Source organism: Dermacentor variabilis, chromosome 1 (assembly GCF_050947875.1).
Source record: "Dermacentor variabilis isolate Ectoservices chromosome 1, ASM5094787v1, whole genome shotgun sequence".
In the NCBI taxonomy this organism is placed as follows: domain Eukaryota; kingdom Metazoa; phylum Arthropoda; class Arachnida; order Ixodida; family Ixodidae; genus Dermacentor; species Dermacentor variabilis.
Window position 1 is genome coordinate 130,735,401 of NC_134568.1, and position 72,089 is coordinate 130,807,489.

Below are 72,089 nucleotides of genomic sequence, written 5' to 3' on the forward strand. Positions count from 1 at the left end.
TAAATGGAAAGCTTGAATAACAGTCTGATCTGGCGGAACTAACTCCGAACGCACTATCCCTCTCACATAAGAGATAAACGAGCATGGTCTTGATGATTAACTTCGCTTGACGTGGTTTTTTTGAACGAGGTGACAATGGCGTCTTCCACTGACTTGAATGATGTTTGGTTTCGGGGCCTTAAAAAATAGCGTCATGCAAGTCTCGTCACCAGTAATCAACTTGGAAGGAAAGTCTAGTTCGGTTTGGCGTTGTTCTTTCAAAGCACGGCATGTGTCCACTCGACGACATTTTGCTGATCTGTCAGAATTTATGGCACAAATTTCGCAGCGACCGTTCCCAGTCCCAAATAGTCTGTTAAAATTCGCTGAACCGAGCTCCAAGATAGTCCAGATAAGTTCCCCAGCTATTCAATGGTCCGTCGTCGGTCTTCAAGCACAAGAGCACGAATTTTTTCGAGATTTTTATTTGCATGTTAAGTTGACGGACGTCCAGAACAAGATTTGTCATGAATCAATATTTTCCCCTTTTTTGAACTGAGATAACCCCAAGTACACTCGAGTTTTTACTATAGCAATCGTTCTTGAAAGCAGTGTTTAAAATCTCAACTGTTTCTGCGGCTTTTTTCCCGAGCAACAAACAAAATTTCACAGGCGCGCGCTGTTTCTTTTAAATTGGCCATCACAACAAACGAGAAGCGCGCGAAACTCTTTTCGCGAAGAAAATCGCTGTACCCGGAGAAACACCTTCCCGGGAGACGCCGCTGGGTACAATGATCTCAAAACGAGTTGCTGGACGCATGACGAGCAGGAGAAATGCATATCACGTGGTAGTTCCGCCCAGCGCAGCGTTATTTCGCTTTATTTTGGGTGGCCCCTCCTATACTATATAGCCATTTGATTTCAGCCAATTGGACGCGTTGTGGAGGAAACCGTTGCTTCAGTCGTTTGGCCTCACTCTCGGGCTCCATGCATGTTCATGTTCGAGTGAGGAAAACCGAATGTTTGCAACACCGCAAGCAAGCTTCTTTGCAAAGGAGCGCCGGGTAGAGGAGACGACTTCCTGCTAGCTTTCTCGTTGCATTTTCATAAAGTGAGGCACCATTTTGTTCCAGGGCGTCGGCGCTGCGGAGACTACCGCTTCAGAAATCTTGAATGCACATCATGCGCATTCCGTTCGCTGCTCACATGTCTGTCGTATTTTTACCGCAGCTGTCCATTACTATCACATCGATCTTGGTCTCGATAGCCTTTGATGCACCGTAGTGCGACAAGCGTAGAATAACATTTCGCGTCGTTCAAAGAACGGTCAGCATCGGCAGGAAATTTGCAGGCAACTTTAGCGCCGCCTCATATTTAGTACAGGGCGTGGTGGAGTTATGCGCCACACATCGGTGGTCTACCTAGCGCTTCAAGTGTGACAACAAAGATTTTCGCGTGAAGACACAATGCAGCTGGCGTTTCATTTTATTACAGTATTTGGAATAGCGAAAATAAGCACTTGCTTTTATGTTTCGTCAACATATACAGGTGAAGGCGTAATAGCGAGAGCTATAAGTAGAGAGCTTAATCACATATGAGGTGGCACAACAGTACAAGCGACGGTGTAATAAGCACGAATGAAACTAGCCTTGTTTAGCGGGGCCCCTTGTAGAAAACGTCAGCTACGCATCTATAACGCGACAAAGGTTATAAAGACCCTGCGACTCACTGGGCAAATCAGTAACAGCTTCGTGCGGCGCACAACAATGCGCGCTCCGCCGCATTAACATGGCGCAAGCGTCCTTTTTTTTTTTACCTTGCCAGAGCACTTTTACGCTGTCATCACTCTTATTGAATTGTCATACCATACTTTGTCATGGAATCGCATTATACGCTGATTGTATGACGCCTCCTATTCACATATGAAATGCAGACGCAGGTATTAAGCGCCTTCAGCCTGTCTCGGTGCCGCTGCAACAAATCATTCCAGTCGTGCGTAAATCCGTTTCCACCATTCGAACCACATGTCTGGCAATGTAAAGAAGTTCCTTTCTGTCGTATACCCTGTAACGAAACTCTGCCCAGCCGAATGTATCTCGCTAACGGTGAATAATAATTTGGCTTGATCGTGCGTATATTTTAGAAGGTGTGGTAGAGGATCTTCCTCACTTCGAGACACAAACATTTATGGAAATGCGAGAGCACAGTGTACGTTTAATTAAAAACCGGAGCAACATTGCCCGTGACCTTTGGCCTTTTGTCACATATCTCTAAGGCTCTAAGGGTCATTGACCCTTAGAGCCTTAGATCAGGCCAGCGCAGCAAACAAAATGTCAGCATCCGCGAGACGTCTGTGCTCTTCTGCTGACTGTTCCTGCACGTGCTCAGTCGGACACGCAGGAAATTAGTCCGAGTCTTAGTGACTGTGTCTCGATCACGTCTGGCGCGTCTGACGCATTGTGTAACGCTGCGAAGCTTTTCGCTTATTTTGGGATAAAAGGTTACGAGTGCGCCCCTGCTATACTCGCATGCTGCTAACGTTGCCCGAACAATGCATTATCCGCCAGGGTGAAGAATGTTCAGGGGTCGAATCACAAAGCTTTTCGTTCGTACAGGTGTTCTTTTCCATTAGCCGGTCGACTTCACTAATGATATGTGCAGCATCAGGAGATTGGCTGGAAGTTTTTCCTGTGAACGACTCTAGCGTAAGAGGTCTTTTATGAATACCGGCTCATATCTTTAGCAACGGCAGGCTCAGCTGACTGGCTTCGTTTACAGGCCTTTGACTTGTCGCAGTCAGTACAGTCCTGTCTCTATAGTCTATCACAAGGAGGAAATGTCCATGGACGATAACGTTGCAATAAGTAACAAATACGGCTACCAGCGAAGTTGTGCTTTTTTACTGGATCATGCATATGGCTTTAACACAGAAGAGCGCCCGCAGAAAGCACCCGCACAGCACAACTTCAGTTGTCTCGGTTGTACGGTTGCCTCTAAAATCGCCTTGAATTAATTATGACGATACCGTCACGCAAGGTCATTTGGGTAAAGAGGGTCGCAATACTTAAACCAAATTTGAGCTCTGCTCCTATAGTATACGACTTGCAGTTCCTAAAGTCTTCCTTCAGGTCTCCATGAACGCCTGCATAAAACGGCTAAGGACTTGTGTTTCAGTGAAGAGGACCACATTTTTTCTTGCTCGCTTTTAACGATACAAGTGGAGCTCCTAAGTTATTAGCCGCGATTTTATGTTTTATGGCTCCGTAAAGCTTCTAAACATTTGCTGCCCCCTCTACATTACTTGGTTTAATTTGCACTTTCTACTTTACAGAGACTTTGTTAAAGCTACAGGCACAGCTCATATTTATAAACGTGGGCGCACTGGGCCTTCACAGGAGGACTCAAGTGACGCTGGGACGTTTTGTTTGGTTTGAGAATGCAGCGCTTCTGCTTAGATATGGACCTTATGCAATTGTAATGCGAATAGCCCTAAAGCAGAATAGCTGTAAATACCGTATTATTAATAACTGGTTATAACGTATGTCGTGGGCTTTATGTTTGCTTTTGAGGTTAATTTTAATGTTCTTTTTTTATTTATCTAAAACAATTTTCGTCGAACACAGAGAAAATGCGGCGGATGTGGCTCCTATCGGACATCACAGTGCGCTCTGATGACAAGATGCTGCTCAGTGACTCCGACTCAGCTAAATAGCCGGTCGATTGGCTGCGCTTAGCCGTCAAGACTCAGAAGGTCTCGATGGAGCGCTAGCCTTGACACAGGACACAGGGCGATGGACAGAAGCGCAGCAACCACCCAAATAGTATGTACTTTGCACGGGCCTTCAACAGTTACCATCTCCATATTTCTTGCTCTTTTTACCTCGTTTCCCCTCCCCCAGTACAGGGTAGCGAACCCAATACTCCCATGTTTATGACTTCCCTGTCCTTCCCCTCGCTCCTGTTTTCTCGCAACAGCAGAGAAAGCAGTATACAGCACAAGCGACGATACAGTAGGCGGCTGACCCGCGTATAACAAGAAAAAAAATCATAACGTAAATGTCAATAACCGACGTCACTCGGGACCACTCATCACGCGCACTTTATAGGATGCACGGATGCGTCTGCAAGGAGAGCACACCGCGCTTATTTTGTGGTTCCTTCACCACACGGGAGTCCCCCACACGACGCTGAACTGCGTACACACACGCACGCGCGCACACATGCATGCACGCCTGTAGCCGACGACCAACAACAAGTCCTTGGCAGCGGCCTTCGCCCAGGCGTCTCATCAGCGGGCCAACCCGAGCGTGGCAGCTGAGGCGAGGAAAAGCGCGGCCAGCGTGAGCAGTGGGCGCCTGTGAGGGCCGCCATCGGCCGCGTTGCAAGCGTCCTCGAAGCAGCTCTGCAGGCAGCCCCGCACGTAGCGGTCCTCGAAGTAGAAGCCACCGCAGTGACTCATGCGCACGATCTCCGTGTCCACGGTCAGCGTCCCGCTGTCGAGGGCGCAGCTGCGCACCACCATTGTCTGACCCGTCTCCTCTGCGAGAAGAAAGAAATAAAGGAGGGTGCCGTCGCGCAATATTCCTCTCTGCGCAAAATGACCTCTTCTCGCGTTTCGCTAACTTGTGTCTATCTCGCAATACAACGGCGATCCCGAACTACAAGGCGGGAAACGAGGCCCGTTAGATAACGCATGGGACTTTCAAATGTTGCGTAACAGCGCTTGTTACGCAAACATCCAAACAAGCGTTATTGGTGCATGCAGGTAAACACTCCTGTTCGCCATGCCTTCTTTCGGATTTCAGATCGTCAGTGCGCTTTCAAACAGTGCATGCGTGCAGCGTCAGCAACGAGGCTGGAAAATATGCTCGCGCTTCGTATTTTTTTCTTTCCCTCTGTCTGTTTTTGTGTTGATGCGTGTGTGTGTGTGCGCGCGCGCGTTTACTACACTAAATGAACTGTGTGTAGTTACTAATTGAATAAAAGTGCTTATTTGACCTGGTTGGTTCCTGGCTGGAACAACGAGAAAAAGCACTGATGATTGGACAATAACAATTTCGCCAAATCATCACATCATCGGCGTCGGCGTGTGGGTGCGGCACTGAACTGTGAAATGGTAATAACGATGCGCATTGTATGGCGTCGTGCAATAGTTGATAGCGCTTCATCTCTCGGCAAGCTTAAAAACACGAAATAAATAAATGTGGCCCGCTAGCACGTTCATGGACTCAATTAGGGAACATGCCACGGGGTAGCGTTTTCGACAGCATTAATTAGGTCAGTTCACTTAAAACTCTGGCGACGGCTGTCTCGAAGCACGTACTCGTTACGGAAGCTGTACGGATATAAGGTGCCGCAGCCTTTCAGAGTGGCTGCTTCCAGCTTTGCGACTTAGGCGGGTCCCGTAAAGCCTGTGACGAAAAGGGTAATTATGTGATTAAAATGTCTTTTTATCAAATCATTTTTCCCATAGCTTAATGTCCTTGAAACGAAACTACTTGAATAAGGTAGTTAGCCTAACGCCTTATGACCTGCGCTTAGAACTTTTGTAGGACGAGAGCAACGCCACGTACATTTTTCAGCAGGCTTCGATCATTGTTTTTCAAGAGGGGTACACTTATAGAAATAACTCCCTTAGAGCGTCATTTGGCTAGCCATGGCTTTGGGTTAGCCGACTCTCCATTCAACGAAGTTTTCGTTTTGTTGTCAACTCAAAAACGACATAGACATCAAATTATCAAGATTATTTATTTTTCGCACAGACGTGCGTTCATCTTGGTGATGGCCATGAAGGTAACCAAGGGTGAAGAGAGATATATATTTATTAAAAAATTTGGAGGACGCTTAAGCTTCGCCTTTAAGAGTGGAACGTGATAGCATTCAAAGATCCCTGATTGCTTCTCGCGCTTCCCGGCAACTGCAGCGTACGTAACCGTAATGTTTACCGGGAAACGCAGGGCTTCAAGGAGGCCAGAGGGGTCTAAATCGACCGCTGGGCAGATATCTTCAGATTCTAATGAAACATGCTCCGTCGTTTCCCTAGTTTTGACGCAGCAAGCACATGCTTCTTCTTCCTTGTATTTCGCTTTATAGGTGCGTGTTCTAAGGCATCCTGATCTCGCTTTGAAAAGTAAAGAGCTTCCCATTGAGTTATCATAAATTGTTTCTTTCCTAATTTCTTTTTGTTCCTCTTAAGTAGTTACTCATAGCAAGTTTCTTTTCCATTGCCGCACCCATAAAATTATCTCAGCCTCTCTGATTTTCCGCTTGACGTTCTCTGTTGCCATGTTGCTCATCATACAGGTCGTATACTTGCTAGTAAGCTTCCTAGTTCCTAGTTTTCAGCCTTTCCCGAAATATGAAGAATTTGAAGCCGAACTGCAGCGACTACAAGCGAGTCGCCGGCAGGCAGAAAGAAGATATAGGAGAACTAAATCCATCCACGATTTCAGAGAGTCAAGGCGCATGCAAAAGAAGATTCAACGCCGCACTGATGCACTACAATCCCAAAGACGGAAAGAATTCTGTGAGTCGTTGGATCCACTTCAGCGCTTATTTCAGATATGGAGAACCGCGCGTGGACTTCGCGTATCACCGCAACAGCATGCTCCTTTCAAATCCCTCGCTTCGCACCAAGGTCGCAGCGAAATTGACATTGCTGAATAATTTTGCTCAAGACTTGCCAGCTTGCAACCCCAACGCGCACTTACACCATGTGCCACTCCTGTGCCTCGGGACTACCGCATCGTTGTAATGTTTCCGATGGAGGAGCTTGAAGCGGCACTGGCGACTTGCAGGCGCTCTTCTTCACCTGGGCCGGACGGTGTTACCTATGCGGCGCTCGGCAATCTTGGGCAGAAAGCACGACTCATGCTGCCGAACCATTACAACGAGTCTTGGCGCAACGGTTTGCATGGTTCCACGTGAACGGAAATGCAGCCGCTTGGTTCCACTTCTCAAACCTGGTAAACCACCGGTAGATTTGTCATCGTACCGCCCCATCGCTCTTCCCAGTTGCATCGAGAAAATAATGGAAGGAATGATTTTGACGCGCCTGGAATGGTGCCTGGAAAATTACAATGTGTACCCAGATGCTATGGCCGCCTTCCGGCGTTGGCGCTCATCCATAGATAATGTAATCGATCTGGTCACGTTTGTTCAACATCAGCAACGTCTGAAACGACACACTGCGGCATTGTTCCCTGACATAAAAGGCGCCTATGATAATGTAGCACATTATGCCATTATAAAGGCTCTGATTGAAGCCGGAATCGGGGGCCGCACTTTTCAGTGGCTATGTAGTTATTTGACCGGCAGGAATTTTTTCGTGATGACCGATGATGGCGCCATGACTCATCACCAAACATTCCGTGGAGTACCGCAAGGCGGGGCGTTGGGGGGGGGGGGCGACGCTATTCAACCTAGTGGTCGCTGGCCTTGTCAGATGCTTGCCCAACATAGTTCAAGTATCAATCTATGCTGACGACATCTGCATCTGGGCGTCTGCTGTAACAGGACTGCAGATACGAGCAAGGTTACAAAAGGCAGCTGCGTTAACATTGCTGTACTTGCGAAAACAGAACTTAGAGCTGTCTTCAGAGAAATGCTGCCTTGTTACATTCACCCGGAAGGCAATGAGGCCTTACTCTGCCTGAGTAACTAAGTGCCAATGGGCAAGCAATTGCAAACGCACGGAAACACCGCTTTTTAGGGATAATTATCGACCGCGACCTATCATGGAGCCCGCCCGTTTCATACCTAAAGAGGAGGTTAGTGACAGTAATACATCTCCTCAAATTTATGGACGACAATGAAGTGTCTCTTGGCAGAGTGTTGGTTTTTTACCTCTGCATGGCTATTTCTGTGAAATCTCCAATGTATCTAACAGTCATCGCGCCTAGTTCGGTGGCGATGGATGTGGACCGTCCAGGGCGTCTGCCAGAACCGGTGGCGTCAGCGACGGCCGCCTCCAGGAAACGGATCGGGCCACAGACTGACAGTGACAGCGAGGTCACCCATGTGTACTCGTTCAGCAGCGAGGACCCTTCTGATGACGACGACTTCGAACTTGTGCGGAGCCGCTAGGCGAAGAGAAGGAACTGTTGGGCCCACGCGGAGCCCCGACACCAACACCATCTTGTTTATGCCTGTGATACTCAACGGTAACATAAAGCGGCTTAACAGGCAATCTGTCTCGATTCAGTTGGAGACCGTGGTGCTCAACGAAATCCCGGACATTAGAGTGAACACCCGAAAAAATGTACTGGCGGTTGATGTTCTGCATGCGGGTGCTCTTAGCGCCCTACGCAAGATAACAGATCTTGATGGCATGCAGGTGCGCCATCACATCCTGCTGGGCTCTGATGTCATCACCGATGTCGTATACGACATAGACTTGGCCATCCTCAGCAATGACTTGCCGACTCTGGTTAAAGCAGCGGGTGATCATGACGTCATTGTTGATGTCTTGCACCTGGGCAACTCACGTTGCGTGAAGATTGTGTTCAAGGACAACTGCCTGACGTCGCACGTTAAGGTAGGCCACTTTCGTCATCCTGTCCCGCCTTTCATTCCGAAGCCTCTGCAGTGCTGCAGCTGCATGAAACTAGGACACGTGAGCAGTGTCTGTGAGAACGAAGCAGTGTGCCCCCGTTGCGCTGAGCCACACGCCGCGGATAAATGTGCGCCCACTGTCATGAAATGTCCAAACTGCCACGGATCTCGTGAGGCTTCATCAAAGGACTGCCCAAAACTTAAGCAAGAAATTGCTATCTTAAAAGAAATGGCAAAAGATCATTCCTGTCATCGAGAAGCCGCTGCTAAATTCAGGAAGGGACGCTCCCGTCGCCGATGTTTTTCAAGGAAAGCTGCGTTGGTGACGCGTGTGCCACGTCCACTGTCACCTCTGCCACTGCCACCCAGGCCACGCACATGAGAAAGGCCTAAAAAGGACACAGGGACTGAGAACAATATGAACACCGAAGCCTGGCCTGCATTGCCAAAGCGGCAACCAGCTGCAGATTCACTGCACGACGTCGGAAGCAATCTACCCCGAGCATCTTGCCGGTGAATTGACTAAACAGGATTGGCAAGTGGTTGTCATGGTGCGATCACTAATGAATACGATTCGTATGCTACTGAACAAGCTGCAGACACCGACAACACAAAGCGCATTGCAAATACTGGACGCACTGAATACAGCACATGCAAGCCTAATATAAGCACCATGGTTCACCCAAACCTCTCTTTTCGCACTCAAATTAGAAGTGCGACGATTTTTCAATGAAATGCCAGAGGCTTGAAGTCCCGCATCTCGGATTTGCGCCAATTTGTTTTGAAGAACCGGTTTCCTGTACTTGTTATTTGCGAACCGAACACATCAACTACTCACAGATTATCTGGTTACGAAGTTTTTGCTTCTTCCACATGCGAAGAACGAAGCAACGTTCTCATTTACATCCGCGCGGACTTGACCTATGTTTCGCATACGGTTCAGCCTCATGACTACAAACAATACGTATGCCTCCGCGTCAGAAAGAACAAAGTGTATTTCGCTCTTATTGGTTGTTACATCTCCCCATCAAAGCAGTTTGACTGTGAAAGACTGAAATATATATTACAGGAAACTGATGGCCCCTGGGTCATCACTGGCGACTTCAATGCGCATCGCTTGCTTTGGGGAAGCACCAAGATCAACTGAAGTGGAAGGAATGTTGTGTCGCTTGCCTCTGATTGTGACATCTGCATCACGAACGATTGTAGCCCGACGTATCTGCGCGGTCCGGTGTATAGCAGCTGCCTCGACTTGACCTTAGTGTCGCGGAGCTTCACGTCACATGTTAAATGGCTTTACGACATCGAGACTCACGGGAGTGATCACATTTCCACCTACTTAAAGATTAATGGACTCACTCGGTCTTTCTCTCATAGTGTCTCGAAGAAGACTGACTGGACTATGTTCACGTCGCTTATGGAAGAAGCGTGTCGAGGAGATTTCACCGGCAACGTCGACGACACCATCGCAGAAGCAATGAAAACTGCCAAGTCTCTATTATCAATGTCGTCAAACAGTGCGGATTTCGACATTGAACTTGAGAGACTTCGTGCGATTCGACGGCGTGCAGAGCGACGATGCCGACGTACTAAATCAATTTATGATCTCAGAGACGCATGATGCATTCAGAAGAAAATTAAGCGTCGCATAGACAAACTAGAGAGCGAGCGATGGAAGAGATTCTGTGAGTCGCTGAACCCTCGGAAGCGGCTTTCACACATCTGAAGGAAGGTCCGTGGTATTCGTTCATTCCCGCAACAACGACACCCATTCGCAGCTTTGGCCCTCCATCATGGCCAAACTGAGCTTGATGTGGCGGAGGAATTATGTGCGAGAGTCACTGGCGAGCCTGTCAACGCCAACGTTGATGTGAGTGACCTCCCTGCGGCTCAGGTACCAGAAATGGACGTGTCCTTTACCATGGAAGGACTCGAAGCTGCCCTGGCTATTTCGAAACGATGATCCTCTCCAGGCCCTGACGGCGTCACCTATGCTGCCCTGGGACACCTTGGACAAGAGCAAAAAGAGCGCTTCTGAGCAGGTTAAACAACTCATGGCATAGAGGTACAGTTCCCTGGCAATGGAAGTTAAGTAGGCTGGTACCTTTGCTAAAGCCGGGAAAATCTCCATTAGATTTAGCGGCATATCGCCCTATCGCTCTGGCCAGCTGCATCGGAAAAGTGATGGAAAGGATGGTCCTTGCACGTCTAGAATGGTGCTTCTAGCGTTAAAATATCTGCCCAGCTTCCATGGCAAGCTTTCGTCGGGGTCGTTCCTTAATTGATAGCGTCATTGACCTGACAACGTTTGTGCAACTGGAGAAAAGCCGTAAGCTCATATCAGTTGCGCTCTTTCTCGACGCGAAAAGCGCATATGACAACGTTGCACATGACGCCGTCATCAACTCTCTGGAGACTATTGGAATTGGCGGCCGCATGCTTCGCTGGTTATCCGACTATATAACTCGCAGGTCGTTTTTGTGCAAACAGAAGATGGCACCACAGGTGAATATTACACTTACTGCGGCGTGCCTCAACGATGAGTATTGAGTCCCACGTTCTTCAATGTGACACTCATTGGACTAGCTGAAGTTTTACCTAAAACAATCTACCTCTCGATATACGCAGGTGACATCTGCCTTTGCACATATGCGGTAACTCGCCTTCAGGTTCGCGTGCGATTGCAGTGGGCAGCAACATTGACATCAGCATACCTTCAAACACAAGGTTTGACTGTATCGACCGAGAAATGTGCATTGGTTGCATTAACACGTAAACCTATGACACCATACCCAGTGTCCATTAATGGACACACTATCACCAATGAAAAGACCCATCGATTCTTGGGTGTAATAATCGATCGAAATCTTTCCTGGAGCTCTCGTTGCACGTACCTGAAGAAAAAACTGTTGTCGATTGCTCAGGTACTGAGATTCATGAGCGGGAAAACATGGGGCACATCTGTACGCTCCATGCTTCAGTTGTACAGAGCTCTATTCCTAGGCTATTTACACTACAGCCTACCAGTGTTGTCCACTACGCGCAAGTCAAATATTCGCTCAATGGATAGCTTACAGGGCCAAGCACTGCGCACGTGTTTAGGGCTTCCTCGCTGTGCATCAACAGCTGCAACAATCGTGCTCGCCAAAAATTATTCCATCCAAACATGCATTGCGGTGGATTGCCTCAGGACGCATATCCGTCGTCTTTCCCGCGTCCCCGATCATCACTTGGCGTTCTTGCCATCGCAGAGACCGCATGCAACGTTTTCTGAAGCTATAATAACCCTTCTAGATTGTCTCCCATTAGGATACATACCAGCAGCAAGGCTTTCATTATTCTTGTGGTGTCTCCAATAGCCTCAGGTGCGCCTAAGTATTGCGGGTGTAAAGAAGGCCAATCATCCAACAATAGCTCTGAAACCGATGACGCTGCTATTAATGAGACATACGGGGACCGAATACACATCTATACTGATGGTTCGGTCTCACCTACCAGCTCTTCAGGTGCCATTATCATTCCCGCAACGAAAACCACAATCAAGTTCAAACTGTCCTACATGACAACATCAACAGCGGCAGAGCTTGCAGCCCTGCGTGCTGCTGTCAAATATCTCGTGCAAGAGACACCTCAGAAATGGGTCATTTTTTGCGACTCTCAGGCGGCACTTCAGAGTCTGCATTTTGCCCTATATCAGGACCCATGAGCAGCTTACATATGAAATAAAAGATCACCATCAAGCTATCGCTAGAGGGCATGAAATTATATTCCAGTGGCTACCTGGACATACCGGCATTACTGGTAATGACCTCACCGAAAAAGCCACTCGGTCTGCCCATCTGGATGCCGGACCAGTTCCAATCCTCATATCCAGAACCGACACTACAAGAAAGCTCTATATTGCGGCTAAAACTATGACAGACAAATACTGGTCTTCTCCCAACCTCCCTAAGTGTCATCTTCATAGGTTGGATCCATCCTTAAAGCTACAAGTGCCATCAAAAATTTCCCGCTCTGAGGCGACAGTATTTTGCCGCCTCTAGCTTGGGGTGGCATTTACGACGGCCTACTCGTTCTGCATTGGAATAGGGGATACGCCGACCCGCCGTGGTTGCTCAGTGGCTATGGTGTTGGGCTGCTGAGCACAAGGTCGCGGGATCGAATCCCGGCCACGGCGGCCGTATTTCGATGGGGGCGAAATGCGAAAACACCCGTGTACTTAGAGAACGTTAAAGAACCCCCAGGTGATCGAAATTTCCGGAGTCCTCCACTACGGCGTGCCTCATAATCATAATGTGGTTTTGGCACGTCAAACCCCATAATTTATTTTTTTAAGGGATACGCCCATGTGCAACTCTTGCGAAACCACAGGAACGATTGAACATATCCTATGTATCTGTCCCGAATACGACGTCGAGCGCGAAGTTCTCCGGGTTGCACTGAACCAGCTGGACTCGAGACCATTTTCCATGATGAAGATCCTTGGACCCTGGCCATACGCTTCGATGGCAGAAAAGCCACGAAAGCGTTCTTGAAATACTTCAAGTCGACAGATCTTGGGAAGCGTGTGTAGAATCGGTGCGAACCTTCCACTGTGCGCGAAACTGCGCGCTCTCTCTCTCTCCCTCTCCATCCCCATACCCCCTTCCCCCAATGCAGGGTAGCAAACCGTACGTGCGTCTGGTTGAGCTCCCTGCCTTTCCTGTCTTCTATTTCTCTCTCTCTCTCACTCTCAAAGTTATTGGTGGAAAGTCATGAGGCACATCGGTACGGTCAATGCTGCAGCTTTATAACGCCTTGTTCCCCGGTTTCGCAAAATACAACCTCCCTGTGCTTGGTAACGCCTACAAAACAAACCTGAGTGTACTCCAGGGACTACAAGCTCAAGCCCTAAGGACGTGTCTCAGTGTTCAGAAGTGTGCGTCTATACAGCGGCAACGATTTTCATAGCTCGAGATCACCCAATATCAACGTACTTGTTTTGCCGAAACGACGTCCGACGCGGGACGCCGGGCGCGGGACGCTCACGCCGGATTTTCTGCGACACGGGGCCCTTAACGCTATCGCCTTAAAGGATACTGCGACTCGACATGCCTGAGGGCAGAGGAGAAGGGGCTAAGTACGTCGCGCTAAAGAGACCTAGCATCCGAAGTTCCAGATTACGAAAATAGTTTTCTTTCTCTTTCTAGACAAATTCAGCCTTCGTATGTGGCCACTTCCGGTGACCTCTCTGGCATCTTCCTGTTCGTTACGCTCCCATACGAGATGTCGGGTGGTAAAGGCCTATAATCAGCTGAGCAAGTGCTACAACGTGTGTTTGATGAGGAACCCTCCTCTTTGCTACACAATTGACTGTAACGCCATTTTGGTAGCACGTCTTCTGTGATGAATTAGCACGTTCGCACTTTAACGACTGGAATTTCAGATCACCAAGATAACCAAGGGTGAAGAGAAATTTATTGCGTTTGTGAGATAGATATCTGAAGGCACCATCTCGCCAGAGCGACAAAGTGAATGTGATAGAAATTAAAATCGATAATACGATTCAGTTTATTTCTTGCGAAAGAAATTAAAGGCTGGACAAGGTTATTGTTATTGCAAATGTTAAAAATAAACGAAAAAGAAAGATGAGAAGAATGATGCACGCAAAGGACGCTGCGTTTAAATCCGCTTGTGTCCAGCGGCGCGCGCTTACCGTAGACGCCGTTGAGCTTGATGCAGGCGGTGGCGGGGAAGAGCCCGTTGCGATTCTTTCGCGACGACATGCAGGGCGACTCGAGCAGGTCGGCCGTGTAGTTGTTGTGAAAGGGGTCCTCGCACGCCGGGTTCTCACGATCCAGCGACACGCACTTGAAGCAGTCCAGGCCGTGGGCTGCCCCTGCGAGTGCGCACCATTGAACGCGACATGACCAGGCGCTGGCCGAACACGCCTGTGCGGTACTGAGTCGCCACTTTCTTTTCCTTTATTGCCCACTGTTCTACGTGTGTATGTATGCAAGCCAAAAAAACGAGTGAATGTCTCGCTTAATATACGCATGCATGACAGCACATGGTTCAAAACACCAGGAAAAACACGCAGCGCTCGTCCTGTACATTTCATATTTTGTGTCTAGTCCTTCCTCAGTGCTTTTAGGTTTTCACAGTGCCCCTAACTAATTCGCCGAGAATTCAGTAATAGTAATGCCAGCCTACGCTGCGCTCGAGCACTAAAAGCTCCTTGGTAGTTGCTCTTGCTTTCCTAGCCACTCGGAGGGCTTCCAACACATTGTGTGGTGGAACGGCGAAAATGGTGCTGGCCATCGCCCAAGGTCAAAAATTTTGGGATAACGCGCCCACTCGTTACCCTCTGTAGACACAAAAGATCCTCTCACCTGAGAATGCACCAGTCGTGTCCTCCAGCGCGATATGGCCGTTAAACTGCGCACGAATAGGGCGCAAGGCCCATTCTCTTCATTACATCTTGTCTGCACTGAGCGTTATAGTGACGATAACACGAAGAAGTTTGTTACTTGTTAATTCTGTTGTGTGTTTGATCCTGCCATTATTTCTATAATTATTTCTAGAATCCCAAGTGAAAGTCACCATACGGTGATTGATTATTGATGAAAAAAAATATATAGAAAGGCTATGATGATTAACCAAGCTTTTAAGCACACTAGACACCTGTATTTGAGCCTAATCTGTGTAATCCTCAGCGCGCCAGACTCCAGTGCACCACTTCGCGACGGGTACCTGTAGAGTACGTGTATTAGCGCAGCCGTCACCCTCTGACATTTCAAATACGAATATACGAGGCAGGAATAAAAGGTGAAAGAGAGAAGTATAGCGTGCGCCAGAACGTTGATGGTATGTCCGCAAGGGCATTTTGGATAACAAATGTTTAAATTTGGTGCTTTCCATAAAATAGGTAAGCCGCAAACCTTCACGATCAATCTCTAGTGCGAGTTGTAGCAGCGCGATCGAACCTCCTTGAGTTTTCCGGTTGCAGCATCCAGTGCCGAGGACACTCCTGCTATGGCAGATCGTAATGTATCAAAAATTAGTTGTATTTGCATTCTAAAGAGCGAAAGCGTGGTGCTAAGTAGGCATTTCTGGATGCGCATTAAGCCGACAGAACTTCCGTCTGGGGAAATTAAAAACGGAGCACAACTTTGCACGCAAGCTTTCCGCATATTTTGATTGGCCGAATTCTGCAACAGAGAGACTGAATGCTAGAATAGACGACGTTGCAAACTCCTTAAAAAGAAATACTGAAGAGATCTTGAGGTCACCTTGAGTTACACCAGAAGCGTCAACGGAAAATCAGTTTGTTCTTTTACCCATGAATAAATTTGGCAAAATATGACAGAAACATTCATAATGGCAGCCAGCGTGCATGTAGAATGACCAGTGTATTCAGTCTTACCCATTCGGGGAAACCAACAGAACAGTACTTGTCGGAATGATATTGCGAAAAAAACGGATTCTCTCCCCCTCCCTCCCCCTACCAAATTTCTTTCTCGTAATTTTTGTGCTTCCGTTTAAATTTGGATTATCCTTGAGTTTGAAATGCTTTGCGTGTTATTTAAATAAAAAAAAGCAATAAGCAAAAAAAAAGGAACAGGAAACGCCGTGAAGTGCAGTTCAGCATAGCTCTATACAGTGTTTCTCAAAATTTTGCAGTACGTGAACGCTTTAAAGCGTAACCCCCCCCCCCCCCCCCTTATTCTGAAGAATGTTTTTTTTTTTTTTAGCAAAGATTGATTTACTCATGTAGTTTAATGAGGAGGATTCATTTGTTTTCTTGATTCAACCATATCTGCTTGACCCCAATTTTACAGTTTCGGTGAGACAAAACTGGCTGCGGTTGGCAGGCCGTGTTCGGCGAAGTTTATCACCACCACCATTTTCATCACCACAACGTTTCAGCTTCTTGAACAAGCAAACGGCGCCATTATGCGCCTAGACTGACAGGGCAATGCCCGTTTCCACGCGTCCTGTGAACGACGAGAATGATTACGAAACCACGTCCACCTGGCTCCATACGCGGATCGTTGACTTCACGTTTATTCATCGCAGTGTGTCCGAGCCTCGCGCAAGTCTGCCTTACGTCTTTGACTTTCCTTTGCCCCCTTCAGTCACGGTATACTCATTTGTGCAAGTGACTCGTTTTTGCCATTTATTTCGAGTAGTGGCAATAAAGAGAGAGACAGTTTAATGGAAGCTGAAGATGTCAGCCCTGTTAAATGCATGGCTTGCTACTTCCGATGACGTGCCTTAGATTACATCAAAATTTGACTTTTCATGAACATAATAAAAATAAGCTATTAATAAACAAAGAAGTCAAGCCCATATAACGAAAAAAAATTCTGGAGTTGTACGGGCCGAAACCGTGATGTGATAATGACGCACGCCGTAGTGGAGGACCCAGGATTAATTTTAACCGCGTAGAGTTCTTTAAAGTGCTCCTGAATCTAAGTAGATGAGCGTTTTTGCATACCACCGCCATTGAATTGCGGCCGCCATGGCCGGGATCGAACCCACGACCTCTGCTTCGCAGCGTAGGGCCATAGCCAACAAAATTCCCAGGCGAGACAGGTGACGAACCAGAGGTCAGCGTGTGTGCACATGTGTGTAACAAATGAAAGTATATATTTCTACATTACAATGAAAAATCGGGAGTCGAATTCACAGAGCTCTTTGCTCGCAAATGCTCTTCGCCATTGGCCGACCGCCTTCGCCAATACTATGCCCAACGACAGGATTGGCTGCAATTTGCTCTTACGAACAATTCTTACTGAAGAGCATTTTTTGTGATTACGGCCTCAGGGCACGTATTGACAAAAAAGTTCTTACACAAAAGCTGTTCACAAAAGTAGATGCCAGGCAGTCGTGACGTCGGACATTGCATCAGCGAAGGTGGTCGGCCAATGGCGAAGAGCATTTGCGAACAAAGAGCTCTGTGAATTCGACCGCCAATTAATTTCCCCTACGATTTTTTTTGGATTCATCGCCTGTTGGATTCATGCGGTTGTGGCTAACGAATTTACTTCTCGCTATTTTTCCCACGTGCGACGTGCTAGCTTGTTGAGTAACCAAGCTTACTGGAAATATTTGCTCTGCCACCGCTGCACTCTTCAGCCTGAGTGTCTCGATGTTGCCATGGTCATTCCGCAGACTGAGGCGCCATGCGCCCTCTTTCCTCCCCCTCCCCCTTTCCACTTTTCTCCCGCTTCCACACCACTGCCTTCGAGGGCGGTGTTTGTCGGCGTGACGTGCTCCACGCGGACGAGACGCTCGATGCACGCCTAACAAGACCATGGAAAACACGTCTGCATGTTTTCCTCGGCCGAATGAATAGTGTCCCAGCCGCGTGTTTACCCACCCCCTCAAGCACTGCCATTGACAAACAGCGCCAAAGGGAGGCTCTTCGCTTGGTGCCGTAGCGCGATGGAGCAGCGCACTGTCGCGGACCTGCGAGGCTGCAGTTCGAATCCGAGTGGGTCTTCGGCGTGGCCAAATATAACTTCAGTTTTTTTTTATTCATCAGTTTTTGCCACTAAAGCTCGTTCCGATTTAAATGAGCACTCTCCGAAGTGTGCGGTACCTGTTAGGGCACGTCATGCGCTGTGCGCCGGTCTATATACAGCGTACACAAACTGCGCGTTGTGGGGCGACTAGCAGTGTGAAAGGTTTGGTGAGTAGGGCGTTCGCCGGGCCTCAGATTGTACGAGTATTATTCACTGGAAAAAAAAGCGACCTCCGACCACATTGGCTTGCTGCTATTAAGCCACTGAAAAAGCCGACAACCGTGCAGCGCGATTGCAATTGTGACGGCATCCTTGCGACAAGCAGTGTCAGTCACGGTTGACCAAAGTACAAATCGCGCTACCATTGTTCCATTAGTTCCCGTTTGCGTAAATGCGCGAGAAGAAGACGCGGCACCCCCTTTCGCCACTATGCCCGCGGCCTTTCCGCGATGTCTTACACACACGCGTGTGGAGATACTCTTCTCTCCAGATCGCACAAGTAATCCTTTCCTCCCTGCATCGAAGCATCGGCAGTGCCAAATGTAGTGCTCCACGTCGCCTCTTCACTGCAGTCTGTGCAGAGAAGACAATTAGCGCACCCGGATCATAAAGCCAATGCTGGGGTGATCCTCTCCGGATTCTGTACACGTGGAATCATTGCGACTGCGCCCTTTAATAACGCGCGGCCCGTGCGCGAGAATCAGGATGACATTTCGCCGCCGCCTCCAGTGTCGTTGCAAGCTAGGCCGCACCGCTTCATTTTCTTTCATTGCATACGGTGGCTTCAGGGGTGCCATTTTGTGGAAGAACGGCCCTCTTTGCCCGAAAATTTAACAGAATCATTCGGTGAAGCGTTAAGCACGCTGCCACTTATCTTTTACTTTAAGTGAACATGACAGCACTCCGGGGCCTCAAAATTTAAGGTTCAACACGCTTCTGAATATCTTAGTAAGCTCTTGATGAGGGCTAGTTGGTCTGTGGCATGTTTCCTCGTGTCCTTTTATTCGCGCTGTTTAACCTCAGTTCTGAATGTCATGCGTCACGCACAAAATCGAGCTCGGGATAGCTAGAGCTGTGCAGCATAACTATATTAAGCGAGAATTCTTCCCGCGTCGGCACTTGTAATGCGCCGACGCCTTTCTATAATTAGGTATTATAGTGTGAAACCCGCGGCCTATCCATCCGAGCCGTTTCGCACTTTCCTGATTAAGGGGGCGGTTATACCGCGCGGGCGATACGTCGGGCGCCCACGCCAAAAGGAAGTGGGACGCTAACAGCACCTGTGTCCCGAATCTTCGACTCTGTCTTGGACATCCAAGGCCGCTTGAGGAGGAAGCTTTGAGCCGACGCGAACTACGAGTTCCACATTCAGATACACTGGAAACTAAGAAATTCCCTCATGCAAACAATGAACCAAATGTAGCGAGATTTGTTGAATTTAAGAGATTAAGTCGAACTCTATCGACTGCTGGAAGCAGAATCCTGATTCAGGGCTTGAAAGGTTTTAGAAAGATTAGTGTAAATCTATAAATTTCGAATTTACTGAAGTACAAAGTTTACAATTCCCGTAATCTTAGACCAAAACAGATATTACAATTCTGGAAACTATCTGAGCTACATCGTCTAAAGCGGGCAAATGTGATGTACTTATTAGTTTAGCGCTTGCACAAAACTATTACACTGTATTGCGTAGCTTCACAAAATCAACATTCACAAATTAGTGGTATTGAAGGCAATGGGCAATATAATGTGCAAGGGGTGTCAGGAGGATACACCGATTGTGACGGCTTTAGATGTCCCAATAGGTTCAGTTTACAAAATTACGATATTATTTTCCATAGCTCAGTTACCGAGCTGCGAATTCCACATTTAACATTTGTGTCGTTGAAATTGTTCAATATTATTAATATTTTTAAACAGAAATTGATGGCCGAAATGAAAGATGAGGGCCCGAATTCAAACAAACAAAAAAATAGATAGAAGAACACGTCATGCTAGAATTGTTCGCAAAATAAAGTTTCTGCGAATCCTGATGTTGGGCACGTTATTAGTCGGCCAATAGCGAATAGCACTTACGATAGAAAAGCTTTGTGAACTCGGCCTCAGGGCCCCGTACTCATAAAAAGGTTCTTACGTTAGATTTGCCCCTAAAAAATTCCATCAAATGCTAACGCTATACATGTCATTAGCGAAGGCAGCCGGCCAGTCACAAAGAACGCCCACGAACGAAAAACTTTTTGAATTAGGCCCCAGGGCGCGTGTTCGAGAAAAAGGTCTTACACTAGTGGTGTTTGTAAGAAGAAACGCGAACCACTCGTGATGTCGGTTCATATTATTAGCCGAAGCGGCCAGCCTATGGCAAGCAGCACTTCCTGACAACAAGCTTTGTGAGTTCGGCCCCTACTTCCGACAGTCGGCGGGTTCTAACCTAACCTTTAAGCAACAAACATAATGAAAACTGCTTCTGCGGACACAGAACGTTTCTTCGTTTCTGTGCATTTAAATGAAGGAACTGCCGAGGTGAAGCTTCCTCTGAAGGAACAAGGAACTATAGTCGGTCACATCGTTCCGTCGAATGCGACTCCAGCCGGCTGTCAAGGCAGCACTCAACCAAATGAGCTAAAATAAGCCAAACGGGCGTCTGCTAGCACTTCTGTATAGCGGCACGTGTCAGTGTATGCACAAGGATTCGATCGCAAAACTCATGAATATTTTGAGTCACACAAAGCCCCACACAGGATCTTTCTTGGGCAAAAAGGAGAAACAAAGAAAAAAAAAAAAAACTGATCCAGAGAAAGGCGGGCTCTGCCGCATTAGAGCAGGTGCAACTTAAACTGCGCCTGCGCGCGAAAGGGCGGGACACACACATATATATATATATATATATATATATATATATATATATATATATATATATATATATATATATATATATATATATATATATATATATATATATATATATATATATATATATATATATATATATATATATATATATATATATATATATATATATATATATATATATATATATAATGTAAAAGCATATAGACCAGGCTGAAGAGGAGAGATTTATTCGATTCTATCTATGGGGAAACTTTTTTAAAGCTTGATCGTTTTGCTCCCTCGTAAAGTTGGTCCTATTAAAGAGTTCCTGGGATGGACAGGAAAACCAGCTTTTAAGGAACGCTTTTGGCTGCGCGAAAAAAAAAAACAGATAATAAATAAAACTCAGAAAACGGAATCACTGTTTCCGCAGCAAAAGCAGAAGTTTGACGCAGCGAGCAAACAGCTCAGAACTTTCGGCTGGAAGTGCTCCTCCGTTAGCGATGACTGAATCAAGCTGCTTTTTCTCTCTCTCTCTCTCCTTCTCTTTGCTGTTAACTTTATTATGCAGGGATAGCACTGTTTCCTTTCTAGCGGTCTTTCGTTTTAATTTGTTTGTTTGCTAAGTTACGACTGTTCCACGCGGCACGCCAACGCATATCTCATAAAGATTTTTTTTTTCAGAGTATGCGTTTGCGCACGCTCGCTCGTGTGTGTGCGCGTTTGTGTGTATGTCTTCACCGTGTTCGACACGTGTCATCAAAGTAGTTCACTTCGCCGCCCTCTCTATGAGGTCACTTACTATTCGTTGCGAGGAGGTAAAGCACGATGAAGGAAAGGATGGGATACATTTCTTTCGTCCAAGGCTCCACCGCGCTGCTCCTGCAAAGACAGACCAACCCCGGAGATAAAATGAGACTTCTTCGAGGCTTCAGCGCCGTTCATTGGCGACCAATCTGGTGCACCATCTGCAAAGGCTTTGCAAGTGTCTTTTGCGATCCACACACACACGCACGCTTTTAAGGCTTCTTATTGGGCTTCGCACAAGTTGTGCTTAGTTCTCGCGAACTGTCCCTGCTGACGTCGTCTTGACGTAGTTCGCCTCAGCGAACTGCAACTCGGACACTGAGGCATTCATTTAGTCGAGCCGTCACTTACGGGTGACACACGGGGAGGGGGTGTAAGTACCAGCAGCACTCGGGCTCTTTTTTGTCTGCTGATGACAGACGACAAGCCTTCAAATATAAACAGAAAGAAAAAATGGAGACGTTATAGTTGAGAAAATGATTCAGAAAAAAAATATATTATGCAGACCCAACGCACATGTTGCGTTGGATGTATGCGAAGTGCATTAGTGAAGCGGTTAATTAATGTTATACAACTGAATGCGATGCTTACAATTGTGTACATTTTCATCCTACACAAGGCGTATTCTCATGCAATGTTTATGTTTGTGCTTTACAGTGTTCATAAGTTACGTCGAAATACAAACAGTAGTTCACGCGAACGCCCACTGTGAGACGTCAGTGCAGTGATTTCATGAACTCGAAGGCGATACTTGTCGAGGGAAGAACGGTGAGGAGAGGTGCATAGGTGCAAAGTGTGACACATACTTGAATACAGTTAAGGAACCTATACCGCTTATGTCGCAGTGACACATGCCCATTCTCTAGGATTGCCCAGAATGGGCACATACCATGTGGGCACATACCAGATTGCCCAAGAATGGGGTAGTCGAAATGTAAGAAATTTGAGAAAAAAAATAGAAGCCGTTGAATATTGTGCGGTTGTGCGGTAATTCATGAAATCGTGTGTGTCCTTCAGGGATACCGATAAGCCAGTGTACACGCTTCATGCGGTTGATATAGTGCTTTATTGCGCCGACCAGAGGTGCGCTCACTGGTACTACTTCGTCGGTCATGGTTCCCTGCTACATAAGCCGGAGCATACGGTCGTGCATACGCAGCTACCCAAGAATGTGATGAATATAAGAAAGTCAAAGAAGCCGTTGAACATCACTCACTTTTACAGGATGTATACTTTTTAAGCCGGTTGATTTAATGTTTTACTACGCGCAGGCCACAAATGGGCTCCCGGACTCCATTTTGTGTGTTAATTCCGTGCTATCTATATTAGCCGTTTGCTCTGTCCTAAATGTGACATATCGACCAACGGACCAACGGGCCGACCAACCGACTGACCGACGGACAGACAAGTAACTGGCAAAGCAATATAATTTGATTATATTCTCCTTGCATGTAATGAATACCTGATTATTTGAAACAAGCTGCGCCGCCTTATTTTAGATGTTTATGCACAACTTGTTTCATTCGTACATAAGGAACAGGGGCCGAATCCACAAATCTTTTCATTCGTAAGTGCTGTTTTTCATTGGCTGATCGTCTTCGGTAATGATATGTCCTACATCACCTGTGGGTGACGCGGAAGTCTTTAGCGTAAGGACTTTTTCTGAATACGGGCCCTGATACGCTTCACATCAGATATTCTGCAACTGCTCCCTAAATTTCTGTACAATTGTTATTACACTCAGTGCTCGGTAACGTTGAGTGCTCGGTTCACGCTTAGATACAACATAGAAACTCCTGCATTCTTTTGCTCCGGAAGGCGAATGCCTGCGAACCAGTGTTAAAAAAGAATTGTTGGAAGCGACAAACAGGTTGTATACGGTATTTCACTTTCATGCGAAAAATTTTAGATATAGGCAAGCGGAAGATGCGTGAATACTTGGCTACGTGAACATAGTTACAACAGCAAACATATCAGCTATCCTGGGAGCCTAGAGTATCGCAATGAAACAAATACTCGTGTTGCAGAAGTATTTGCAGAAGGCCGTGAGTGGTGGCGCCGGCTAATACTCCCAGGACTAACTGTAGCACACATGCATAAATACCCAAGAAAGTGTACGCGAAAACTGCGCCGTGGTAGCTCAATTTCTAAGAGTATCGCACGTAATGCGAGGCCGGGGGTTCATATCCAACCAGCAGGGAGTTATTTTTCGTCCACTATCGTTTTCATTTATTTCTAATTTCTACATTTCAATGAAATTAGTGATTGCTCCTATGCTTCCCTTGTTGTCATTGTCTGTTGGCTTTATGTGGTTGTCACTTACGCAATCCGGGCCCCTTGGTTCCTTTTCTTCTCGTTCAGAAGTATTTATAGAATCGTAGCGCATTCAAAATAGTACAGAAAGGGAAAACATTGTAGCAATCGCCGCGATGCAGATTGGTACGGACACGTGCGTTAGGGCGCCCTCAGTTTCAACATTAGAGGAGGCGCTGACATTTATTATTGGCACACAAAACGAAAGCGGGCTCGATTATAGAAAGAGAATCGACAACGCCGTTTGGAAAATTTCTAAATTCTCTAGAAATGTTTTTTCTAAATTGTCTAGAAATAGAAAAGGCACTTGCCAATATCTTATTTTTGAGCTTAAAACTATTTCTAGCCATGTGCCAACTAGCCCGACAGAAGACGTTACTATTATAAATTCTCCGTTCCACCCCCCCTCCTTTTCTTTTCTCTTTTCGTTGTTGTTGTTGTGTCTAATTTGTTGTTTGCTTCCTTTTTCCCTCTGCCGGGTTTTGACGCGAAATACTGTGCACATACAGTTACCACACGCAGTGTCTCAGTGGCAGTGACATTATCTTGCTGAGCACAAGGTCGCGGGTCCGATTCCCAGCCTCGTTGATCGCATTCCGATAGGGACAGAACGCAAAAGACACTCGTGTACGTAACATTTTGTGCACCTTAAAGAACCGCAAGTATAGTGAAAATTATTCCGGAGTGCTCCTCTACGTCGTCTTTCAGTAAATTTCATTGTTTTGGGCTATTAAAATCAATCAATCAATCAATCAATCAATCAATCAATCAATCAATCAATCAATCAATCAATCAATCAATCAATCAATCAATCAATCAATCAATCAATCAATCAATCAATGGTTTCTAGTCGCACTTTGTCCCGGTGTTTTGTCTGCGTGTTGTTTGAAACGGACGCGTACAACCAACCAGCCGCAACTTTATCCATCATGATTGTTGTGACTTCAGAGTGCGCGTTCAATGGGAGAGCTTCTTCTAAATGCTTGCGTTGTTTGACGTCCTCCGAGAGTTCGTCAAACACAGAGGGCATACAGAGTAGGAGAAAATGAAAAGGAGACGTAAGGCGGTTATCTGGGTCCCAGTAATCGCAAACTACTCGGAGAACTTGGACAATGTGCTCCCACATATTCTGTTGCTATGCTGCCGAAGTGCGATTGGCGGCGGCGAAGGAGCTCGTTCGCGACGCACACATCAAATCTCGGTTGCTGCCCCGTCAGTCTCGTCCTATATAGCTGCCAGTCTACATCAGGATCAATACCTCTAGAGTTGGCAGACGTGATATATCCCCAGGCGCGGCGGGGCGCCGATGTGAAGCTCTATCGCCACGTTCGCATATTGATAGCGCGCTTAGACATGCAAAAAAGAAAGTAACGAAAGAAAGTAAGAAAGTAATTCACTTCATCCTGGCGATTCAACGTCTCTACGTCGAATCGAAACTGGGGAACGCTTTTGCTGAATGTGTGAATTCTTACAGGCAACGGCGAAAAGTCTTGGCCCCGCGAGGCGAAGTTTCACTGAATACAAATACGCTTATCGACTTTAAAAGCTTCCAAGCCACACTCAGAAATTTGTTTACCTTGCACAGAAAGCGGATTGCTGCAGTCGTACGTTTCTCCTGCCGTAGCCCGCCAGAGAGCATTGCGGCGTAACGAGTGACTTCGATGAGATCACATTTAAGCGCTTTTGCTCGCGGAACTTTCCGCCAGAAGCTTTCATGGAACTCGGAAAGCTTCGTACGAGGAACTCAATGTCGACTTGATTATTCTTGTCTTGACATAGGCGTGATTGTAAACGACGACGGATAATCAAGGGGAAACGTACGAAAACAAGATTTTTCTGGCGTCGTTCATCGAGTTACGTATCAGGTCTCCTGTTTCGCTCTCCTATCCAGTTTTGTCCGTGCCGCGAAAGTGTTGACGACTGCCAGCGTCGAGTTGCTTCAGGCGGGCGAAAAAAATAATAAAAAGCGTGCGCGGCATGCCTGCAGATGTAAGCAGAAGGTTATAAGTGGCTCATATGCCGGAGTATCACTACTGTGCAGTGATTTGGATAAAGCACGAATTGTGCAAACGAGAAAATGTCGAGCCACAATACAGACATATGTCGTGAGATCTAACGTCTCCAGTTGCGAATGCTGACAAGGATATGTATCGAAGTTCACGCGCCCCGTTGCAGCGGCCCACAAACTTAGTCCCGTTATTGAGATTCAGCAGTGTTCTCACAACTATTGCAAGTAGACACGGTGTAGCTGTAATTGTTTTTTCGCGTCCCCTTAATTAAGATAAACGCACACCTGTTTAGACGTGTACTCAAAGCTCATGAACGACACAGAAAAAAAAAACATGGGAGGAAGCAGCGTGAGTACGACTGATTTGCTAGATTCTATTTCTCCAGCTTGAGATAGTGCACCCGCCACAGTGGCTCAGCGGCAGTGGTGTTTTACTGCTGAGCACGAGGTCACGGGTTCGATCCTCGGCAGTGGCGACCGTGTTCCGATGGCGGCGAAATTCGTGAAACGCTACTTTACCGTGCTTTTTGGTGGACATTAAAGAACCCCATGTTGTCAAATTAATTTGGAGCTGCCCCCAACGCACAAATGCCTGTTTCAGATTTTTCACGGTGGTTCCGTGCGTTTCCTAAATAAAAAAAAAATGTGCCTTTTCGTGAAGATAGCAGCGCAACACGTTTTCTACTTTCAGCATGCATGTGTAGTGAGCACGCTTGAACGACAACAATCGTAAAAAAAGGAGAAAAAAACTGAAAAAGAACACTGCTCAACCATGCAGTATAGCCCGTGTCCAGCTCAATCTACCTATGCGGTATTTTTAGCTTCAATAATGACAAATGTGTGAAAAATGTGTGGCCTGCAAGAACAGCGGGAGACCCGTAATTTTTGTAACAGAATAGTGAGCAGGACTGTTGAAACCAAGCTTCACCTACTTGTTGCGGCACTTTCGCTGAGGCGTGTTTTAGATCAACATGTCCTGCAAATTGCGATAAAGCATGTTCAACCTTCCGGTAGCAAACGCTTCTACTAGCAGTTGTCGGGAGTTCAGTTAGGTATATCGTTCATTTTTTTCTGTGCGGTACAGGGAATCAAAACCGTCCCATGCATCGCGTGGCTTGACTTGTTTGCGCTATATTGAAGGGCATAAATTTTACTAAGCTTTACCATGTGTCGTAACTCCACATATACGCTGAACGACAAGCTAAGACGTAAGTTCCATTAAAGGCGCAAATAAAAAGTAGTTCAATTTCCTTTAGAAATATATTAACTTTTAATTGGACAAATTATGGAATGTAGCGCGTGAACAACTAGCCATCACTAGCACAGTTAGCTAGTGGAATCAATAATAATATTGGCAGGCTGATAAGAAATGCATATGGCAATTCAATATCAGAATTAAAGAAATCGCAAAAGAAGGATCAAGATAAAGTTTCAGTGGAAACCTTCGCATGTTGGTATCACTGGCGACGAAAGAGCAGATGCCTTCGCCAATGAAGCGCTTTCAAGGCAGCCGACAGTGAGAGCGCGGGTGAATCACCAATTTCCTTAGGAGACAATTCGTTTATATTTTCGTTCTGTTTGAAAACCACCGCGTCAGCCTTGAGTTGTAAAGTGACTTAGCCGCACGGAGGCCGCCTTCCTATACAGAGTAAGAACAAGATCAGCCTACACTTCTGCATGGATGTTCAAAGTCGGCGGCATTGCTTCTTCATCTTGCACTGAACGTGACGAAGTGGGTGACAGAACATTTCGTCTAGCCCTGGAAGCGCTTCTGTCCTGAAGGGAGGACACTTCTGGACAGCGTGGGAAGAAGAGATTGCCTCACGAACGTGTCAAACAGTTATTTTTTCCGGAAGAACCACGGGTAGTACGCGAGGAAGTATCACGTATTCTTTTCACATTTTTGTGAGAGACAGAACTGACTGACACATGGTGACATATTTGGTGAGAAAAGAGACGCACAGGCGGAGCAATTGCCAATCATGTCTGCCAGGCTAACCCCGCCTGTGGTACTGCCACCAGCACCACCACTACCCACTGAAACCGCCACTCTATATCCGCAAACACTACTGCAGAAGAAAAAGAACTGTCAAGCTAGGCCGCACTGTTTTTCAAGAGAATTCTAGAGTGAATGAGGGAGAAAGTAAAAACTAAATCTTAATAAAGCCCCATATTTTTTTTTCAAGCCTGTAAAGGATGCAGCGCCCCAGTGATAGCGTTGATGCAGTGAAGCACGCTGGCATTGAGTCGTTGTTAGGTGATGGGTCGGATTCTTTGTACATGAGGTCGTCGTTGTGTTAAACCGTTGCCATACTAAGAAGACATAAAGCGAAAAGTCCGTCGAGCCATACGTTCTGCAAGGGTCTGAAATGCAGTGCACTCTTGCTAAGGAAACAATGTATCGCGCATTCAAATCAGGACATTTCTATCGCACTTAATGATTTGTTAAATTAATTTGATCGCGCCGTGGAATTATTCCGGTGCTCCTGGCGCTATAGTGCCTCCAAACGGTGAGAAAGACTGTTTGCGCTGTCACCAGAAGTGCAAATGTGCTGGACGAGGGCTGTCATGCTGAAGGAACAACTTTGTGTGTTAGGCGCCTCTGGCGGAAAAAGCTGGCGCCACCTCTATCTCCCGCAATGCTGCGAAGTTTTGTATATGCAGAGTACATACGGGTCAGGACCCGTATTTGCAATACACTTCGAGCTCCAGAACGGTTCGTAAGAAAAGGCGCGGGCCAATCATCATGGCGAGAGTAATATTAGCGAGGGTGGCTAGCCAAGCCGTTCTTGTACGAACAGGTATCACTGTGAGATCGGTCCCCGAGTAGTTAGGCAACGCCGCATACTGGCCCTGCGTCTGTCACGCACTGCATCATGTTATTGTGCCCGCCTCGCTCTCTCTAGCTTTCTCTCTCGCTTGCTCGCTCTCTTATTTCATTTCGTCTCTCATTCTTTCGTCTTTCATTCTTTTCAACTTCTTGCCCGAGCATAGGGTCACCCAACCGCTCTTTACGCCGCTTAAGCTCCCTGTCCCTCCGTATGTTAGTCCTGTCTCTCCTGGTTGACCACATTGCGTATTACCTTTCTTTCTTAGGCATTTATCGTGAATCTAAGCATTATCGGGAAACATAATCATTTACCATGAAACGAAGAAAGTGCTACTATTTTCATTTGCTTCATTACGTTCATTCTGTTTAAAAAAGAAAAGAAGACTCTACCTTTTCTTCCGTGCTCACAGCACAGGCCTAGAGTACCGCACTATTTCAACCAACTCTGCACTCTCCCCATGAGACAAAAATCTCATCTCCCACTTCAAACCTCGTTTAAAGTACGCACACGCAGGGAAGATGGGTACGCAAACTAAAAGTGAGCACTGTAGCACAGGTCATGCATTATTGAGAAAAGGCAGGTGCGCTCTAGCAATCGCGCCGACGCTGTAATCAAGGTTACTTCGTTCCTTTTTGCAGTTGTCAGTTCCCTTAGCTACATGCTCAAACGCCAGCCATGACTGAGCAGGCTCAGAACTATAGCTCCCCGCGCCGGTTTCTTCTGCGATTGCAGAGTCAGAACACCTTTCTCGTTTGGCGAAGTTAGTTGGCTTCGAGATAAGTTGGAGAGAAGCGAGTGTCACATGCCAGTGGAACACCCGAAAGTGCTCACGGAGCAAGGCCGCGCTCTGCTCAACGAATTGCGAGTGTCTGCGTGACATAATCCGCGTGCGACGCGCAGATGGCGGCAGATGACGGAGAGACGCTGCACTGTTTTTCGCATTGATTTGTCTGGTGGAGTGGTGGGTCTCTAGCTTACTGAAGGGCGACTGACAAGAAAGCGCCATTTCGAAGCGTGTGTATATATATATATATATATATATATATATATATATATATATATATATATATATATATATATATATATATATATATATATATATATATATACATATATATTATGTGTGTGTATGTGTGTGTGTGTGTGTGTGTGTGTGTGTGTGTAATGTACTCATGGTGCCCTGTGTAACTTTAGCTAAACATTAAATATATGCAAATACAATGTAGCTGGTCAGATCCAAGGTAATGTTGCTTGCCGTCACTTGGAGATACTCATATTATACTTATCATTGCGCATAATTCCATAATTAGTGCTAATTAATTAATCAATTTATCAAATATTGTAATTACATAAAAAGTGTAGATGATAAAATTATAGAGCAACATGAAAACTCCTGATATAGCTTTCTGTTGCTCAATACGTGCTACATAAAAGTGTTTTTCCGAGCGTGAATGAAGCCGGCGAATAAACGCAAAATGCCTGGAGCGGCCAGTCGCGCGGCAGTTTCGCGGGCATCTGCGGGCTTCTTTCACGCTCGGAAAAACACATTTATGTAGCACGTATTGAGCAACGGGAAGCTATATCGGGAGTTTTGTGCGTGCGTGTTTTGTGTGTTGGGATGCGGTGGAAGACGAAAACATGCTATGTTATTAACATCTGGCAGAATAAGAAAACACGTGGTGAACACTGCAGGTCGTTTCATGGAGACGGCCACACCTGGCTTTAAGCCTGCAATGGTTATACAGGGTGACTATTTTTGGGATTTTACGGAATTTCTAAAAATCGCCTGTTGCACATAACATAATTCTTGTCATTGAGCTTGATTATTCAAATAGGAGGACGTTACTAACACGAGAAATTTAAACACTTTCAAATAATTAACAAAAGTTCAATAAATAACTTCTCAGATAATTAGTTTGCGGCACATATTGCCATTTACGGATTGTAGCCGGTGAGCTTGCAAGACCTATCCACTAGAAATTAATTTGCAGGATGATACCAGTTTCGGGATATTATTTCCAAACGTGAGGAAGATAGTACATGGGCGTTCTAGTTACTTTTGTGGTCGAATGCATAAAAGGGCGTTTTGTTAAAAGCGAGTGGAACAACAGTGCATTTTTAAGGCGAGTTTGATGGCGCATATGTCCAACTGGCCCCATCCTGGGAATTCTTAACAAGCGGATACGCCTTGCAAACTCACCCTCTAGAATTAGTAAATTGCAATACATGCCGTAAAGTAATGAATTCACAGGTTAATTGGGGGGTGTTTGTTGATTAGTTGAATATAAGTTTTGATTTCTCGTGTAAATGTCCGTCTCACCGAATAATCAGGCTATCTTCAAAAATTGTATAAAACTTGAAAATGATCATTAAATATGCTGAAACTGGTGGTATTTAGCTGTTATTTTTTCTTTCTGACGTTGGAGGCTCACTAAAAAAGGAACGAATGCTTCAGACCTTATCAGAAACCACCATGATCCTCCCCTCGCATCAGGAATGATGAAGCTGTCCGTTTGTGATTAATGTCTCGCCACAGCCTCTTTGTAGACATTAAGGCGAGTTTAACGCAACGATTCTTATCCACACTGATTTCTTCGTCACCAAATTGTGCGGTGATAAGTCTGTGTTATTGCAAACATGAGCTAGCACACCTGGCGGATGATAAGATTGGAATGCACCAAGCCTAATGATTTACGCGGTTTTAACTAAGTTTCCAAATTTTCGGACTTTACTAGTAGCGAATTCAGCGCATTTTCTCCCTCTGTTTATTTGTTTAAACAACATTGGTAAGTTTCATTGCAGTGCCACTTCAAAACGTAAAGAAGTAAGAAAGTGGCTACAATCGGTAAGACAAGAAAAGTTGGCGAAACGTTTACATCCAGGAGCCTGCGTCGCCACAGCATAAGCTTAGCCGCCGCATAACTTGATGTGCACTGCTCTCTGAAAACAGCGCACTAGAGGCAACCACACAAGAGGAATCAAACAGGACGACATGGCAACTGAACTTTTAATTACAAAAGCAAGAGTACGGTAATAGAACTTCAGAAAGCCCACCTACAGGTGTTAGTATTTCTGAAAGCTTTTGAAGCCAGTGAGCGTGAGGCCGTGCCTATCGTCGGACCTCCTCCAAACTGTGTCACCGTATTACGGTTTCTTCTTGAAAATTTATTTTCGCTGACAAGATAGCGGTCTTTAGTTTTGGTGCGTACGACTCGCTAGGCGCAAATGTTATCGTTCGGTTTACAGTGTAATTAATGTATATTATAGGTATGCATAACGCCCCCGATTGTAGCAGTACCTGACAGGGTTACCTTTGTGTATAAGGAGTCGGCGCTGAAATTTTCTCAGCTGCCCTAGCGCCGCCTGCCCAGCGCCGTGAAGTGCTGGCCAGCCGCACGAACGCTGCCAGCCCGACGCTCTGCAGGCATGCTTGTCGGAGCGCGGCGCGTTTCACGGAAGTAGCTGAAACTGTAGGGTAAAATTTCAGTGCAAACTAATCGGGCTTCGTGGTGTTTGATGATACCACTGATTACGTGGTCATAGTGCACGGAACTGAAATACCAAGACAAGATCAGTACGCAAACGTTGGTGTATGTTTCGAAGAAGCGTTTCGGTAGACACCGGGACATTGCAACATTGCCGGAAATTGCGCAGCTATAATGCAGCAGCGCGGCGAGCGTATCAAGAAAACATGACGACCGCACTCCCTACAACTTGACCAGAAATACGTTGCGTTTTGAAAAACACGTCTGTGGGTAACAGCAGAAGAAAATGGTTCTACGGAAATTCTGACGTAAATATCCCATTGATCCCATTATTGAACATGATATACCGAGAGAGCTGAGCAGACATCTAGAAAATCTTATAGGCAGTTTGCGACTGGGTACATACTACCAACACAAAATAGTTTCTGTTCCGCATTGGCCGTGCTGAAAACCTTCACTGCGAATATGGCAATGCAAATGAGAACGTGGAACACCTTCCTTTAGAGTGTCGGGCAAACAGTTTTGAAAAAAAAAACAGCGAACTGGTGTCCACATTAATCAGCCTTGTCGGAGACTGCTGAGCATAAAGCAGCTGTTTGGCCCCAACCCAGCAGCTGGCACACAAAAATGTGCACTTGTTGCTCTGACAGTTTTTTTTTAGGGTACTGGTATTGCCAAAAATTACTATAACTGAATGTTATTTATTTACCGGTGACAACAACATTGGTTGTTGTATTTAATTCTCGTTTTCAAGCAGTAGTATGCGTCATTTTTTTCTCTTGTGACCTTTTGCCTTTGTAGTATCAGTCACACGTTCGTAGCGCTTCCTCTCTTCAGAGGATCCCGCTGCGATAATTATATTGAATAGCACATGCCTCTAGGCCCTTGTGGTTCAAGGGCTCTGGCGAGGCAGTAGTGCTGTAAGCAATTTAACATCTCGCATATTTTAAACAATGCATCATTCTTCTACGATGGATTTTAATGTTCATAGTATTCGTCATTAGACATCGCCATAATTTTATAGCACGTAGATTTTACGCACTTTACAGCGACTATTTTAGGCCTCTTTACAGCCAAGTCACATCTTCCATAATACATCCTTAACACTATCACTTGTCATGGCGCTCTTTGGCCAAACCTAGCCCTTGCGCCATAAAACACCACACATCATCATCATTGTAGTATCAGTCGTATTCGTAACTAGTACTGTTCCTTTCTATATTTAGACATTTTGCACTCATAATATTTCTTGCGTTTATGCCATTTTATGACAGGTTTCTTTTACCGTGCCAACAATCTGCCGACATGTCATATATACATACATGTTTCTCTCACGAAACGAAGTCACTGGTATCATCTCTTGGTGCCTACGTATCCCTAATTGTTCGTACCTATATAAAAAAGAAATATTTACATAAGATAATATGAACTGCTAATCAAAATAGAATCCTTATTCACCCCCATCCCATATTAACCATATTAAAACACGGAGTGCTGTGAGGCTATAACAACAGATGAAGTAGTACAAGGCATGTGGTTTGCCTAGGGGTTTCCGTTCCGTCCAAGTCGACATGATGAGGTTCTGCACAATACGCGACAGGCGCTCAGCAGCAATGAGATCTATGGTTTTCCACTGCAATTTGTCTCGGTAGAAGTCACTTTCAAGCGCCGAGGTCTCACGATGACCAGGCAGCGTAACGGATACGCGCCCATATTTACACTTTGGCGGTCTGTGGTGTTTGTTTCCAGCGCTTGGGGGCGAAAAAGAAACTCACGGGCCGAATTCACAACGCTTTTGATTCTGCAATGTTGTTTGCCACTGAACGGCCGCCTTCACTAATATGTGTAATATGATGACAGGCTACAAGCTGTTCTCACGAAGTTTCTATAGCAAGAAATGTTTTGTGAATATGGGACCGGGGCCCGTATTCACAAAGCTTGTCAGTCGTAAGTGTTCTCTGCCATTGTTCGGCCGTCTTCGCTAATGATATGTCCAGTTTCTTGATCGGCTAGAATTTGCTCTGATGAAGAAATATAACGTAAGAGCTTTTTGTGAATACGAGCCCAAGAGCCGAATTTAGAGACCACCTTATCCGTTGGAAAATAAAGTTTATTCTATCTGTCTATCTACAGAGCTTTTAGTTCGCAAGTGCTCTTCTCCATTGTCCAGTCGCCTTCGCTGATAACATGTACAGCTACGCGATTGGCCGGCCTCTAGTCTTACTATCTTACTAACATGTCTAGCGTAAAAAACAAAGAAAATAACACTTTTGTGAATAAGAGCCCAGGGCTGGCATCCCCAAAAATGATATTTCGCTAGAATTGTTCCTAAGTGCGAATCACAGTAAAACCTGGCGCTAAACACATTATTATAGAGCAGCACAGCTTGTACCTCTGTGACGAATAGACTAAGAAACAAACGCGAAAACTATCCCGTTCCTCCCGTCTTTCCCTATTGGTCCGCGCGTCTGTATTAAACAAATGAGGCGAATTTCCGCGACATGGAAGTTCCAGATGGTTCTTTTACGCAGTGTCGCTGGTGCGTGTCTTGTAAACTAGGCCCATCCGTTCTCGCGGCTTTCACAGCCATGTGTACACGTGTCGCTTTTTCATGCTTACACAAACACTTCTCCATCGGCGCGGAATTCAAAGGCGCCTTTACTTGCAAGCAGGAGGGACATTCAGATTTCGCATGCAAAGAAATATTTGCATCCAAATGCACCTCTCAGAGCAGTTATCTACACTGTCGGCTCTAGACACTATGAGCGCAAGACGTTACCGCTGAACCTAGGTTCGGAGCGTCGTGCGATGCGAGGTTCGGTCGGAGACAACTGAAAGAAGCGAACATGTATTCGCTGCTTTGTTTCATTTGGACAAGCAATGTTTGGTGTGCAAGTATGCAACCCAGGTGTAACACCGCCATGCATATTTCTTTCACGCAAGTTAAAATCTTGGTGCTCACTCTCTGCCTGTCTTCCTCTTTGTATTCCCCGTTTTTCTTAACGCCAGTGCAGTGTAATAAGCGGGGCGTTCATCTGACTGACCTCCCCCCCCCTCCCCCCCCCCCCTTCCCCTGTGCTTGCTTTCACTCTATATCTCTCCATAACGTCCTTTGTGCGCTGTAGAATGAGCTTTTATTGGGTAGACTTCCTATTTCTTTGCTTTAGTTGTGGGTCATACAGACAGCTCTTTTGCCAACCATAAACGTAATCAAACTCCATGTACGTACGTGCTCACGAGCGTGGTTTCTTTTGCCAATTGAGATGCAGCCAGAAGGGCCTGTTTTCTGTGAAAAATTTACTTGATAATCAGATCCTTCGCATGGTGCGGACGAAGGCTGGCCGGCATAATGTAACGATTCTATTTCATTCCTTCTCGCACTTCGTCGATGCTCCGAGCAGTGCCCCGCCCACGTAATCATAGGGATTGGCCGGCCGTGAACGATGAGCGAGCTCAATTCTACCGGCCCTGTTTATCGTACTGGTGCGCTGCACACAGATATGTGATACCACTAATCGCATGCGTCTAGAACAGTGCTATAATACCAGCGCATGTACTGCATACATGCGCTATGGGCGCCAGTAAAGTTAAGCGCGCAAATTATGGAGTAATGTGCAAACTATTTCTAAATGTTTTAACGCTTCCGAGCACACTTGAATTCTGTTAGGAACGCACGAGGGCCTTGCCGCATGCATATATGACAGTTCACTGGCTTTGCCGCTTGAAGACGGTGAGCGATTTCCCGCTATATAGCTGCAATACAAGTCAGTGGCCCTACGTAGAAAGAGGAACACAAAGCTAAAAACTGCTAACAACAACGCGCCCGGACGTTGTTGCTAATAGTTTCATGTTTTGCGGACATACACGAGCAACAATAATGCGTGCCAAAGGCGGTCGGGCGCATACGCACCGCATCACCTGCAAGCGCGCTCTTCTTTCGCCGTCTCGCCTCTCCTCTTCTTTTTTTTTTTATTTTTGTCCCACCAAGGTTTATTCTCGCAAATTAGTATCCGCGGACCGACTTCATAATGAATGCACCAGTAGAAAGCGACCGACATAAACGGGCGCGGTTCGTTGCGAGGAGCACGTGACCCTCTGCCTCTCTCCTCCCCGTCGATTAGCGGCAAACAGCGGGAAAGAACGATAATGAAAGCTGGGCTTGGGAGAGGGCCTGGGAACTGCTATAGTATAAAGCACGAAGCGAACTTCCTTCAGGTCGATCCCGCGCTGGTTCCGAGACCGCAAGCGAAGCGCGAGGCGTCTCTGCGAGCGGGTACGCTGGCCTACAGCTCGGGACGGTCCTGCGCCGGGGTCCGCTCGGTGCGCGCGGAGTAATGACATTATTACGTGCTCGAAGAATCAATCGGATTGGCACAGCGCACCGCCCGCAACTGGCGAGGCCGCGAGAGCAAAATTCGCGCACGCCTCTGTTTATCTCGGGATGAAGCCGATCCCGTTTCTCTTCGCACTCGAGGTTTCCCATTGTGCATTCCTGTGTGGTCACTTTCATTTATGTTAGTGCTGTATATTTACATAGCGTCCATGCGGTGGTGAAATCGTAGTGAGGGCTACGCTTTCTATCTCATTTTTGCCTTGCGCGATCGAGCTTTTGTTTTTTGTTGCTTCCCCTACCGCCTCCCGCTCCTCGTAGACTTGAACAATGGAATACAATCGCGGCTCCTCTTTCACGCGCAGCCGCGGGTACACATGTCAGGCACGTCTCGTCGGCCCTCCTCCCTTCTTCACCGCTCCTGTTCGCTCGTCCCCGCGGAATATGCGCGGGCGAACGCTGTAAATTCAAAGCTTACGCCATAAGCCTGCCACGCCTTGCGCCTCATATTGAGTATGCAGCCTGCTCCCGTTGTCGCATACTCCACGGCGCAGTCGCAGTTGGAGCAACCGTGATAAGTCTTGAGGCGAGGGACGTTGGCCACGAAGTCGCACTGATACACGAAACTTGGAACTATTGTGCGTCAGCGTATGAATATGCGATTGTTTATATGTTTTATTTGGCTGGAATCTGTACGAGTGCTGTAACTTTCATAAATGCGCAGCTGTTGGCAAACTTTGGGTCTGGCGATCGACCGTCCCACGGTGCAAACCTGCCCCTAGCCCGCTGGAACGTGTGCGCTCTTGCAGAGCAACTTGAAATGTGAGAGAGACGAGACCAGAGGTGAGAACAAATGCGCCAGCTACTTTTTCACGAGATATCAATGTTAAATACGAGCACTCCCACCAATATATTATTTTGGCCAAGGGGAAAAAACACACAACACAATAGGGGCCGAATTCACACAACTTCTCTTTGGGTTTTTCTTTTCTGTTTTTCTTCTTTCTTTGCCATTGACCAGCTACCTTCTCTAATCATTCTATGCACAGCTCCGGAATGGGCTGAAATTTTCTTTTACAAACAATTATAGCCTAAGAGCGTTTTGTGGTTGCGAGTCCAGGTTTCAGGTTGCGTAGACGTTGTTATGGCGAAAGGAGACAAAACAAAACGATGACGACATCAGATCTTTTCAAGAACATTGCTTCTTTCTCTTTATTATTTTTTTAAGAAATGAAAACAAATTCTACCATAATTGCTGTGTGAGAGAGAGGGAAATGGAAGAGAGGAAAGGCAGGGAGGTTAACCAGACGCACGTCCGGTGTGAGTTTCAATTGAAACGTTACAGATGATAACAGCGCCCCCTATCGCGCGCGTTCTTCGGCACTACCGTTGCTTCCTGTCACATCGTGGCCTCGGATATCTGGGGGCGCGCACCTCTATCTCGGGCGCCTAAGCCAGCGTTGAGCGCGTACAGCGCGAATTGTGCGCATCGTTGCGGGAATCGCACTCCCTTGTGCAATGTTTGAATGATGCTCAGACCTCACGGCTTCATTCCCTTCGTTCTCTTTATTTACAACACTGCACTTCTATCACGTTCTTAGTTATCGCTCACAGTAATCTTTGAAGATTGGCTAATGGGAATGAAACCATGTATTTCATTGCAAACAAATTTTTTCATAGATCATAGTTAGTACTCAGGTTACGACAGAGTGGCGCCTCTTAAACACTTATCGTAATTGAGAATGCTACTGCTTTCTCGAAGGTGACAGTGCAATAAATAAAAAATAAATAAATAAATGAATAAATAAATAAATAAATAAATAAATAAATAAATAAATAAATATGTAATAAAGTTCCTAAGAACAATCTACACCTCTTGGTACAGGCCGCTTGGCACCGATACAAATACTGAGAGGTTAAAAAATAACAGAAATAATAACTCGTGAAATAGAGCGAGGAAGGATGCACAGAAAGAAAGGGAGTTTAACCAGAGGCAGTTCTTGTTGGCTGTCATGCAAGGGGGGAAGGATTAGGGTGATAAAAAGAGAAAGAGAGCAGAAGGGGGAGAGCGAAAGAAAGAAGGTAAAAGAGCACCAAACCTACGCAAGCTCTATGAGAGCCGAGCGTCTCTCCGATAGAACACAGGAGGGCCTGTGGTAGTAGCAAATGTACGGGTCTTCAAATATCAAACATCATCCAATCACACAAATAGCTCGCGTAACTTTTGAGTGGACCCACGAGCAATGACTGAAAATTGAAATAGAAGGACTGTGCGAGAACATTTAGTACAGGCCGTGCTGCGTGCGGTGGATTATTACGGGAGGAATGGAATCGAGCGAAAGAAATCTGCGCATTACACCGACCCTGTTTTTCTCTTGAGGAGTATCAAACCCCTCCGTCCCTAGGAAAATGTATAGACTCTTAGACAAAAAAAAAAAAAGAAAGCAATGACCGCAAAATAAAATCAGTAGTCTCACTGCTCATAAGCTCAAGTATCACAGATCGGCTCAGAATGGAGTTTTCGCATACTTTTAATGAGATCGCGGAGCGCAGTTTAAATCGCCGAGTTCAATTTACGCCTTTCGGACAGCTGTGGCACATGAAAAAGCAAGAAAATCAGACGAAGCGGTTGGATTAATTTTGAAAGCATCTATAGTGAAGGTTTCCAAGTTTGCTATTATTTCTGGACCCGTTTACATTAGTCGCGGTTATCATTAGTAAGAACTATAATGTTACACTGCGTCAGCAAATTATGGAAGCTGCAGGCATGCACAGACTAGTTAGAAGAGCGCTTGGTTTTTAGTTACAAACAAAACCAATCGTGCACCGATGTGCACTGTTCAGTTATTGTCTTGTTCAAGCTGATGATGCACTTGAAGGAGTTAAAAAATTATACTTTTCCATCCTTACCCTTCGTTTTTGCCTCTCGCTAGTAACGAATATTAATTTATTCCAATTATAAAAATGTGTGCATGACAAAGTCCTCACAAAGTATAAGCAACGGTTTCCTCAGCGCTTCTAAGTGATTCTCACACAATCGTCAATAATACATTTCACCCTCGTTGCATAATTACTTTCACAAGTGATGCGATGAATGGTGGCAATTAAACTGAGTCTTGGTTACAATAAAGAAACGGGAAAATTAGTCAAAGTTCGTGTTTACGTAACTAAGTGATCGATTGCACGCGACCGGTGGACGCGCAAATAAGAGGACGGGTCCTGCCAAGCTGTAGCTTAGTTGCTGTTTGTAGCAAGCACGCTCAAACTGTCCACGGACACAAACGTCATACCACACAAGTTTAGTTGTCAAGCAGGGCTTTGAGCGCGAAAGTCTTACGCGGAACCTGAGGCGCTCCGTGTGGCTGAAACATCCGCTGCTCTCGTGCCGTGTACAACGGCCCCATATGCGCCGTTGGGTAAGCGCCTCATACAGCGTCCCGGTGCTAGCATCGTGCCGGACACGATACCCGCATCACAGAACACTGGTGGCCCATTGTCCAGTTATGCGCGGTTTATAGTGCAACCGGTGTGCGCGACCTTTGCAGCAGCCACGACAACACCGCATCGGCAGGGTCAGACGCGGGAGCTGCGGCGCCTGCCGCTTGCGCGCGTCGCACATATATGGCTGACATGTTCGCGTATAATGTCAGCGTACGTGCAGGGTGACTATACCGCAGCCGGCTTTCCCTGGGCCGCTGCGCCCCGATCGACGATGCAGTGAGCGAACCATTGACCTTGCGCCGATTCGCGCACGGAATAATTTTTCATTTTGCTATTCTGTCTCTCTGTTAATATCGACAGTGTTTTCGCTGTGTTCGTTATTCCTGCCAGCACCAAAACACAGGTAGACAGCCTTCTGCTCGAACAGTGACTATTGGCTTCGCGCTCGGTTCTGGCTGCTGCGCGTTTGTATACGTATACGGCGAGTGCCATTGCCAGTAATGAGAGTCGCAATAAAGAGAGGACGGCACATACGACTGGCCGCTTATTTCCACCTTCTTTCCGCTACCAACGTGCGCGAGCGGCCGCGCGTTACGGCGGCTCTGATGGGTCGCACTTAAAAGCAGCTCGCGAAAAAAAAAAGGGGGGGGGGGTGGAAAGAAAGAAAGAAAAACAATAAAAAAGCGAATAAATTCGCCGCAGACAACCGACCTGCTTTCCTCAGCCGCGTCGTCCCCTTTCCTCGGTCTCTTGTCGAGGGAGAGCCCTGCAGAAGGCGAGCAACACAATTACACCCAGGGGCACGCAGGCGCAGCCGGCGTACTACACAGCTGCGAAAACGGCGCCATTAAACGCCCGCGTGGCGGAAGCCGCAGCGCCGTGTTCGCAAGCTGAGCAATATGAAGGAACATGTGTTCTTTAGCGCGCCGGCGGTACCAGATACATACCTTTCTATTGTTGCTCCTTTCTCGCTCTGTTGCTTGGCATTCTTTTTTGCGTCGCTTTCTCCCTATCTGTCTCTTTTCTGCACTCCTTACTCTTCTGCTTGTCTTGTTTCTACTTTCTTTTTATTTATGAAACCTAATATTGGGCTCGCCGCTCGCGACCTTTCTCGCCTCGTGTGTTGGGCTTATTGTTTGAATGTCTCTCAGGCTGCTTCGGTCGCGCGCAATCGTGCCTCCGCAGGTCCTTCCCCCACGTTGTTACGGCGAATACCCCGCCGTCGAACTCTTTATTTTACCGGCATCTCTCTCTCTCTCTGTCGCAAAATCACCATCTCGCAATTTCCTCTTGTTTTCACTCGTAATTCCGCCGTCAAGCCTGGCGACGTGCGTGGCACGGACGCTGCTGTCTGCCAGGGCGCCGCTCATGCCGCCTTATAGGTGGCGGGACCCTTTGATAACGGGCGGCCGTATTTTCCTTGACCCCCATTACCACGGACAACGAAAAAGGCTATAAACACTTTATTGGACTGTCTTTCATTCGGCGGCATCGGGAGCTGTCTCCGAAACACAGCCATGGCTGCTTACGTCAGTCACTGGTATATCCTTCCATGTCTCTCCACCCCATTCTTCTTTCTACATCAGTACCCCTTGCCCCAACCGTGTGCAGACCTTCCTCCTTTTTTTTTTTTTCGCACTGACCTGAGGCTCCGTACGCTCTGTGTCGCAATAATGCGTGTTGATTAAGGGAAGCGAGGAAATTATTGGCGCCTGCCTCGCTGCCTTGGACATTCCCATTTTTACGGCCCTTGAAAATGGCGCCTCGTAAACTCTGGAGCACTTTATCACGCTCTATAATTAAGAAGCCGCTCACGCGTGTGGCATTTTGTGACGCCATACGAAATTTCATCGCTTTCTCTTTCATGCGAGAGTAAAAAAAATAAAAAAATCCATCCCTGAAAGAAATTTTTCGTTGCATTGTTGTTAATTTTTTTTATGAGGGGCCTGTCAGCTCTCTAAGCGTAAAGGATGAGTTTTACGCGGCAGGATGTGTTCATGCATTAGTAATTTCTCATTTACTATACTGCTGTAATGTTTGCCACTATTTCCCTTATAGTTATTTGTCTCGTTCACTCTCGGTAGTACATCGTGTTGGCACTTTAGAGCGCACAATTTTCTGACCCTCGTGTTCTCACGTGTGCTTTCAAGTGGTGGGATATCAGGCTTTATTGTTTATTCCCGTAGCGATACCGATATTGCGAGCCAGTCATTGAATGTGGGGAGACATGGCTGGAATCAAGTGATGCGTTGTGGTTTCGAGGTCATCTTGTTTTTGTTTGTAGGAATCGCAGCTGCGGCCGATGTGAGGTGGGCTGTGAGAAGGTTTTCCTCGGTAGGAAACCGCAATCGCGCGCTTAATTCTCTGTCTGTACGCTTCGCGACACCGCTTTTCTTTTATATCAAACTCAAAGTAAAAAAAAAAAAAGAGAACGTATTCTTATGTTATGTACAATTCGTATGAAAATGATAGTGCTTATTCGAGCCTGTATCCATAGAACACTTCGGGGAGGGATTTCGACGCTCTGTTAAAGATATTTTAATAATATCTTCGTTTCACTGTAGAGTTACTAGAAAGTGAGGCCGCCACAGAAGCGTTACTACACGATCTGACGTCCGCTGCTGTAGATCTTGAAATGTAGTGGGCATTTCTGGCGACGAGTGTAGATACGCCATGAGAGACAGATGCTTGATACATTTGTGAAAGCAAAATGTTATATAAATTTCCGCGCCGCCTACAGTCTGATACCATCTGCTGTCCGAAATCACTCATTTCAGAAAAGAATGTGAGGCTAGACTCAACGGTGTTTGTCGGTCGGTGAATAACAGCGAACGTTCCCACAAGAAGAAAGCCAGGGCAGCAAACACGGCTGCCCTGGCCAAAACAAGTCTTGTCGAAACGTCATCTCTAGCGGCATTCCTTGTTCGACCACTGTTAATAACTTCAAGCCTCTATCTTCCTGCGAATTTCTGCCTCGTTTGGATTCAACTATGGAACTTATCGTCAATGACAACTCACTTAATCTGGGTCCTTGAGCAGGCGGTAAAAGCTCCTCACATTATGCGCAATAACGCACGTTTCTAAAAGTGTGCAGTCTCGTTGCGCGGTACATTTTAGAAAACCGTGAATCCGTCCGAGCCATCAACGACAGACGCTGCAAGGAGGAGAAGCAGAGGACGGTTTTCAATCTGCAGAAAGAAGCTTTTTTTGCCTTTGTGATTCTGGAACTCTGTACCTTGACGAGAAATAAATTGTACTCGTATGTTGTACTTGTAACAGCGTGTATGTGATTACGCAATTCGTTGGTTCGCCACGGCAGCTTATGTCTTCCGCCCGTAAGCCGGCGGCTCAGTGGCTATGACGTTCCCCTGCTGAGCACGAGATCGCGGGCTTAATTCTCGGCCGAGGGGGTCGCATTTCGAGGCATGAAATGCGGTGACGCTCGTGCATCCAGATTTCAGTTCACATTGCAGAACCCTAGGTGGTTAGTCCGGAGTCCACCACTACAGGGGGTATCTGTCATAGCCCATGGTGTCGCTTAGCGGCTTAAACCGTATCCGTCTGTTGCGAGAGGCTTACTAATAAGGATTGCGCAGCGGAAAAGCGGGCAAGTGCGGCACGCACCTGAATCACCAAAAAGCTGAGAAAGCCCGCGATGAGCGAGCAAGCGTTTCTTTTGTCTCTGCCTTCATAGCACTGCCGCACTGAGGCGAAATCGTGGCAGGCGCAGGCAGCCCGCCGCGTTCGTTTGAACTCACTGCGCTTCACCGCATCAGGAACTGAGCAGTCGGACCCAGAACTCTACAAAAATGCTATGCTAGTTCACGCAACCGCAACTCGATCCACCTATCTGGCGAAGCTGTGAGACGGAGTTTAATTCTGGTAACCTTGCACGTGATCAGTACACCGGCGCCTGGCACCGGCGAAGTGGCGAAAATTGGTCTTAGCAACGCTATTTACGCGCAGGTCCATACTGCGTCTTCCGCAACCAATAATAACCAACAGCGCTACGTGCGACGACTGCGGTTGCAAGAAAACTGTATCGACCGCATATTCCGTGCCGAGAGTTCGACGAACACTCGTCTCGTCTGGTCGAGTAGCCTGCGTGTCACGGTTTCCGAACCCGTACGAGTTTGGAAACGTTGAGCGGCCGCAGTCATTAATAAAGCACCGAGCGCGAGGCGATATCGCGGCTGGTCGTGGTGACCTGTCACCACACCGGACAATGAATACCGTCTGCGTTACTTGCTGTTTGGGGAGCTCTTCAAAAAGTGGCGAAACCTGACAATACCAAATGAGTTTAATGACACTCCTTTCGCCATTTTCGTAACCGTTCCGCGCCATAAACTCCCCACGGAAAATTTGTTCCCACAGCAACGTTAGATTAAGTGAGCGAGAAAGAGGGGCGTTCTTCCTTTTTGTTAGCTTCTCCTCTTTGAAAATAAAACAGAAGACGGAAGAGGCCTAGGAGGAGAGAAATATAAGAGCGGTGTGGTAAAAGCGCCATTTATCAAAGTGATGTACATTTTGTTTGGATCGCACCGCTGGTACGATCTGTTGGGAACTCGGCGCTGACGCCCGTGGTTGTACCTGGGTCGCAAGCCCCAAGGGTAGCGTTGGCCTGGCGGCCTGGGGTACAACTGGAAGCATCCGAAGGTCCCGGCAAAGCATGAGTCGACTGGTAACAACGAAACAACTTGTTTATTTTAACATCGCAAAGAGTTGGCGGTCAGGTTGACCGAAGAAGAGAGACGGGAGAGCACTTTACTCAACAGAAGAAATCGGAGCCCTCCTTTTGGCGTCCGGGGGCAGCTGTTTTTATACTCTCGCAGTTGAGGGCAAGAAGGAACCCCACAAAAGACGAGCACGTGAATGTACAATGGGCTAATGGTGACGCACACTGTCGTAGCGCTGCCGTAGCACCATGTCGAGCACGATCTCGTAGCACCCTGTCGTAGCGCTGCCGTAGCACCATGTCGAGCACGATCTCGTAGCACCCTGTCGTAGCGCTGCCGGTCGGGCACAATGACTGTAATGAGAGGATGATCCTTTGCGGTCGCATCGCCGCAGTCGCGCCTGGAAACACCTGCCGATGAGCGTTGCGGCGACGATGATCGGGCCAAAATGTCTGCCGCCCCGCCGCAGTCGCGCCGGCAAAACCACGTGTCGCAGGCGAAACGCAACAGACCGCCCCGCCGGGGGAAGGAGATCCTGATGGACAGGGGACTGCATCCGCTGTCCGGAGGGATGTCGCTCGATGATGCTCATAACCGAAGTCGGGCGTCCCTCGACGTTTCTTGAGCGCAGCGCACAGAGAAGGCCTCGTTCTCTCGTTCAGGTTCGCACGGGACACTGCAAAGTGACTTCGGGAGAGTTCACATTTTTGTTCTCGTTCCCGGCAAGCGTTAGAACTACGCTGAAACTCAACCGCTCAGTCAGCAAGCACGGCACAACCCTCACTAAGCCCTGCCAGGCTCTTTCCCCTTTTTATACCACTGCCTAGTTCCTTACAGTAGTCTAGCATCACTCAGAACGCGTCCACAAATTGAAAAATTGCACTAGAAAGCATATCATCACTTTGAAACACTAAACAAAAGCAATATGTTAAAAAAAAATCCTGCCTCAGGAAGAAAAACATCAGTAACAAACAATTTTGAGGCTGATTCCTACGTTAGGGGCTTCGACTTAAGCCATCGGCGTTACCGTTGAGACTCCCCTTTTTGTAACGCACCTCAAAGGAATATTGTTGTAAAGCGAGGCTCCAGCGCAGGAGGCGGCCATTTTTGGGAGAGATGGTCTGCAGCCATTGGAGAGGGCAGTGATCCGTCTCAATGATAAACCTCGAGCCGGCTAGATAGCATGACAATTTCTGAACGGCCCACACGAGACACGCACACTCTTTCTCGGTGGCGCTATACGCCTGCTCACGACTGGTCAGCTTACGACTAGCATACAGGACGGGGTGTTCTACTTCTCCATTTTCCCGTTGGCACAGTACAACGCCCATGCCTCGCTCACTAGCATCGCACTGAACAATGAACCCTTTTGTATAGTCTGGCGATCGTAGCACAGGCTGGTTTGTTAGGGCACTCTTTAGGGCGCTAAAAGCTCTTTCCTTTGTCTCGTCCCAGACGACTGTTTGAGGCTCTGTCTTTCTTAGAGCATCAGTCAGGGAAGCCGCGATATCAGAGTACCTGGGAATGTACCTCTGATAGTAGCCGGCGACACCTAAGAACGACCGAATATCGGTCTTCGTGCGCGGTTGCGGAAAGTCTCGCACAGCGGCCACTTTTATTTCAGAGGGGCGGCGACGACCCTGACCAATCACGTGACCGAGGTAGACAACCTCGGCCTGTGCTAACTGGCACTTAGGAGCCTTTACTGTCAAGCCCGCTTCGCGCAGGCGGGTTAGCACTGCCCGCAAGTGTGCCACATGCTCAGACCAGGATGCGGAGAATATCGCTACGTCGTCTAGATACGGTAAAGCGAATTCTTGCTGTCCCCGCAACACTTTATCCATGAGGCTTGAAAAACAGTATGGCGCGTTCTTCAAACCAAAACTCAACACTTTAGGACGGAATGTTCCCATTGGTGAAATGAACGCCGCATACCTACTAGCCTCTTCTGTAAGTGGAACCTGCCAATAACCCCTGACAAGATCTAGGGTGGAAATAAACTGAGCGCTACTAACTTTCTCAAGGCGCTCCTCGATGTTAGGGATCGGATAAATTTGATCCTTAGTGATGGAATTAAGCCTGCGGTAGTCGACGCAAGGACGAGGTTCCTTGCCCGGTACCTCAACTAAAATCAAAGGGGAGGTATAATCACTCTCACCTGCCTCAATAACACCGAGCTGTAGCATTTTCTTTACCTCAGCCTCCATAATATCGCTCTGGCGGGGTGACACCCGATACGCCTTGGATCGTACTGGCTCTGGGGAGGTAAGTTCTATATCATGAGTAAGTACAGAAGTCCTACCAGGCCTCTCAGAGAACAGACCTTGAAACTCTTGTAATAGCTGGTGTAGTTCGGTTTTCTGCTCGGGCGACAGCGGTGCTTTACTGATAAGGTCACTAATGACTTGACCGGTGTCTTCCCTGTTCGTCACTGAGCCTAGTCCTGGAAGCTCGACCGGAAGCTCTTCAGGAACGTTTACCATCATGCACACCACTGCTTCCCTTTGTCTATAAGGTTTGAGCAGGTTACAGTGGTAAACTTGCTGTGCTTTCCGCTTTCCTGGCAGACTTACCACGTAGTTAACGTCCGACAGTTTCTGAACAATTCGCGCTGGGCCCTCCCACTGCACGTCTAGTTTGTTGTTTAGCGATGTGCGCAATATCATGACCTCATCGCCCACCTCAAAACGACGGGCCCTGGCGGTCCGATCATAATAAACCTTGGCCCTCTGCTGGGCCTTTGTCATTGCTCCACCTGACAACTCCTGTGCCCTTCTTAAGCGTTCGAGGAGCTTAAGCACGTACTCCACCACGACTGGGTCGTCGCCCCTACCTTCCCACGATTCTCGAAGCATGCGAAGCGGAGACCGAAGCGAGCGACCGTACACCAGTTCAGCTGGCGAAAACCCCGTAGCTGCATGCGGCGCGGTCCGTAAAGCAAACATCACCCCAGGCAGACACAGCTCCCAGTCAGTTCGATGTTCAAAACACAATGCTCTCAACACGCGCTTCATGACGGAGTGGAGCTTCTCAACGGAATTCGACTGTGGGTGGTACACTGAGCTGTGTAACAGCTTTACCCCACACCTTTCGAGAAAAGTTGTCGTCAAAGCGCTAGTAAACACTGTGCCCTGATCTGATTGGATTTCCGCAGGGAAACCAACTCGCGCAAATATGGACAGTAGTGCATTAACTATCTCAACTGAGCTGAGTTCTTTAAGCGGCACTGCTTCAGGGAACTTTGTCGCTGGGCAGATCACAGTCAAAATGTGTCTGTACCCCGTGGCTGTTACCGGCAGAGGTCCCACAGTATCAATAACGAGCCGTCTAAAAGGCTCCGTAATGATAGGTACCAATTTCAACGGCGCCCTCGATTTGTCCCCTGGTTTGCCCACCCGCTGACAAGTGTCACATGTCCTCACGAAATGGTCTGCGTCCCGAAAACACCCTGGCCAATAGTACTCTTGCAAGAGACGGTCCTTAGTTTTCTTAACTCCTAGGTGTCCGGACCACGAACCCCCGTGTGACAAGCGCAACAGATCCTGACGATAGCATTGAGTCACGACCAGCTGGTCGAACTCCACTCCTCGGCGGTCTAGATACTTCCGGTACAGGACTCCACCTCTTTCCACAAAACGCGCAGTTTTCCTGGCGATACCTTCTTTGACATTGCAGCGTATGTTTTCTAGGCTACCATCCTTCTTTTGCTCGGCTATCAAAGCCGACCGGCTGACTTTTAGCAACCTATCAAGTCCGTCTGACGTAGGCGCGATGAGCAAATCAGTAGATAGCTCTTCTAACTTTCCCGTGTCGGGCGTTTCCTCTCCAGTATCTGGCGCCTTTAACGTTACAGACTCAAGTTTATTCAGTTCGGGCGTGCTCTGAATATCAGCTTGCTGCGCCTCTGACCCTTTTTCGTTGTTTGATAACGTCGGCCCCGCAACTACCGCCTTTGCAGCGAGCTCCCGAACCTTCGATCTGGTTAAGGCCTGAACACTAGCTTCACCAAACAAAAGCCCCTTCTCGCGCAGGAGGTGATCGGACCTGTTTGAAAATAGGTACGGGTACTGGGGTGGCAGCATAGATGACACTGCCGCCTCTGTCTCAAGCGCTCCGAAAGGTCCTTCAATAAGCACCTTTGCTACTGGCAGACACACGCTATGAGCTTCCACGGCTTGCTTGATCCACGCGCACTCGCCCGTGAACATATGGGGTTCTACATAAGACGGGTGAACTACATCCATCGTAGCTGCGGAATCGCGAAGCACTCGGCACTCTTTCCCGTTCACGAGGAGGTCTCGCATGTAAGGCTCGAGAAGCTTCATGTTCTCGTCAGTGCTGCCTATTGAAAAAAACACAACTTTTGGTGTTGTTTCCGGACACTGCGCCGAAAAGTGACCCGGCTTCTGGCACGTATAACAAACGCCCGCTCGCCTCATCTCGAACCGCTTTCTGCGTTTGGCTGCCGCCGTCTCTTTACGTTCGGTCGCACTGCTTCCACTCGCATCCGCACTACGCGTGTTCCCCTTTGCTCTCATGGGTGTGAACTTCGGCCTCTCGAACTTCGAGCCAAATTCACCCTTTTGACCGTCCTTAGCTCCGCGAGCCCGACGCGTCACAAACTCCTCGGCTAGCTCAGCGGCTTTAGCCACCGTACAAACGTCTGGCCTATCCAAGACCCAGTATCGCACGTTCTCCGGTAACCGACTATAAAACTGTTCTAGCCCGAAGCACTGCAGAACTTTATCGTGGTCACCAAACGCTTTCTCTTCTTTGAGCCACTCCTGCATGTTCGACATAAGCCTATACGCAAACTCTGTATATGACTCACTTTTGCCTTTCTCATTTTCCCGAAACTTCCGACGGAACGCCTCCGCAGACAGCCGGTACTTTTTTAGAAGACTCGATTTCACTGTGTCGAAATCCTCTGCCTCCTCTCTATCCAAGCGAGCGACTACGTCGGCCGCCTCGCCGGGTAACAAAGTGAGCAAGCGCTGTGGCCACGTTTCCCGAGAGAACCCCTGCTTCTCGCACGTTCGCTCAAAGTTAACCAGGAACAAACCAATGTCCTCTCCAAGTTTAAACGGCCGCATCAGGTCAGTCATTTTGAACAATACGCGTTCTCCTGCACCGTGTGCCTGACTTCCATTACGAGCGCGTTCCATCTCTACCTCAAGACGCTTCATTTCCAAAGCGTGTTGACGGTCACGCTCTTGTTGCTCTCGCTCTTTCTGTTCTTTACGTTCACGCTCTTCTTTTTCTTTCTGTTCTTTACGTTCACGCTCTTCTCTTTTTGCAGTCTCCCTCTCTTCAATGGTCTCAAAGCATTCCGACAGCTCGTCATCCTCAGCCTCTAACTCAAGAACAGCCTTTAGCAGTTCTGGTTTTCTGAGTTTGTCCGAGACATCCAGACCCAACTCTCTTGCAAGCTCCAACAATTTCGGTTTGCGCAACGACTTCAAATCCATGGCTGCTCTGAATGCTGCTTTCTCTACTGCTTACTATTGTCTTGCCGCAAACTAACCCGGCAGCAACGACAACCGCAATTACCAGCTCTGTTTCTAACACTAACAAAAGCCTGGCAAAGCTCAGAAGAAGAAAGTCCCGCACTCACCAAACCTCGCAGCCAAGAGTCCAGCGCAGTCGTTCCGCTGCAGGCAACCAGTCGTCACACAGGGCTCGTTGCACTGCTCCCGGATCGTCGTTGAGCTGCTCAGCATACAGTCAACTGCATCTCTTTGCTGCTGGCCTCCGTTGTCGCGATCTCACCGCTGGCAGACAGATGTTTGAAGTCGGAGGCGATCTCACCGCTGGCAACCAGATGTTTGGATCGCACCGCTGGTACGATCTGTTGGGAACTCGGCGCTGACGCCCGTGGTTGTACCTGGGTCGCAAGCCCCAAGGGTAGCGTTGGCCTGGCGGCCTGGGGTACAACTGGAAGCATCCGAAGGTCCCGGCAAAGCATGAGTCGACTGGTAACAACGAAACAACTTGTTTATTTTAACATCGCAAAGAGTTGGCGGTCAGGTTGACCGAAGAAGAGAGACGGGAGAGCACTTTACTCAACAGAAGAAATCGGAGCCCTCCTTTTGGCGTCCGGGGGCAGCTGTTTTTATACTCTCGCAGTTGAGGGCAAGAAGGAACCCCACAAAAGACGAGCACGTGAATGTACAATGGGCTAATGGTGACGCACACTGTCGTAGCGCTGCCGTAGCACCATGTCGAGCACGATCTCGTAGCACCCTGTCGTAGCGCTGCCGTAGCACCATGTCGAGCACGATCTCGTAGCACCCTGTCGTAGCGCTGCCGGTCGGGCACAATGACTGTAATGAGAGGATGATCCTTTGCGGTCGCATCGCCGCAGTCGCGCCTGGAAACACCTGCCGATGAGCGTTGCGGCGACGATGATCGGGCCAAAATGTCTGCCGCCCCGCCGCAGTCGCGCCGGCAAAACCACGTGTCGCAGGCGAAACGCAACAATTTCGAACACTCGGAGAATATAGAATCTACACCCTTTGCCAGAAACGTTGCAGCACAAACTCTAAAAGATTGTTTTCCACCGATATTAAAACTGAATAAATGCATCTTATCCAGTCGCTTTACACCTGCTAAGAGTGGTTCAAGGCTAAGACGTAGCCTTAAAAGGGTTCTAAACTCGCTTGGCTGCAAAGGCGTGTTTAGCAACCCACTGTTCATTCTGCTTGTTGGCGCACTTAGTTGGACGTTACACGAGTTACGCAATGGCAGTACTGTCAACTCTAGAGAAATTTCCCTAGGTCTAAAACTATTGTGTATTGTTTTGGGAAATAGAGAAATTTGTTCAATTGTATGTAAATCTCGCACTATGGCATTAAAACGGTGAAACTTATTTATTTATTTAGAAAATACTGCAGGCCTTGTAGTGGCCCTTGCAGGAGGGGCAGAAGTACAGAAAAAAACAACAACAAGGAAATGCAAGAATACATGAGTAGCAAAACAGAAATAACAACAATTAATTGCTGCTGACAACTGCTGACTGTTCTCATTCACGAGGAGTGGATGCCCTGATCTCTTTAACGAGGTACTGCTACTACGAGTAAGGCAGTCTCGTACTTCTAGCTGTGATCTCGATGTCTGTGCACTCTGACTGAAATAATTAACTGTAAATGACGAAATAAACGTACACTGGGACAATATAAGCCAAGCAGCACGGGCACATCTGGGCGTAAGCGGATACAAATACCTTCGCCGAGCACGACAATGTGATCGTGGCGCTAAATAGCCGACTATGAACAGGTGTAGTAACATTTACCGGAAACCACCCATAGGCAGAGCAACCTTGGACAGAGTCCCAGCGGTCACGTGTTTCGGCAAGTTTTGCCTTGGAGGAAAGATCGAAATTAGCCGCGTGTTTCTGCACTCCGACGCAAGTTGACGTGTAAGTGCATAAGTGTGGTGGTGCTACGTGAGCACACGGCACGCAAATTTTTTTCTTTACATCTCCTGCATTGATGTCGTGAAGTGGCGCACTGATCTGACACTGTTACATTTTGTAAGGGAGGTACGGCTCCCATCTTCCTTAATATTCTAATAAGGTTTCGTGTAATCTTGGTACTTTGCTGTAGGTACTAAATGACTTTGGACAACAACAAAATATGCATGTGCAGACGCCTCCTTCAGTGAGTGTGACTTCAAACAAGAGACGGTGTTGTTAGCATAACAATTTGCACTGCGATATCATTTGAACTTGAGTCCAGTGACTTCATAATATTTGAATGTTTTAAAACTAGCTAAGAAATAAATTTATATTAATAAATTTGCAGTAATTTGCATAACACAAATATTTATGATTACAAAAATCGCATTACCAAGCTCAAGAACCACATTTTAGAAAATGATGTAGATATTTAGGGAAAATTTTTCGTCCGAGTTGGAGGAACACTGGCTTCAGAGGTCGGCAGCACTGCACGAAAGAAATACATTAACAGCATATAGTTAACATTAAACTCTGCATCAGGATAGGTGAAGCTCCTATGGCAAGACATGGAACATAATTCAGCAAGTATCGGAAGTGCGACATGCTAAAATTATTGCGGCAAGCTATTCGGCGGCGCCGTGCTTATGTGCCGTGGCCTGGACAGTGGTTTTTGTTGCACGAGAACGCGAGCTACCACACTCCTGCATCAGGCCAGAAACACCTGGAAAAATACCATTTTCCTGCTCTGGCAACACGCCGTGGTTGCTCAGTGGCTATGGTGTTAGGCTGCTGCGCACGAGGTCGCGGGATCGAATCCCGGCCACGGCGGCCGCATTTCGATGGGGGCGAAATGCGAAAACACCCGTGTACTTAGATTTAGGTGCACGTTAAAGAACCCCATGGTGGAAATTTCCGGAGTCCCCCACTACGGCGTGCCTCATAATCAGAAAGTGGTTTTGGCACGTAAAACCCCATAATTTTTTTTCCTGCTCTGGCACGTTCTCCGTACTAAGCCCTTACTGCGCAATCTTTTATTTTCTTGCGAAAACATTGAGACAAGCCTTTGTTCAGGCCACGTAAGTAGATTCGATAAGGAAATGCAGATTTTCAATTTTACAAACAAATGTCGCATATCATACATGATGCACCATGCGGTTACAGGTATATTTTGCAAGCATGCAGAATATAGTTGACGAGCAGGCGAGCAAGTGCGCGAAAGTAATGGGATTAGAAGTTCTTGCTTTGTTCGTTTGTTCGTTTTCCTTCATGAGGGCCTCATTTAGGGCGTGTCCACATGGGAAAAAGTCAATCTACGATGTTGGGTACTCTGCGGAGTTCAGCCTGTAGAGAAAGTCATTCCAGTTGCGCAAAATCTGAAAAAAAATTCTGACTCATTAAAAAAAACTTGAAACTTTGCTGCAAAAGTTCGTATTTCTCGTTGTTTTATCTAGTACAACTTTCTTAAAAATTTGTGACGTCGTCCTTGCTTGACTACTTTCTAGTACCAATATTTTGGACAATATCATTATAATGCTTCATCTTATGTGAATGTTTTTCTCTGCATATTTGTTTGGAGTGAGAGAGAGAGGATAAATTTCATTAAAAAACATGAACCAGTCCACTCTGTGAAAGTGAATGACCAGCGAAGCTGTTTGGCGAATGGCACAGCGGTGACACGACATATTGAACAAAGGTTCAAACATATTTAATGTCCTGATCTGTGGTCACTATGAAGATATATAGGTACGCACACACATTCCGCGTATCACCTCTGTTATTAAATGTGTCCGTCACGTAAGACAATGTACCACTCATACCCCTTAAGCAATGGCTCATAGCCCGTAGACGCGGCCTGCCTCCCCATTACGACGACAGAAGAGAAGTGAAATTCTACGCTGGAATGATGAGCGGCAACGGAGCCAGCTGTAGGAAGACGACACTCTAGCCAGTGCTGATGATGATGGCTCGGGTCCCAGGTGTGACAAGGGCAGTTAAAGGGCGCGTTCCGGGTCCCCGAGCCCACAGGAGTATGTGTCATTGAGCTTGGACCCTTACTGCACGATCACCAGGATCGGCCCACATGATGATAGTTGCTGCATACAGACGCCACGAAACCCCGGATCTTAGCCCTATGCAGCTTCGCTGTAAAAAAGTAAAGTAAGTCCGGTTTTTTCTTTTTTTTTTTTGCTCTCTTTATTCAGCCAGGTGCAGCTTTCTGGTCAACTCAAGACATTAAAATTGGAGATACAATGTTATATATCATGCTAAAAACTAGACGTAATATTTCTTCAAATTAAAAGGATAACAAGTGCGCATATAACTATTGAATATGAGCACACTTTCCTGTGCTGAGGAAGTAGTTCACAAACAGAAAACCTCTTATCCCTCGTGCGTTTTGCTCGGAGCGAGATGAGAGAACGCGAATAGCTGGTTGCACCATTCGTTTGACGGGAGCCTAAAGCCCATTCCGAGAACGACGGCGAATTCCTGGAGGCGCGGGAAATCTGGTTTTCACCACGGTCCCTAGAGTTCATTTTTAGTACCCACGTAATTTCTCTGCCGTTGGGCGACTACACAAGGAAAGTGCGAACGCATACACTTTTCTCGCAAATAACTGATGAAATGAACTCGGGTAAGATATGGAGTTTTCTAATGCATAATGTTTAAGGTATGTTAGCACCGTTAAGTGGCGGCGGCCACTTCATTTCCCTTAGAGTTACATAAGAAGAATGAAAGAATAAGATTATACCATGCAGAAAGAAAGAGACCAAATGAATACGTAACGAAACATTCACTTATACAATTAAAGCCAGATCCCATAAGATGCACGACTAAAGACAGCTAACAATATACATCACACATAGCGCAGTGAAATGTAAAATTTGATGCTACATTCCGTGATGCGATGGCACGTACGCTTTGGCTTTGCAGCTTTGGCTGCACAGCCCGTAGCGAGTATACCACCCTGCACATGCTACCGGCCGCTGTCGGTACATTAGTGGCCTCGTAATCCAGCATTTCGGAAGGCCATGCACTCTGTCCAATGTGAATTCGGGGGTCCGTGCGGCCAACCAAGTTTCCATGGATGGTGCCGTGCCAGGTGCCGGGAGAAAGGGTTCCGAGGGACGTTTAAGAGAATGAAAAAAAAAGAATTATATGCAAAAAAAAAGTACATGGTTGAGTTTTACAATACGGCTGCAACTATCGGAGCACACTATGGTAGCGTCTTTGCATGTCCGAGTGTCTCACTGTTTCCGAGCGTCCCCCTCCTCCCCTCACCACCGTCTGGATCCGCTTTTTATGCCCTGCGTCGTCATTGTTCAGTCGCTTCCCCCAGTCCGGCGTCAGGAGACCGATGACCTCAGGTCCCACTAATCCAGAGGGTTGTTGCCCTTTCCCTCCGACGGGAGTTTTGTCGAAATACACGCACATCACTGGGCACAAAGTGGGAAACTGGGATCGTACACTTACTCCGTCTCCGGCGTGGTCGCGCCAATTCGTGCGGCTGACAGGTGTGAAGAATCGTAGCCTTGCACGGACCTCATCTCCGGCGTGGACGTTCAACATCCCATTTGACGAGGCCGTAGGTTGGTTTCCCATAACTGCTTTATCCGTGACCGGAGTTTTGTGGCGGAGTGAACGGCCGACCATAACGGCCTTGGTGGGCTCTTCGTGTCGGTCAGGAAAGACGACGTTGCTATATTCAAGCGAGCTGCCTTGAAGTGAATGATGAGGCGTGACAACTGCATGTCGCTGGGGTGGCATCCCCCACTCTGAAGGGCCGCCGGGCACAACAGCCCATAAGCGGATTTCCCCGTGCGGACGCCTGAAGCACTGCAGTTTCCGCCTTTATATTAGAGAGCTTTAGTTTAGGGGACGCAAGGCGTTGGCGCCCCTAGCGCTTCGGTGCGTTTGTGTTTGGGTACTCAAGCAGAGACGCGTTATATGTTAGCGGCCCCAAACGCAAGCCGCACTGAGGTCGCATGCGCTCGCAGCGCCATCAGCGTCTGATCGTTGCTGCCTTATCGTTTTTGTAAATATGGAATCAAGCACATGAAGTAAAATACATTAAACTATTTTTCTTAAAAGGAGTTAATATTACTTAAATTATGGGGTTTTACGTGCCAAACCCACTTTCTGATTATGAGGCACACTGTAGTGGAGGACTCCGGAGATTTCGACCACCTGGGGTTCCTTAACGTGCATGCACCTCAATCTAAGTCAATCAATCCACGGGTGTTTTAGCATTTCGCCCCTATCGAAATGCGGCCGCCGTGACTGGGATTCGATCCCGCTACCTCGTGCTCAGCAGCCCAACACCATAGCCACTGAGCAACCACGGCGGGTAGGACTTAATAAAAACGATGTCTGTCGACACTAGGCAAAAGATTTATCAGAATATCAACGCGCTTACAATACGACTGAGGCCGAGCCGAAGCCATCCAAATATACATTTGGTAAACTGTAATTAGGCGTCTTGTGCAGCATAATCCGTTGTGGTCTGTGTTCTGTTTATTTAGAGCCTCCTGCAAATTTTGACATGCCGCCGTTGCGGCGACAGCGTGCCTGTGTGCTCTGCGACCAGCTTCTTTAACACGTCGGCCTTGAAATTCACGCGTGCTCACGTCCTCGCCGGTGCAGCCATGATCTTCGTCTGTGTGGCGGGACGGGCGGCTTGTATCGGCTGGTCTCGCTGCTCGTAAGTTCTCGTACACCGCGAGATTCACGTGGGTAACGCGACCTCTTAGGGGCAGCGATGTTTTCGGTCGCCCCAACCCCAACAACCCAAGGACGCAAGTAGACGTAGCGGTCTGCGCATGCGCAGCACCGTCGCCCCTAGTTCTTGCGTACGCAAGCCGCTTGCGTCCCCTACACTAAAACTCTCTATTATTTTTACAGCGCAGCGCTTGGGCGCCCGTTGCTACGGCAAGCATCGGCGTAGGCGACGCAACCGAGCGAATGAGCACAGCTAAAGGATGAAAGAGCGAACGCGGAGCGGGAGATGAGACTCCAGCCGCGAACGGCGGAGACCAATGAGAGCGGCCCCTTCAGTGACGTGCGCGCGAGAAACTGGTGTCATGCGGGGCCGCCCGACCGCTCGTTTCGTGCTATCGTCTGCTAGCGTCAGCTTTCGCTCGCGCTCTGTTTGGTTTACTTGGTTTGGTATCGTTCGCGCTTGTTTCGACTGTCATGGTTTGCGATTTTTGTAATCTGATAGTATACACGACGCGAATTGTTCAGTACTTCCTGGAAGCCACGCGGGCACCAGCGATTACACTGGAACCTTCCACGATTCATGTATAAAAGACGACGCGCTTGACCCGCAGATCAGATTTCCTGCGATCGCCGACTCTGCTCGCCGCTATCGTTGTGCCTGAGTGTTACTTGTTTTGCTGGGCACAAGTTCGCCAAATAAAGAATTAAATTTGTAACTCAGTTTCGACAATGTGTCGTTCTTCACTGTCAGTACCACGTGACAATATAACTATAGCACAAAATAGTGTCAGCCAGTTCTTTTCTTAACAATGAGCGACGCAACCAGAAGTACTACTTCGTCTGCCACAGCTGTTAAACGAGCCGCCCGAGCAGAGGCTCAGCGCCGCCGCCGAGAGGACCCTGTCGTTCAGAATAAAATTCATTGCTACAATATATCGCGACTAGAAGACACCTAAACAGCTGCGCTCAAAATTGACATTAGCGAGTATCGTAATGCGAGTATCAGCGAGTATCGTGCCTGTGCATGCTTGTTGTGCGGAGCTTTTCTTTCACCGTAGTGTGGCAGTAGTGCGGCGAACCCAACATAGATTTCTTTCTTCTTAAGTTGGATTATTTACTTGGATATATCAGGAAAACGTTGGCAACTATTCTTCCGCCGGCTGCGTGATGAATTACAAGTTGTTCAGGGATTAAAGAATAAGATGAGGTGAAATGAGCGCACTCAGGCAATAAAGTTGGCGGAAATGTACGGGAACAGCAAAGGAGACAATAAAAAAGGAAAAATCGGTATGAAAATAGTACGTTCTGTAGTGTTTGAAAAGGACACAAGTCACTGAAAGCGCCATCAATAGAATTTTCTTTCAGCGTCTTCGCCGTTCCTATTAATATAAAAATCGTTATACTTGCATAAAGTGCGTGAGTGAGGCGATTCAACTAAGCGAAACAGTGCAACTTCAGCCTCCATGAATACGTCCTGATGGCTGCACTAAGTAGTTAAAAAATGGCACAAATGAAAGTCACTCGATGAACAGACTGAACGGTGTATTTACGTCTAAATTGCGTGTCAGTCCAAGTCACTACAGTTTAGCGAGGGAGTATGAGAACAAGTCGAGAAAATGAAGCAGCGCCCTCAATACGGTGCAGTGCCAAGAGAATGCAGCGCAGGACGGCGCTCTTCAAAGTCGTCGCGGTTGCCTGCCATTCTGCACATGCTGACGTTACTCACCGTAAATATCGATCGACGTCGATAAACACAGAAGATGGCCACCAACTCATCTTCCGTCTCTTGTAAGACGGCAGCACTGTGCACCGAACATCATCAGCCAGCAGCCAAGATGCACGTTTCCTAAGAAGGAGCAGTTTCATAGATTATTTTCACCCTATCCCAACATCTTAAATCAAGTAAAAAAGGAGCCCCTTTATTCCTATGTCGCAGCGAGCAGTGTAACTTTTCCGCTTCGGCTTCATCTTAGTATTATTTCTTCTGCCATTTAGCGTGGCCAAAGGCCTGTTTCGCGGTATACTGCACGTGGTCTTTTCCTTGTCAGGAAATTTTTATAATTTCGTTCTATTGCCGATAACTTTTCTTCCAGACTGAATTTTTATGACCATCCGAAATTGATCGGCTCATTTTTTTCCCCCGGCAGGATTGCATAAAGCGTCAGCTGGGCAAGATGCTCGACTTGATTAAACCGCCAGTTATTTATTTGAAACAAAGAAGAAAACTGCGCAATTTTGCTGACAGCCGATGTTTTTGGCCGAGTGCGTTATTGAAGAATGCTTCGATAAATTTCTTACTAAAATATAGGAGGGAAGACCAGCAATGCTATTTTCACGGCTTTTGAATCGTGAGTAGAGTCGCTTAAAATGCAATCTCGTGGTCCCAAGACTTAATACTGTGCCAATGATTTCACTTTTATTCCAATGTGTTGTTTATATTTGTGCGATAAAAAATAAAGGCCATTTATGTGACCAAGAATTCCGTGTTGCCACCGCATGAATAAAAAACTAAAAAAAACTGCCTTTCTTTACCTCGCAACCCGCCGGCATTATTCGATACCTTGCACCGGCACAAACACACACACAACCACACACACAAACACACACACACGCACGCACACACACACGCGCACGCACACACGCAAACACGCACTTACATACGCAAACAGACACGCACGCACGCACGCACATGCACACACACGTACACACACGCACGTTTATATACGCAAACACACAATCGCACACGCCTCTCTTGAAGGAAAATAGTGCTAATCAGCCGACCAGAGAACTTCACAGAGATGATGACAGAAGTTATTGATGTGTTTTAGTCGATTATAACAGAAGCCGCGCTTTCACGCCTTCCGTCGGACTTTCTTCCCCAGCACCGAAGCTCTGTTTGTAGCCAAAGCGTAAACTCTGATTCGACAAAGTAATTTTGTTTAATGTGCATTCTTTTACGTTCGTTTAAAGCATATGTAAACGAAGACACCGCCGTAGGCACGTAACGATGCTCTGACAAAAGGACGAGGACCCGTATTTACAAAACATTGCGCTTCATCGCGTGATTGCCACAGTATTTGAATATTTTTTGGTAGCGCTCTGTCGACCCCGAAGATCACTCGCCAGTGAAGCAGAAAGTACCGCGTCTGCGAATCTCCTGCAATCGTTCGAGGTATTTCGGAGCGCGCTGTTCCTGCTACGCAGAGCGCAGGGGAGCGTCTATGCGCACGGATGGGCCGCGACGTCTCCGACATAAGCCGAAAGGATTACTTATACCTGCGCTCGCACCCCCCCCCCCCCCTTACCCCTATTTGCCCGCTGCTATACTGGTTCCGGCGGGATGGATTGAAAGGGCAAATCTGATAAGTCCAGCTTCAGCTCTCCTAATAGGATGCCCGAGGAAGCAATGTCGCGCGGCCTTTCCATTTACGAATCCGGGGCTGTCGGGACCACCGGGTAAATGCATTTTAAGAATGCTCGAGCTTGTTATTGTCATGCACCTGCGCTTTCTTTGTTCCTTGACGAGCTGACGACCTTGACTTCACGTGTCCATTTGCTGGAAAGCTGAGGGCGAAATCACAAAAAAGTGATATTTTCGATCGGCTGCCTGCCTTCGCTAATAATACGTCCGACATCGTGATTGGCTAGCAGCTGCTCTGACGAAAAGTTCTAGTGCAAGAACGTTTTTATGAATACGGGGCGGAATTACCTAAGCTGCGCCGTTCGTAAGTAATTTATTAACCAAAACGTTCTTACGCTAACATAAGGGTGCAACCAAAGTGGCAGCGCATCTTATCTTACGGCGTCGTATGAGAGCGAGAAGGAAGCAAAGCTAGGATTAAACGAGAAGGAATGAAAGAAGCGCCGTCAAGTGTTGGCATGATCGCACATCATGTATGTGTTGTCGAACTTATGTTCTCATGGCAAATGACCGGACACCGCTTTTCGACAGCTTCCTTTTCCGGGCGTCTGTTCTAGCGGCGACTAGCGCCACTTCACTCACCACTTCATTGCACCACCGTCAAAAGAATGGCAGTGGAAGTGCCACGCATTCTGCTCTCATTTCTGTGAGAGACAGGAATAAAGGACACGCGGTGACATATTTGGTGCAGACAGAGGCGCTCGGACGGAGCAATTGCTAGCCAGGTCTGCCGGGCTATGCCCGCTCGTATCAACACCATGCACCACCAGCCTATTACAAAGCGACTATAAGTTATTTTATTTCGGTACTACTTAGGGAAAGGGGAAAAAAATCGCAGACGATTACGATACTCCCTCATGCGCAGTTCGAGCGCAGCTCTAAACGTGTTTTCATTTCGGGATATATTGAGGCAAAGAATTTGAGCGAGACATCTATGTGCGTAGAGTGACAAACCACTGTTTATTTTCCACACATAGGCGACGTTGCTTAGTTTCTACTTCGGTGGCGCGCACCTCTGGATTCTTACGTCGGCGGCACTGAGCCTCATGCTCGAGCCGGTCGTTTAGCAGCTGCGACAGACGAAGCACTTCTACCGGTTGCGTCGCTCATTGTTCAGAAAGAGCTGGTGACACCATCTTGTATTATGAGTATATTGTCACGTGGTAGTGACAGTGAAGAACAACACAGTGTCGAAACTGTGAGTAACACATTGAACTCTTTATTGGGTCAAAGTGTGCTCCGCAAAGCAAGTAAAACTCAAGTACAACGATAGCTGCAAGCACAGTCGGCGATCGTCGAAAACCTAACCTGCAAGTCAAGCGCGTCGGCTTTGATACATGACTCGTCGAAGGTTCCAGAGTAATCGCTGGTGTGCGCGTGGCTTCCAGAAAGTACTACACAATTCGCGTCGCGCTTAAATCGGATTACAAATACTATGCCGTCAACTCGCAGTTTCGTGCGGCACTCTGCTTTTCTCCGCACCCTTTCGCCGTACTCTCCTCTTCCGCTTTCCGCCTCAAGCTTTCGCTGCAGCCTCCTCCTTCGCTCTCCTCCTTGTGCTCTCTCCGCTATCGCCGTCTTTGATTATCCGCTGAGCTCCGCGCTTGCTCTTTCATTCTTCGCTGTTCGCTCGGTTACGACGAGGGAGGACGAGGCACGCCGACTGTCAACGCAGGGACGGGTGCCTAAGAGCTGCGCTCTAGAAAAAGGAAAACTCAATAATAATTAGTTCAAGGCCATATGAACTAAATGAAGCAGCACCCGCACGCCCAACGGGATGGTAAGTAATCGCGCTGCCCACGGTTGCAGGTGCGGGTCTAATGCCGCACATAGGCTCAATATTGTCACCTTGCAGTGGCGGTGAAGAACAGAGTAGTTAAACTGCGAGTTATTAAACTAACTCTTTATTGGGCGATCCTGTGCCCACGAAAACAGGCTACACTCAAGATGCGATATAGCGGCGAGCACACTCGGCGATCGTCGAAATTGGGTCAGCGGGCCAAGTGCGTGATTTGTATAAATGACTCGTCGAAGGTTCCAGCGTAATAGCGGGTGCCCACGCGCCTTCCAGAAAGTACTGCACAATTCGCGTGGTGCATACAAACAGGTTACACAACGTTTGACAACAGAATAGGGATAGAAGCATCGATAACATTCGAGAAACTTCTAATACATGCAGGTGTGTCCTGCGCCAAATGATAACGTCTAACGTTTGTTAGTCCGTGAAAAAGGGGTCACCGGAGTAAGATAAATAAGTACACGAGTCAATATCTGCTCCTTCAGCAGCCGGTACTCTCTAAAGAGCTGGCCGACAATGTCGTCGAGCGCCAACCTACGACGAAATGCACGCTCCATTCACATAGTATCCCTGTCCAGGGCACGTGGAGCTATGAAAGAAGCCATGAAAGGCCAATGCAGAAGGAAGCCGCGACTACCGACACTGCCAAATTTATGACAGAAAACATCGCCGCTTAACATCCTGAATACTGAGGGGACAGCGCACAAAGACCGAACGCAAAGAAGTAGGACACGACACAACGCTGCACTCGCAACTGATATTTATTTTAAATAACGTAGCCTTAAATAGGCGAACCAGCGCACAACCATGTGACAAAAAATCCCTTCATAATAATGAAGAAAAAGAAACGAACAGCAAGAACATAACTGCCTTTTCTGCATAAATTACACGTCAACGATTATGCAAGCTCCCCCACCCCCTCAAAAAAATTATACATAATTCTTTATCGTGCAGCCGGATTGAAGGCTGGCTGGTAAAGCTTTCGTTACATTTGGCGATGTGAAATGCCTCGATAATCTCCCCAGCCTTTTCCGTCACATGACTGTGCACTGGTTTCCCTATTTAGGACTACATTTTTTTAAAATAAGCTTTAGTTGCGAAGGCAACGTTGTGTAGCCTCTTCTAATTTTATTTGCGTTCGGTCTTTGTCCGCTGCCTCCTTCAGTATTCACTATGAACGCCATACTAACTTGCTCAACTAGCGAGTTTAGTGAATGTGACACCCGTACGTGCAAGTTTCGCTGCCTATCGCACTTTGTCGTCGTATCAGCGTTTATCGTTTTTCCTTGGCTTCTGCTCAACTGAACAAACACAATGGTACCTCGCACCAAGTGAAATAGTTCACTTTGCAAGTTCAGGGCAGCCGCATTCCGACATAGGCAAAGCGCACAAAGGCGCACACACTGCAATTTTGGAGCCCAGTAATATGTTGGTGACTTCAAGTAGAAAAAAATGGAGCTGCCACAACTTTGACTGTAGGCATCGCTATCTACCAGTCGAACGCAACATAGAAGTCTGAAGTTCATCGAAGGCTCACGTAGTTGCGTGATCCCTTAAGCCGTATAGAACCTCAAAGCTAGATGTCATCACCCATCCCTTCGAGAAGTCAAGGCCGCGTAAATCATCCAGTGGAATGCAACATAACTAAAGTTACGCCTTTCAGGCGTTCGTCAGTTTATATACACTAACATGTTCCCAATCATTGTGATATGTGAGCTTAACATATCAAAACCAGTCAGATTATCGGGATACGAAGCTGTTAGGTCCCCAACTGGTGCACGCAGCAAAATCATCGTTTTTGTTCGTCGTGAACTCACCTATGTTCACCAGCCGATTCCGCCTCACGATGAAAATCAATGTTTGCCTTACAGTTAAACAGGGCAAGCTCACGTTTATTCATGATCTGAAGCGAAGGCGCTAAAACAACGGAGGACAAAGATGAAACACACACACAGGGCGCCCTGTGTGTGTGTGTGTTTCTTCTTTGTCCTCCGTCGTTTTAGCGCCTTCGCTTCAGATCATGCTTAACCAACACTCCCAATTATCCATCCTAATGTTTTTTCAGTTTGGTTTATATAACGACAGTAATTTTGATTCCGAAAAATTAAACATCTTGACGGCGTGTCCTGCTCCATGCATGGGTCATCATCGGAGATTTTAATGCGCACCATATGGCATGGGGAAGCACAAAGACAAATGCAAGAGGGCAAAGACTAGCAAACTTCGCCTGCAACCACGGCCTTTCACTCCTGAATGACGGCAGCCCAATGTTTATACGAGGCGTGAATTATGGCAGCTGTATTGACCTAGCTTTCATCTCCAGCTCTTTCGGGAGAAGACGAAGAAGTGGCTCTTGTGTGGAACCCCGTTTTCTACTGTTCTCTTTTTGCGAGTATTTTTGCGTGTTTTCGGGAGGCACCGCTTCCGAGACCTTCGGCGATGGAAGCGGAGTCAGCTAGACGTCCGGAGGTGACCGACGTCACAGCGTCGAGCGCTCCGAGGAAGCGCAATCACCTGATGAGCGACACAGGCAGCGAGGACACCCTGCTGTACTACTCTGCTTCCGAAGAAGATCTGTCGGATGACGGCGACTACTTGACAGTTGTGAGGCAAAAAGGAAAGAGGAGAATCGTCACTGCCTCCTCGTCTTCAACAAGGACGACGGCGGCAGCAAAGGCCCATGACACGGCTCATACCATCCTTTTCTTACCCGTGACGCCGACCGACAACCTGAATCGGCTAAACAGGCAAGCCGTATCTGTAACACTAGAGGCTGTTGTTCCAAATGAGATCACGGATATGAGAGTTAACACCCGTAAGAACATTCTCGCGGTTGATGTCAAGAACAGGGCAGCATTGGATATCTTGAGTACAGTGAAAATGCTGGGCAAGATAAATGTTCGCACCATAATACCACAGGACAGCAATACTATATCAGGTGTGATTTATGATGTCGATGAGTCAATCGACGACAACGATCTGCCTATTTTGGTCAAACCCGCCACAGCAGATGTCCCTATTATTGAAATCCGTCGCCTAGGCGATTCACGCTGTGTGAGGATAACTTTCAAGGGAGGTAGCTTGCCGTCCCACGTGAAAGTTGGATTTTTTCGTCATCCAGTGCGACCGTTCATTCCAAGACCACTTCAGTGTCGTAATTGTTTGAAGATCGGGCATGTCAGCGGCATATGCAAAAATTCGACCGTGTGCGCGAGATGTTCTGAGCAGCACAGTGCAGATGCTTGCCGTGCGACTCACTTCAAATGTGCCAATTGCTCCGGTCCCCATGAGGCATCGTCGAAAGACTGCCCGAGACACAAGACAGAGCGGAAAGTCCTCAAACAAATGGTGAGAGACAACTCAACTCACAGAGCGGCCGCCGCCAAAGTACGACGGCGTAGTGTCCGCCGTCACCGTAGACGATCCTCGTCTACAAGAAATGCTGATACCGTCGCGAGACAGCCGATACTTCCTGAGGCTGGTGCTCCCCAGGCGCTCACCCACACTAACAACACGGTGTCTGATGACGCAGTGCATACCTCTACTGCAAACGACTGGCCTGCACTTCCAACATTAAATCCTCCAGCCCAACAAAGGTCGACGGTGGACTACCGACGAACCAATGAGGGCACAGACCATGGGCGAGGTCAAGAGAAGCAAGTAATCGCCATAATAAGATCTCTAATGAATGTCATTCGCGTGTTGTTAAACGACATGCCATCAGCTCGAGGTGCACTACAAGTGCTGGACGGCCTGGATCCGGTTCTTGCGAGCCTCGAGTAGCAAGCACAATGGCTCTACCGCGTCAGCCGTTCTTCAGACAAGTCAAGGAAGCATCTATTATGCAATGGAATGCCCGTGGCCTGAAATCCCGCAGTGATTTTCGCCATTACGTTTTCACCAATCGATTCCCCATTGTTGTCGTCTGTGAACCGAAGCTACAGACACCCGTCCGGATCTCAGGCTATGAACCTCATGTGTCATCGACTTGTACTGACATTAGCAAAGTGACCATCTACATACGGTGTGAATTGACTTATGTTGTTCATCCAGTGCGGCCACATGACATTAATCAGTATGTGTGTTTGACCGTGAAACAACAAAACCTTGCGTTTACTTTAGTGGGCGCTTACCTTTCTCCATCAAGTCGTTTTGATAGGCAGAGACTGAGTGACATTATAGATGCGACACCTGGTCCATGGATTGTTGTTGGGGACTTCAACGCGCATCATTCTCTTTGGGGAAGCAACAAGATAAATTCGAAAGGAAGAAACCTCGTGTCCTTTGCTTGCGACCATGAACTTTGTTGTCTAAATGATGGCAGTCCCACGTTTCTGCGCGGCCGGACATACAGTAGTTGTTTAGACTTAGCATTTGTTTCGCGATGCCTCACTCACCGCGTCCATTGGTTCGCAGATATAGAAACCCACGGAAGCGACCACATTCCTACCTACCTGAAGATAAAAGGCCTCACCAAATCCGTTCCATCAAATTTTAAACAAGCAATAGATTGGCCCGTGTTTAAATCCCTTATGGAAGACGCATGCCACGAAAGCATTTCGTCCACACTAGAATTTGAGATCGCCAAGGCTATGCAGGATTCTTTGCGCTCATTTCGGCCATTAGAGAACCACACGGATTTTGATTCGGAAATACAGAGCCTCCGTGCAATCCGCCGGCGAGCGGAGCGACGGTACCGACGGACTAAATCACTCTACGACCTTAGAGAGGCCAGACGCATTCAAAAGAAAATTCAGCGTCGCCTTGCTGTACTCCACAATCAACGCTGGAAGTCGTTTTGTGAGTCTCTCGACCCACGTAAACCTCTGTCGGTTGTCTGGAGAACAATCCGTGGTCTTCGAACAGCTCCTCAACAGCGTCGTCCATTTAAGTCTCTAGCCCTCCATCAAGGACGCCGAGAAGTCGAGGTAGCCCAAGATTACTGCGCAAGGATTGCGGGTACGGCGCTCACGTATTCACCTTGCGCACCTATTCCCATTGTGCCCCCTTGCTCCCGGGATCCTCGTATGGACACTGCCTTCTCCATCGAAGAACTGGAGGCCGCACTTGCTGGTTGCAGGCGATCTTCGTCACCAGGACACGATGGCATCACATACTCTGCGCTTGTAAACCTTGGTCCAGAGGCCAGAGATGCCCTTCTTGGCCTATACAACGCATCATGGCGTGACGGCTTGGTCCCTACAACGTGGAAATCCAGCCGGCTTGTTCCACTCCTCAAGGCTGGCAAATCCCCGTTGGAATTATCATCTTACCGTCCAATAGCACTGGCCAGCTGTGTCGGCAAGGTAATGGAAAGAATGATACTTGCACGGCTAGAATGGTACTTAGAATTCTACAACGTCTATCCAGAGGTAATGGCTGGTTTTCGACGTGGCCGCTCGTCAATAGATAGCGTTATCGACCTGGTAACATACGTACAACACCAGAAACATCTGAAACGAATCACTGCGGCCCTATTCCTTGATGTTAAAGGTGCGTACAACAATGTAGATCATCAGGCAATTCTGGACGCCTTAGAAGCTGTAGGGATTGGTGGACGCACCTTTCGCTGGATATGCAACTATTTGCATGGAAGATCTTTCTTTATTTTGACTGAAGACGGACCAACGCCATCTAGCTATACCAGTCGTGGTGTACCGCAAGGCGGAGTACTCAGCCCTACCCTTTTCAACCTGGTGCTCGTTGGTCTCGCTGATTCGTTACCGCAAACCGTACAGCTCTCCGTATATGCAGACGACATTTGCATATGGGCTTCAGGCGTGACACGTGTACAAGTCCGCGCACGACTTCAGAAAGCCTCAACGGCTGTGTCAAGATACCTAAGAAGACAAGGCCTGGAGCTTTCTTCTGAGAAATGTGCAGTCGTTGCTTTTACTCGTAAATCGATGTCCCCGTATGCTTTGCGGATTAATGACCAAATCATACGATATAGACGAACGCACCGATTTCTTGGCGTCATCATTGATAGAGACTTATCTTGGAGCCCTCACATCTCGTACATGACGAAGCGTTTGGCCGCCATTGTGGACCTTCTTGCGTTTCTCGGCGGGAAGTCCTGGGGCGCAACAGTACCGTCAATGTTGCAACTATATCGAGCACTGTTTTTGGGCTTCCTGCGGTACAGCTTACCTGTAATAGGTAATACTTGTACTACGAATATTCGCAAACTCCAGAGCGTGCAAGCCCAAGCACTCAGGACTTGTCTCGGTCTTCCCAAAACTACGTCATCGATTGCGACAGTGGCCATAGCCAGAGACGCGCCTTTGACAGTCTACATTGATACAGATGTCCTGAGAGCGCACATCCGACACCTGACTCGGATTCCCTCACACCATCTTGCTTGCTTGCCAGCAAAAAGGCCACTTTCAACTTTTGCTAAAACTATTGTGAGACATCAGTCGTACTTGCCATCAGAATTTACGCCCGCTTCACGATTGTCAGATCCATTGTGGTGTCTGCACCGGCCGCAAGTGCAACTGACAATTCCAGGAGTCAGAAAGAAAGCTGGAGCGCCATTGCAATCTTTGAAGCAAGCAACTTTGGAGCACATTCACAACGTGCACAGATTCCGGAAACATGTATACACAGATGGCTCAGTAAAACTCAACAGCGCTGCTGCTGCAGTCATCATCCCGGCACAATCTGAGGAAATCAAGTTAAGAACTTCATGTGTGACCACATCAACGGGTGCAGAACTCGCGGCGCTCCGTGCTGCACTTGATTTCATTAAGCAGAAACCACCGCAACAATGGACAGTCTTCAGTGACTCCAAGGCAGCCCTTCAGTGCATACGAAGCCCAATGCGCCACGGACCCAATGAACAACTGGCCTCAGAAATTCGGCACATATATCATCAAAGCTATGATAAGGGACACAACATAATCTTTCAGTGGCTTCCAGGACATTGTAACATCAGCGGGAATGACCAAGCCGACGAAGCCGCCCGATCGGCACATGAAAGTGGTCAACGAGTCTTCATTCCGCTTTCGCGAACAGACGCTGCGGCTGGGCTGCGATTGATGTCCCGTGAGTGTACTTTGCCCCTGTGGGACTCAAATGTTTTCACCATGTGTCGGTTGCGTTCGTTGTCTCCGGACATACGGATGCACCTCCCGCCTGGATTACCACGACGTGAACAGACCATGCTTTACCGTCTGTGGCTAGGCGTTGCATTTACAAAAGCCTATGCTTTCCTCATAGGAATGGCCGACAGCCCCACGTGCGACACATGTAACATCGACGAGACGCTCGCACACATTATCTGTGTCTGCCCGCGATACAGTGCTGAGAGACAAGTGATGTGCAGGGTACTGGACAAGCTGGACAATCGTCCACTTTCAGAACTCAAAGCTTTAGGCCAATGCTCCGAAAGAACATCCGCGTTGAAGGCCTTATTCGCGCTATTAACGTTCTTGCGGTCTACGGGGCTTCACGACAGACTCTAAGAATGCCGCCCCCTACCGTTCTGTAGTGTGCGCGCTTTGTTCGTGCTTGTCTCCCTTTCTTTCTATCTCCCCCTTCCACTCTCTTTCTCTTTTTATCCCTCTTAACCCTTCCCCCTGCGCAGGGTAGCCAACCGGAACTACCTCTGGTTAACCTCCCTGCCTTTCTCTGCATTATTTTCTCTCTCTCTCTCTCCAGCTCTTTCACAAGATGTGTATAATGGTTTTTGGATACTCAGACCAACGGGGATGACCACATTTCCACGTACCTTATCATCAAAGGGATGTCCAGGTCCTTCCCACGTAACACCATTCGATTAATTAATTGGACCATTTTCAACTCTGCCATGGAAGATGCTTTCCGAGAGGGCTTATCCTCTGGACTAGAGGAAACAATCAAGTGTGCAATGCGAGACTCCACGCTTACGCTCACGGTTTCGTCTAAGCACACGGCTTTGGATATAGAGTTGGAGCGGCGTCGTGCACTCCGTCGCCGTGCGCAGCGGCCATATCGGCGTACGAAATCCATCCATGAGCTTAGGACAGCCAGGCGATTACAAAAAAAAAAAATCCAGCGTCGCATAGATAGATAAGCATCTCGACCTCAGACAATGTTTTGCCAATCACTAGACCATCGCAAGCCACTTTCCCACATATTGAGAACCGTGATTGGTCCGAGTTCCGTACCTGAACAACGCTTCCCATTCAAAGCGCTGGCGCTCTTCCAGAGGCGGCTGGATGTTGATGTTGGAGAAAAATTTTGTGCGAGAATCGCTGGCCAAGCAACCAGTCCAGGCTCCCCAGGACCCAGTGACATCCCTGCTTCACGTGGCTACCGCATTGATCTTCTTTTCACAATGGACGAATTTGAGGCGGCTCTTGCTCTATGCAGGCGTTCTTCATCCCCGGGACCAGACGCAATATCCTACCGCGCCATATGCAAACTGAGTGATGCGCAAGGAGAGAACCGTTAGCTCTCTACAACGTAGCCTGGCAAAATCGCATGGTTCCCGAGGAATGGAAGACAAGCCCGCTTGCTCCCCCTTCTGAAGCAAAGCAAGTCTCCACTCGAACTCACCTCATACCGGCCAATATCGCTGGCCAGCTGTGTGAGAAAGGAAATGAAAAAAAAATGATCCTTGCCCGCTCCCATGCAGTGGTACCTGGAACACTACAACATGTATCCAAATTTCATGGCTGGTTTTCGACGAGACCACTTATCACTAGACGGTGTTGTTCATCTCGCTACATATGTCCAGCATCAAAATTCAAGTAAAAAAAGTATCCGCAGCTTTGTTCTTAGATTTGAAAGGGCATATGACAACGTATCTCATGAGGCTATTCTCGATGCTCTTAAGATGGTTGGCTTTCGGGGTCGAGTTTTTCAATTGATTTTTAATTGCCTATTTCAGAGCTCGTTCTTTGTGTGTACCGGCGATGGCCAAACCGCACGACACTATATACACCTACCGAGGCGTTTCTCAAGGCGAAGTACAAAGCCCCACCCTATTCAACCTCCCACTCATTGGTCTCGTTGAACATCTGCCAGCCAGCAATCAGGATAGTAATGTACGCAAACGACATATGTGTATGGACTTCAGGTGTAACACGCCATCATATACATGCAAGACTTCAAAAAGCTGCCACTCTGACAGCTGTATACCTCCAAAACCAAGGTCTTGAAACTTCGTCAGACAAATGTGCACTGGTGTCATTTATTCCCAAAACAATGACACCCTATGCCATTTCTATAAATAGTTATAGTTGGCAGAGAACAGTTGTCTCAATTGGGGATAGTCCAGATGGAATGCGTAGTCGGAGGGATGGGTCCAGGCGGTGCAGTCTAGTATGTGAAAAAGCTGGCGTGTTCCCCACGGATCGTGTGGCATCACGCGCTAGTATGCGAAGCTTTGCTGCTGCGTCAGTTCTTGATAGGGGAATGGGTTCCTTCACGGCATCGTCGTGAACCCTCCTAGCAGCTTCATCGGCGTATTTGTTGCCCATCATGCCGCAGTGGCCTTGGAGCCACTGAAAAGTGATTTTATGTCCTTTCCCCGCTAGCTGGTGCTATAACTGCCTTATTTCGGGTACAAGTTGGTATTGTGGTCCACGACGTAGAGCGGACAGCAAACAATGCAGAGCTGCCTTCGAGTCGGTGAATATGCTCCATCTTCGAGGTAGGTCTTCATGGACCATGCGAAGTACAGTCGACGTTCTCCGGTGAGATGTTTTAAACAGAATGGTCACTAATGCATTTGCTTGCCGCACCGGAATGACTGACAGTGCTATCTGTGATAGTTGCGGCAGCGAGGAAACAATCGAACATGTCCTCTGTCATTGTCCTCGCTACAGCTCCCAGAGACAGCCGCTCGTGACGGCGTTGGCACGCCTCGATAACCGGCCGATCGTGGAGTGCCGGCTGCCGCGACCTTCACACCAGAAGGCGGTGAAGGCGCTACTGAGGTTTCTCCGGT

General features: G+C 47.6%; 1 protein-coding gene across 1 annotated transcript; it reads right to left on the reverse strand.

The window, feature by feature from the left end:
• Window positions 1-1,435: 1,435 nt before the first annotated feature.
• On the reverse strand, window positions 1,436-40,063 carry LOC142584725 (uncharacterized). Its single transcript, XM_075694954.1, has 5 exons — window positions 39,982-40,063; window positions 32,141-32,297; window positions 21,673-21,752; window positions 14,228-14,410; window positions 1,436-4,518 (listed from the first exon to the last, which is right to left on the reverse strand). The coding sequence occupies exons 1-5, from the start codon at window positions 40,046-40,048 to the stop codon at window positions 4,268-4,270; spliced, it is 738 nt and encodes a 245-aa protein (XP_075551069.1). The 5' UTR covers window positions 40,049-40,063; the 3' UTR covers window positions 1,436-4,267.
• Window positions 40,064-72,089: the final 32,026 nt, after the last annotated feature.

Coding starts and splice junctions, on each gene's coding strand:
- LOC142584725 (XM_075694954.1), bottom strand. CDS start 40,048: ATGGGGCCGTTGTACACGGCACGAGAGCAGCGGATGTTTCAGCCACAC. Junction 32,298..39,981: donor CGGAGCGCCTCAGGTTCCGC/GTAAGACTTTCG, acceptor TTTACCCTACAG/TTTCAGCTACTTCCGTGAAA. Junction 14,411..21,672: donor TTACCTCCTCGCAACGAATA/GTAAGTGACCTC, acceptor GCGCACTCGCAG/GGGCAGCCCACGGCCTGGAC.